Genomic DNA, 72,089 nt, shown 5'->3' with positions numbered 1-72,089 from the left:
GTTCACAAAGACAATGAATAACAGCAGAAATAACATTATTGAACAAATTTGTTAGAATAGTTGTAACATGGGACTTATATGTAGTTATTTGATCTATTTGTGATTTTACATTTTAGCTCAAACTAATTTACTCATACAACTACCTTAATAACTATTAGTTAATTAGTTAAATTAAGAGTTAATTGAGGCGAAAGCCATATAGTCAATATGTGTTCCAAACACTAAAATTTTAGCAATTTTTTTTTTTAAGTTTCCTTTTTATTGTTATTCAAAACATCACAGAAGATTCAATGCAGAACAACATTATGCTGCACTGGCACTCAGTGAGAAAAAATGTAAAATATTTATGAAAACACCTTAAATAGCAGAAAAACACCATAAAACACTATATTTAAATCCGGCTTGAAAACAGTCTAACTTTCCCAGTCTATGCTCCAATACTTTGGAACACATTACCTTTAGTAATTAGAGCTTCATCTACATTAAGTGTTTTTAAAAAATGAGTCAAAACCTACCTCTTCTCTCTGGCCTATTGATATAAATTATTTTTTTCTCTTTCTAGGACTTATTGACTATACAGATATTTAAAATAGATTTTTAGTTTTTAAATTATATTGTAGAGTATATTGGCCCGTCTCTCTAATTGTTTATTATTGTTGCCACGTTTGTGAAGCACTTTGGTCAACATTCATGTTGTTTTAAGGTGCTATATAAATAAAGTTGACCTTGACCTTGGTAGAAAAAAAAATCTAAATGAATAAAGACTTTGTGATTCATAAATATCAAAATGTAAATATATATAAGCCAATAAAAAACACAAAGACAATGAATAAAAGCATAAATAACATTATTGCACAAATTTGTTATAATAGTTGTATAATGGCACTTATATGTAGTTTATATTACATAGTTGTTATTTTACATTTTAGCTCAAACTGTTTGTCAGTAATATTTACAGTGTTGTGTTGTTCAAAATTTGGCTCACAATGAAATGATATAATTGAACAAAAACAGCCATTTCACTTGTTTTAGATATATCACCCCCAACAACAACAAGAGTTTAATAATAATAATTCATATATTAATAGTAATATAACAACATTGTCATTTACGTGTGGAAAAAAGTAATTTTTAGGCCCTGTGTAATTATAAAATGAGACTTGATTTTGTCCTTTGGGAATTTTTGGGACAATTGGATCATTGTCATTTACTAATTGTTGTGATCTCTTATGAGTAATACAAAGGCACATGAAATTTAAGAAACAAAAGATGCATACTGATATTTAAAATAATAAACACAGCAACATCCTATAAAAAGAAGAAGAATTATCCATTTTCATCCCATAATAACATTAACTGGTGTTTGTTTCTTCGGAGGCTTAATTAGTCTTAACAAGTAAACGAGTCTGGGTGTGACCACACTTTGTTCAGTCTGTGTTTAATTTACGAGACTATAAATTTCATCTGTTTTTCTCTTTATCTCCAGATCCATTGGCCTTCGTTGCCAGGGAATCGTGAAGACTGTATTCTCAAAGGGAAAGATCCCAAGGTGAGTTTCTAAATGACTCTGAATTCTCTAACATTAACAAACCCAAAGAGTCAGGTCAGCATCTCAGAGTTTCTGAAGTTTTTTGTTAGCTGGCATGCTTCAGATGCTCATGAATATATTAAACCCAGTAGAAATCATTAAATGTAGCTTTGTTTTGGAGTCTATGTTTAGTGTGATCCTCAATCGTATGTATTTCATCAGGCCCAATCTAGAGTTCTGAAATGAAAACATCTGACCGTCTTCAGCTATACTCAGAATACGCTGCAGTTGGCGCTGATGACTGGAAAGATGAAGCTAAACGCACATAAATGAGATTTGATCCACTCACTTATTGTTGTCTCGCTTCCAACCAAATGTGTGTGTGAGACTCTTGAGTCTCTTAAACCTAATGACCAAAGAAGGCTGTCCCAACACACAGAACAGAGTTATTCTTTCATTTTTATCCCCCTCTTTGTTTTCTATTTTGGATTCTTGTTTCTTTTATTCTCATTCAGCCTTTCATTTTCCCCCATCAGTACCATGAGCATGTTAATTATGTTTGGAGTTAAATCTCTCAGGCCCTCTGTTCTCAATGGTGAAAGGTCTTTAGCACACACACACACACACACACACACACTCACTCACACTCACACACACACTCTGCATCTGCTTATGTTTAGCATGTTTCACTCGTAAAATGGAAATGTGAGGTGTCTCCATGGTTAAATGCTCTGGTGACTGTCCCGGCTGTATTGTTTGATGTGACAGGTGAGTGCGATTTCACAGCGGCGTTTAATGACTCTGTTCATTGTGTGAGTATGTGTTGGGGAATTGAACAGGATATTGGTTTCCACTGGTGAAAGGACACACAGGAATGAACTCAGAGAAGTTTGATCTACCTCTGAAATTGTTATTATAATTAACTAACACAAAAAAACAGATAATTTTTGTTGATTAAAATAAGTATTAACTGAAAAGTTCCCCACTGAAATAAGAATACCACTGTAAAAAAGTAGTGATTTAAGAATTTTAAGAGCATTTATTTGCTGAAAATAGCAGTTGGTGAATATAAATTCAGATATTATTGGGAATAAGATCATATTTTCACGATCATATTTTCAGATCTTAAATAATGCATAATAAACAAAGCAAAAAGTCCTTGCCAGGGAATAGTGTTAATTTCTTAAAAAAAGAAATAAATAAACAAAACTATATACAGTTGAAGTCAGAATTATTAGTTCCCTGTTTATTTATTTCTGTTTAATGAAGAGAATATTTTTTCAACACATTTCTAAACATAATAGTTTTAATAACTCATTTCTAATAACTGATTTATTATATATTTGTCATGATGACAGTAAATAATATTTTACTAGATATTTTTCAAGACACTTCTATACAGCTTAAAGTGACATTTAAAGGCTAATTAGGTTAACTAGGCAGGTTAGAGTAATTAGGCAAGTTATTGTATGATGATGGTTTAGACTATTGAAAAAATATAGCTTAAAGGGGCTTATAATTTTGACCTTAAAATGGTTTTTAAAAAATGTAAAAATGCTTTTATTCTAGCCAAAATAAAACAAATAAGACTTTCTCCAGAAGAAAAAAAATATTCTCAGACATACTGTGAACATTTCCTTGCTCTGTTAAACATAATTTGGAAAATATTAAAAAATGAAAAAAGTTCAATGGGGGCTAATAATTCTGACTTTTGTATATATAGCTTTCCACAGGTTTGAAATATACTTGCGGTGGTAGCCAGACTGAAACACCCAGCATGCAACAGAAAAAAGTGATTTTTTTAGAATATTTTTTATTATACACTTTTATACACTTCGTTTCGTTTGATTGGGTTGAAATTTAAAAAAGACTATTGAAATAAAAAAGAAATCCACTATTTGTTTTACTTTTATTCTATTCAGGAGCCGTGTGCACCCACTGACAGGTCAAATCTGCTGCTGACATTTTGTGCAGTATTGCCCAAACATGTTAGATATGAATACAATATGTAATATATCAACATCATCAAATAAAAAAAAAATATACAGCAAATGAGAAATGAATGATAATAATAAGTATAAGTATAATATATAATGATAATAAGTATAATAATATAATAATATATTACATATATTATATAAAGTATAATAATAATTACAAGAATAAAAAGTATAGATTATTTAAATAAGGCAAATGAGTTAATTAACCATTTCTAACAGTGTACAAATATTTTGTAGCTAGTTTAGTTATAATTTCGTCCTCTCTGAGTATATAGGAAATAGAAAAGTCGTTTAGATTAAATAATGAATTATTTAATATTTCTATTGCTCTTGCGGCTGTGCACGTGCTGTCAGCTGCGAAGTCAAGCGAAAGTAAATCAGGCTTAAAATAAAAATGTAATGCAAAAACGCAAACAATTAACCAATCCCAGACATCCTGAAAAGCCGAATCCCAGACATTTTAGGAGATATACGGATGCATTTTCAAGTCCCAAAAAGACGCGTGTCTACAGAGCACGTGATATTGTCTGTGGGAGTGGTGACAGTTTTCGTGCACACACACAACGAGAAGTAGGAAATGTGTTTGGCGAGAGAAGATTTTCCACTGGTTAATCGATCGTGGATGTTTGGCTATTGGGCGGATACAAAACAGTGTATTGAGAATGAATGATAAAAAATGCTGGTAATAAAAAAAATAAATGTCATTAAATATACCTGTGCGGCCGTTAATATACCTGGGCGACCCATCGAAGTCTATGTGTGGAAAGCACTGTGTGTGTATATATATATATATATATATATATATATATATATATAGTGGGCGGTTTATTCCACTGTGGTGACCCTGAACTAAACCAAAAGAAAATGAATAAATGAAATTATATACTGTAGTTTTATGTTCAAAAACAATATATAACATAACAATGAGTAAAAATGGCTAATTCACTAAAAAAGGTTGTCATGGTTGTCCTAATTTTAGATACAAAGCTGCAGAAATTAAATACCTCAGGCTGAGTTATGTTCCCTGTTTATGAAAAGTGACTAGTGCATTGCGCACTCTCTCAGTTCTGTTGGTGCACATCTGTTGGCACTTTGAGCATCTGCCTGCATCTTTTATGACCTCTGACCTCTTGTGCATTTATGCTCTGCTGAATTTGACCCTACAAAGTCAATGAGTCTGCCTACAGGTGGCCATAGTTAGAGTGTGTACATGCTGATAGTGTGTGTTTGTACGTGTATGTGACGTCTTCCACATACTGAACCCTTCAGTAATTAGACCAGAAGAGCTTCTTTCCTATGCTTTAAGCTCTGATTTTAAGTGGCCATAATTGTCTCCCCATTCTCCTGCTCTTTTGTTGCTTTTTTGCAGGACTCTAGGGACAAATCAGTCTCACATCCTAAACTCTTTCATGATACCAATCTGCACTTTAACCTGAGTTTAACCTGAGTTATTCAGCATAAATATGTGCGTTTTATTGCTTGTTAGTGGTGCATCCAAATTGTAGACTCACTGCCACAAAAACATGTTAATATGAACTTTATGCATGTGTGTGTGTGTGTGTGTGTGTGTGTGTGTGTTTGGTTTAGATGGAGTGTGCAAATTTTGTGCGTCTGCTGCAGCCATTTAACCGCACTCATCTACTTGCCTGTGGAACTGGTGCTTTCCAACCTGTGTGTGCGTATGTCAACGTCGGACACCGTGGAGAGGTAACACACTCACGCTTACACACTCATGATGGGTTTTAGTGTTTCAATAGATGTCTACAACCTGACAAAAGTCTTGTCATCAACCCCAGTTTTAAAAACATTAAATAATTACTTGATTTTTAGTTAGGTAGGTAGATTTTTCCAATGAATCATCTGTTGAACTGCATCCCAATCATCACAAATACTGTAGAAGATCTTTTGGAACCTGCATGGACCCAAGATTCTCACACAAATCAGTCAAGTTTGGGGAAGGAAAAGTCAGTGTTGGGGGTTGAATTCAGTATGGGGGCGTGCGAGAGATCAGCAGAGTGGATGGCAACATCAACAGCCTGAGGTATCAAGACATTTGTGCTGCCCATTACATTACAAACCACAGGAGAGGGGCAAATTCTTCAGCAGGATAGCGCTCCTTCTCATACTTCAGCCTCCACATCAAAGTTCCTGAAAGCAAAGAAGGTCAAGGTGCTCTAGGATTGGCCAGCCCAGTCACCAGACATAAACATTATTGACATGTTTGGGGTAAGATGAAGGAGGCATTGAAGATGAATCCAAAGTCTCTGGGAGTCCTGCAAGAACACTTTCTTTGCCATTCCAGAAGATATTTGTCAAAGCAAAGTCAGACCTTACTGTCCTAATTAAATAATATAAAATAAAGGCATGATTATATTTTATTTTGGTAAAATAAGCGTAATCTAGAAGCCTTTGCCTTTCATATAAGCCACTTCTGATACCAAATGATCAACTAGAAGTCAAGTTATTACTGTTCCTAAAACTTGGATGGACAACAAGACTTTTTCCAGGTAACGTAAATCATCTTATACTACACTATATTCTGTGACCTTACCCCAACCCTACCCGAAACTCAAACATCACAGAAAACATTCTACAGTTTTACATTTCTAAATGCTTAATTCTGGATAGTTTACAGGGCATTTTCATGTCCAGATAAGGTCAAAAATACCTGGTATTGCTACATCTGTATCCCTACAATGTGATGAATACCAGTACCACACACACACACACACAAAGTCTTCCCAACTACTTCACATGAAGTGTGTTTGTGTCTGCACTTCAGGAAGAGTTTGCTTATGTGTTTCAGAAACTAAATTATTTAAGGTCAGAGGTCAGCCACTAACAAGCTGACCCTAAAGGTCAAGATTAGATCATGAGAGAAGATACAAAATGAAAACACTTTGGCCCTGTGTCCACCTGGTGTCAAAATGCGTTTTCAGTGGTCTCTTGTGAGCACTTTGATTTCGCCAAGACCCTTTCCTCTTATTTCATCATGCTCTCCATCACTTTCATGGGAGCTCTAACTGCGACGCACAATTAAACTAAAATTAACCAACCTTTGTTACGTGACTTATAAGAGGCAAAGCAAGCCAGTGAAATATATGTGAATGACAACTATAATTTTCATCATAATTAATGCGTTTTGGGACAATACAATCTTGTTTTTCTCACAATATGTGCCAAAATGATGTCGGGTGAGTGGAGAGTGTTTCTTGTGACTGAATAAATTCGATCACTTGAGCATTTACACAATTAGCAATTCTATCAAATGCATTTCCACTACTTCTGGAAATGGTAGACAGCGAATAATCTGTAAATGCTTTAGACAACATTTAGTCCTGTGTTTGGCATCATCCGCTTGTAAACAGATTGAAGAAAATAAAAGGGGGCTATCATGCCCATTTATGCAAGATGTAAAACAAGTCTCTGATGTCCTTTAAGTTACCAGTAAACAAAGCCACTGACACACACTAATTCAGAGGACTCGTTAATCAAGAATCACTAAACAATTTTATTTCAACCAGTGTTGAGTTAATGTAAGCCTACAGTTCATGCAGTTTAAGAAAGAGAAAAAATATATTGTAGTGTATGAAAGCACAGTCATTGCCTCAGTTCATTTGGCTGTTATGCTGTTTGCATAATAGACCGTGACAAGAAAAACAGTGATCTAGTGTTTTGTCATGCAACTCTGGAACTTATTGGAAAAATCATGTCATGCTACTGATAAATGTTGTGTGGCTAAGTTAGTAGTGTTTCTTTCTGCTTGGTTAATCCCAGTTATGTGTGTTTGAGGTCAATTTTAGTGTTACAAACTGCTTCTGTTTAACAGGTCAAAGGTTACTGAAATAAATTAATATCCAAGAATGTATTAGGTTGATCAGTAGTGACTGCCAAAAAACATATATTGTTCTAAGGCAAAATGCTGTTTATATTGTAATTGTCTAGTTATCAAAGAATCATAAAAATCTTCCTCCAAAATTAAGCTCTAATAAATGTTTTTTAATACTGAACAAATTACCAAATTCCAAATTAATGTGAAATAACTGAATAATTAAAAAAAATCTTTCAAATTATCATATTATAATTATGATTCACTAAAAAGGATCAAAAGCTGATCCATGAACTCACAAATCCAGCCTGTGTGAGTATAAGAAACCTCTTGCACAGTGCTTAATTTGTAAATGAATAATACCCGGAACAAAACCAATAAATAAAAGTTACCATGACCGACGTCCACCAAACAATCTCAGTTTTCCCAGAACATGACGTCATTAAACGGTGATAGCACAAATGAACATCACACTTCTAAACAGTCTTTATTTTGTGCCATATACGTTAAAGGTCAGTTATGGATAACAAAAACATGTAGCTACAAACATAAATCGTATGAACAATCACTATTCAGTTCACGTGCTGCCAAGTGAAAAAAAATTCAATGATTCATCTTCAAGAAGAGCCCACACTTACCTCTTCTGTCAAGTTTTCTTGACGAGATTGCTTTGCTTCTGTCACCCACTATCCTGATCCATTTGCGCAGTTTCATCTTCTCATGATCTCTTTTGATCAGGCTCATTATTTTACTCGTGGTTCTAAAATATGAAAATATGCATGACTGCCTCTTTGGAGTTGTGAAAATACAAATATTATTTAGGTTGGCCACTATGCCATTATATATTTTTGCTGCTCACTGTGCTCAAAACACCAACCAATGAGAGTGATTGTAAACATAAGTAAGCCGATTGGCTGAAAATATTGTTGAGGGCCAATAGTTAAACGTGACTTTTGCTTTAACTTGCGCATTGGTGACTACCGTCATGTGTGTGTGCGCACACAATCCACACAGCCTTCTCTTGCACTCATTCACATTCTCACACACACACACACACACATAGGTATTCACCACGCACAAGTTAATGCCGGATCCATTAAAAAAATAGGGCACGAATATCTGACATTTTTCGGAGCAAGATCCAGCTTATATTTAGCTCTGTTCTTGCAAATTATCAAACCAGAACCTTTAAAATATCACCAGGAATTGTTTACATTTCAAAATATTCACATTTCACAGTCTGCAAGATCACCAGCAGAAGCTTTGTAACATTTTTACAGCATATAATCTCGTTTTGTATGTAATTTGTTCTCATTTGAGAAGGAAGTATTATCCTCATACTACAATATTGAATCTATCTTTAGAAATATTCAAATGTCTTTGGGGTCTCTAATATCCCAAAAGTAAAATAAGCATTAATAACATATTATTGTGAAAGTAAATAATGCATTTCTCCACAAGCAAGAGGAATTCTGACATTTGTGAGCTCTGTTTATTGTTGAGTTGTGAAATTGATGTGAATTATCTGCCGTTTCTTTGGCAGCATGTGTTCAGCTTGGATCAAACCACAGTGCAGAACGGGAGGGGGAGATGCCCTCATGACCCCAAACTACCCTTCGCAAGCACCTTTACAGGTACAGTTTTAAAGTTCATGCCACTTAATATTTATGTTATGCGTTTATTAGTACGCCCGAGCCTGTGTGTGTATGTTGGCTCTTGTGTGTCTGTAGGGTGGAGGTTTCTGCTTGTCAGCTGTCAGTGAGTTTATGGGCCGTTGAAGATTGAGTGCTCTGATGGGGGAAATCTGACATGCTGTAAAGCCAGGTTTAGTGTTGCGGGGGTCTCATGTTTATGTGTGTGTGTGTTTGAGCGTGTGATGGTGGGTGTGTTACAGTATTCTGGGGCAGAGACATGTCTCCCACTGTGTATAGTGTAACACTGCACAATCTTGGCTCTCATCGTGTGCCGTTTTGCCAGATCCAACATGTTTGACAGATTTTTAACACTGCATATTAGTGAACTTGAAGATTCACATACTGGCACACATTTGTGTCAGGTTCTGGGCAACAGTTATTTTGAAGAAGTACTTTTTATAAGCAAGTCGTTTAAAAACTGTGAAATTGTATGATCTCATGCACTGTATGTAGATGATCAACTAGCTTGTGTTTGAGGCTTTGAAAGGGTGTTGATTCTGCTATATATCAGCTTTCAGCTCATTCAAACGTGTGTTAGCGTGATTTCAAGCTGCTAACAATTTAATAAACATTTTAGGGGGACTCTGGCTTCCTGCACGTACAGTAAGACACAAAATTCAGCTTTCAGCACTGACTGCTAATGCATTTTCTCTCTCTATCTCAGGTGGAGAGCTGTATACTGGTCTGACAGCTGATTTTTTGGGGAGAGACTCTGTGATTGTAAGAGGTTTAGGGACCCGCGCACCCATGAGAACAGAGACAGATCAGAGAATACTCCACGGTACATAAATATTGACAAAAATCCTGCTTCAGTCTTATTTCTACATGTTTTGTAGTATATGGTGAATTTTATTAAATGTTCGAAAAATGCAACACAATTTCACTTAAAATGTCTTTTTTTTCATGCAAAGTCTAATTTCTTAGATAGCATGTCATGTATTCAAATCGCACAATATTAAATCATATTTACATATACACAGAGCTTGACATTAACTCACCAAATGTGGGTATATTTCAGCTGTGGCGGGTTAGACAGACACCCCCACTAACAACTTTGGCTGATTGAAAATATTTTTTAAGTTGCCAGAGCTGCTTCATCACTAAAGGTTAGAATTTTAGTTTCAGACCGTTTGTCAATATGCATGCAAATGTGCTCTTAGAATCGAGAAGCACCATGATTGATAACTGTTCAAGCAACCAAAAGAAAGCAGGTGAATACCAAATGAGAGGATGATCAGGTGCACTGATGTTGTGAGCGAGGCACAGCTGATGTGATGCGCGCAAGTGCTTAAAAGCTCCCGATTCCTTGCGCAAAACAACCATGCCTGGAAACACAACTGGTGCGATTTGTTTCTCTTTTAATAGATTAGGAAAAAATCTGTGCTCATGCACCCACAGTCCTGCTACTTTTAAGAGATCTCCAGATTTTTTGTATGCAGCAGTCGTTGCCGCTTTTGCTTTTACCATTCTTTGAACAGATTATTACTGGGCCTACCGTTAACCATGTGCACCTGATCATCCTTTCACTATCACACACAGAATGTTTATCACCTGCTTTATTTTGCTTGCAGTTATTTCTGTTAATATAGTTTAATTATCATCCATTACAATAACGTTGCTTTAATAAGAGATAACTCTCCATTTATCTATAGTTACCTGATGATCTGGGACCTTTAGCCTGGACAAACTACTGTGTATTTAATTTTAGATTTCTTTAAATGTCAATTGATTTTTAAGAATTTTTGTTGAATAAAAAGTGCTTATTTAGCTTGTTTTGACACATTATATAAAATTTGTGGCAAGGAAAGAATTAGTTTGATGTGGCCAGAGAAAAAAATGGTAAATCTTTAGTGTTTATCCCTTAAAAGTCACGTGAGTCGGCGCAATAGCCTAGTGGTTAGCGCGCAGACATATGGTGCAGTAGCACTTCTGGTCGTCCCGAGTTAGAATCCCGGCTCGAGGACATTTCCCGTCCCCACCCCCTGTCTCTCTTCCACTTCACTTCCTGTCTATAATACTGTCCTACCTACAGTACTTAATATAGGCAAAAAGGCCAAAAATAAATCATGTGAAATAAAAAAAGTTAAATTAAATGAGGATAACATAACATTTAAAAAATTAGTCATTTTTAGTATGCCAGAATCAAATTTATGCATATAAAATATATTTTCCCAACAACAACATTGTGGCTAGTGAAAATAGCGAGTGGCTAGTAACGTTTGACTACTACTAGCCACAGTGGCTGGTTATCAAAAAAGTTAATGTCCTGCATAAACATACTTCGACTTAAAAAGCCTGATTGCAATAAAGTCACAAAAAACTGTTTATTTGTAATGAATTTGTTGTGGAAAAGTTTTCTATGTTAATTTAATTATAAATGTTAATGTTAAAAAATTATACATTTTTGATCAAATTTGTCATAGATCATAAAGTAAAATTGAGAAGAATCAAAATGTGTTTAGTAATTTTCACATTGCAATAGTTTTTGACACTGTGTATTAATTTAATTGATTTCCATTGTCAACACTACAAATGTTCAGATAAGCTTTATAAAAGTGTGTGTATCATGTACATGTGTGTCTGTGTGCAGAGCCCAGATTTGTTGCGGCGCACCTCATTCCTGACAGTGCAGACAGGGATGATGATAAAATGTATTTCTTCTTCACTGAGAGAGCAGCAGAAACCGCAGAGCGAGATGATGAAGGAGCCATACACACACGCATCGGGCGATTGTGTGCGGTGAGAAAAACGACAACAAACGCCACATACATACATCCAGCCACAAATCAGCCAGTATACTGGAATGCTCCTGCTTTTTTTAAACCCCATTCGCACAGCTGTTGAATAGTTTGCATGCCTCTAGAGCACACACACACATACATAGCGATTACCCCGGAACACACAGGGGTCTGTAGAGTAAGGCGAGCGGTACAGATTTCTCTCTGTCATTCAGAGGTCAGTGTTCAAAGAGCGGAGGTCAATCGCACATTACTGTCACTTTGACTGCTGTTCATTGTTCAACTCCAGCACACTCAAATCTCTCTCTCACACACACACACACACACACACACACACACACACACACACACACACACACACACTTACACTGCAGAGAGGGTGATTATCTCCACATACACCGATTACACAGATTTAACGCCACACAAGCATCTTCGACACGGTAAACCCAGCTGCTTTGCTTCTAGGAATCTATAACAATTCTTCCCTCACAGTGCCATGATCTCCATATCAAACTGCTCTGAGATATTTTGTCGAATTGAACCATTCTCGTTCCCACGGGAACAGTTACAGCTGGATGTTTATGCATAAACAAGGTTCAGGTTACAGGGGTTTGGACGGTGTGACCCTCTTAATTAACTTCTTCAGCTGAAAAAGTTGAATGCAAACTTCCATAAACTCTTTTATCCATAAAGGATTCTTGCGAATATTAGCTGAAAAATGTATGCAGTCTAGAATCTTTTGTATATTTTCTTATCTTGCATATAATTTAGGGTTAAAGTATCTTTCAGTTTTTAACACATACTGTATAATGACATGGCACTCAACAGATGCACTAGTCATAAAATATGTTTGTACATATTTGAAATGTATAAATATTTTCACAGTCAATATTACATATGACCCGGTTATATGTATTGTACAATGATGTTGCACACATAAAACTCTGTTTTTTAATTGAAAATATAAGAAAAAACATCTATTTTTTTTTTTTTTTTTTTTTCTTTTGGAACTTGGAGGGATTTCCATCATTATTATCGTCAAAGCACACTTACTATGTACACTCACCGGCCACTTTATTAGGTATACCTGTTTAACTGCTCGTTAATGCAATTTTCTAATCAGCCAATCACATGGCAGCAACTCAATGCATTTAGGCATGTAGACATAGTCAAGATGATCTGCTGCAGTTCAAACCAGGCATCAGAATGGCGAAGAAAGGTGATTTAAGTGACTTTGAACATGGCATGTTTATTGGTGCCAGACGGACTGATGTGAGTATTTCAGAAACTGCTGATCTACTGGGATTTTCACGGACAACCATCTCTAGAGTTTACAAAAAAGATACGAAAAAGAGACAATGTCAAGTGAGCAGCAGTTCTGTGTGTGCAAATGTCTTGTTGATGCCAGAGGTCAGAGAAGAATGACCAGGCTGGTTTGAGCTGATAGAAAGGCATCTCTAATGCACAACACGTCCAACCTTGAAGCGGATGGGCTACAGCAGCAGAAGACCACACTGGGTGCCACTCCTGTCAGCTAAGAACAGGAAACTAAGGCTGCATTTTACACAGGCTCACTAAAATTGGACAATAGAAGATTGGAAAAATGTTGAGCTGATGAGTCTTGATTTCTGCTGTGACATTCGAATGGTAGGGTCAGAATTTGGAGTCAACAACATGAAACCATGGATTCATCCTGCATTGTATCAACAATTCAGGTAGTTGGTGGTGGTGTAAATGTGTGGGGGAAAATTGAGCATTGTGTCAATGCCACTTCCTATCTGAATATTGTTGATGACCATGTCCATCCCTTTATGACTACAGTGCCCCCATCTCCTGATGGCTACTTCCAGCAGGATAATGTGCCATGTCATAAAGCACAAATCATCTCAAACTGGTTTCTTGAACATGACAATGAGTTCACTGCACTCAAATTGCTTCCACAGTCAACAGATCCCAATCCAATCGAGCATTGGGATATGGTGGAACGCATCATGGATGTGCAGCCAACAAATCTGCAACAACTGTGTGATGCTATCATGTCAATATAGACCAAAATCTATGAGGAATATTCCAGTACATTGTTAAATCTATGCCACGAAGGATTAAGGCAGTTCTGAAGGCACTAGATACTAGTAAGGTGTACTTAATAAAGTGACCAGTGAGTGCATATTAAATTCAGTGTCTGGTTAATATTTGTGATCTCAACCATATTTTCGAAATTATCATTACCAATGTCTTCAAAATCTATAATCTTCATGTATATTTAGTTGTTGAGCAGAAAGGAAAATACTTACGCTGGGTCACAATGGACCCTATACACTTTTTACACTTGTGTGTTACTTGTGTTATATTATTTATAACGAATACATTGAAGAATACTAAGAAGGTTGATGTCGAACTAAAAAATAAATGATGAGTAGGGTAGTGATTGATGTTTTCTACTCTAAACAATGACCTGTTCACTATTGTATTGCTTGTGGACAGAATATGTAAAGCAACAATTAAAAGTAGGCTGTGGGCATTGAGTTTATGCATGATCTTCTTCATGATGAAATTTGTGACGCATGCACGATACACTTAAGACTGAAGTGTAGGCCTAAAAACAGAATTATTTGGGTAATTAGGAAGGGTAGAATATAGACTGAGATGCAGGCATGGTTTAACACACAGTTCATTGTGTGTGGTCTTTGGAGTATATGATTCTATAATTTGCTGATCTGTTAAGTTTAGAAGTGAATTGACTTACTGTTTATGTGCTTTCAGAATGATGTTGGCGGGCAGAGGGTTTTGGTGAATAAGTGGAGCACATTTATTAAAGCCCGACTGGTGTGTTCAGTTCCTGGACCTCACGGCATCCAAACACACTTTCATCAGCTGGGTGAGACCAGAAACACACACATACCGACAGCTTTTTGTATGCATTATTAGATAAACCTGACATCATTTTGATCTCTTACATTGCTTTTGTGAAATTTGATTGTATGTGTTTGTCATGCAGAGGATGTGTTTCTATTAAGAACAAAAGATGAAACCAATCCAGAGATCTACGCAATATTCAGCACAATCAGGTCTGTATCAGAATTGGACTCAAAGATGTTTTTCTCTGCATTTCCTCTGTAAATCTCTGCTGCTTTAAACCATATTGACTTAATTCTGTCTTTAGTTTAGTGAAATTTAGAATAAACCTTTATTTCTTTTCATTTTTACTTCTCTACATTTAAATCCATTCTAAAATTACATTTGCATTATTTCTTGTTTTCCTCATACATGTCTGTTTCTTTTCTTAATTTTTTAAGTTATTCAAGAAGTGTGTTTAATGTTATACTATGTTAACATATATGTTTTATATTTTTTTTCTTTTCCCCTCCCAATTTGCCATTTTTTCATTTTAAAGCACTTTATTGTGTATGAAATGTATAATTGTGTGTGTGTGTATATATATATATATATATATATATATATATATATATATATATATATATATATATATATATATATATATATATATATCTATATATATATATATATATATATATATAGATCTATATATATATAGATCTATATATATATAGATCTATATATATATATATATATATATCTATATATATATATATATATATATATATATATATAGATATATATATATATAGATATATATATATATATATATATATATATATATATATATATATATATATATATATATATATATATATATATATATATATATATATATATATAGATATTCTGCAATAACATCACTTGTACAGCCTCTTATTACTCCGCCCACATAGAATTAATAATCTCACTAGAGTTTAACAAATATCGCAGCTGTTGGAAAACATAATGTCCACCAGCTGCGATATTTGTCAAACTCTAGTGAGATTATTCCTCTGCTTGTAACTCTATGTGGGCGAAGTAATACACAATTGCAACTACACAATTGCAATGGAAATATATGTAAACTGATGGCATTTCATGTTGTTCAGCCTTATAATCTTAAAATGTGGGCAAAATCACCTGTTTTGTCATCACTTTAGACATTACGCAAGAGAATCATTCAAATACTAGTTTTAGAGTGACATTGGTGAAGTAGCAATGGTTTCTGCTGTTCTGACGTCAGCTGCAGATGTGAATGATTTGCGGAAGTATTTCCTCATACAATAAGATTTTTGAGACTATGTGTATGATTATCTTTTCTGTATACACAATTATGCTGTTGAACTGTTGTATAAACGCAATATAACACTCGTAGCTGTGCGATATGGCTGCATACCACACTGCTGTGGGACTAAGACACTCGGCCTGCAGCCTCCAGCCAACGCACGCCTCCACCAGTCCTGATATACAGCCATATCGTACTGCTACTCACGTGATATTGCTCGTAAATCAAATACATTGAAGAATACTAAGAAGGTTGATGTAAAATATTACATATTGCACTGCTACTCATGTGATGTTGCTCATGTATGTATGTATATATATATATATATATATATATATATATATATATATATATATATATATATATATATATATCGAACACATTGAAGAATACAAAGAAGGTTAATTTCGAACTAAATATATATGCAGCAAGTTGTAAATGTAAAAGAATTAACATGTTTAGCAAAAAAATGCTATTTCAGGGATTTATTTATAAAAAAAGTAATAATAAAAATTAAATTAAAAACTTTAAAATGAAGTACACTGAATCAAACAACATTTTGAAGTAAAAAACTAAATCTAAATCTAGTTGACTGTGAGTTTAACAGAATATTTTCTTTCTCCAGTAATGTGTTTCAGGGCTATGCTGTGTGTGTATACAGCATGGCTGACATCCGTGAAGCGTTTAATGGGCCGTTTGCTCATAAAGAAGGACCGGACTATCAGTGGGGCCCTTATGAAGGCCGAGTCCCGTATCCTCGACCAGGAGTGTGTCCCAGTAAGATCACCGCTCAACCGGGCCGTGCCTTCCGGAGCACACTGGAGTTTCCAGACACCGTTCTACAATTTGCACGAACGCACCCTCTAATGTGGCGCCCTGTTTACCCCTCACGTCGCCAACCACTGCTGCTCCGCACCGGTGCCTCCTATAGACTCACACACATCACTGTAGACCGAACACAGGCCGAGGATGGATACTACGATGTCATGTTCATTGGCACTGGTAAGAATCAAGACAATCTGCTTGTTCGATGTGATGTCATGGGTTACCATGGTTTAGTACTATTTTTATAAGTAAGATACATTTTCAAATCTCTTAGTGCAAAACTTTAAACTAAATCACACTTGTAATGCAACTAGTAATTCATTTAAAACCCAATGTCATGATCTCATCGTAGTTTTGCATATTTTTATTCCGTATAATCATTGTTTCAGAACACAAAATCATTGTGATATGTATTGAGAACATTTGGTTTAATCACCAAAACACAACAGTAAGATAGTTTTATAACTTGGTACTTTTAACAATCTTTTAACAAACAGTCTGTAGCAAACAATACAAGGTAAAGGGTTGAATTAAAATGACTTTACTGTAAAACTGTATACACAGCCTTCACAGAAAATGTTACACTTATGTTTAGACAAATTGAAAAAAAGCTATATTAAAATGAGAACCTGGCATCACATGCTGGATAAGTTGGCAGTTCATTCCGGTGTGGCGGCCCCAGATTAATAAAGGGACTAAGCCAAAAAGAAAATGAATGAATGAAGATGAAAGCCTTTATAACATGAAAATGTTGCCAAGGAACACATCAAGTCATTTGCATATGCAAGCAAAATAGAATTTAATGTAGTAATTGGTATTTCTTGACTGAAAGATCTTGCAGAAACTTCAACTTATAAATTGTCAGACAACAATCAGACAAGTTGATAGTCTAGGGACTTAATAGGTGATCCCATTGATTAAACATTAGGATCAATAAATTAAATTGACTGTCATGGTGAAAAAACAACTAATGTGTGGCTTACACGATGACAAATACTTTTTGTTTTGGTGGCCTTGGACAAATTACTGACATGATAACTAGGCTTTGAAGCATGAATGAAATGTTCTGGGTGAGTAACTACATTTTGCAGATGTGCAATTGAGTTCTGAAGTTAAAGCAAACAATTTTGACATTTGCACTCACAGTTAAAAAATGTTAAAACTGTTGCGAAAAATGTGCCAAAGTAATTGAGAAAAACTGTAAAACAATTAAAAATATGCTGCAATGTTTGGAAAAATGCACTTTTGATGATCTGTTGTGATATAAATACTACTCTTAGTATTTATATCACAACAGATCATCAAAAGTGCATTTTATGTACCAATTGCTTGTGAAAATTCTGCCAAACCTATTTAAACAAACTGTAATAAGCGTTGCTAGGTCTATTTATATTTCTACTCAGCCCCCTAAAAATTTTGAGATTAGCTCATAAACTGTACACTAAATTATTGCCTTAGTCCCCTTTAAATTTGATATGAAACGGTGACAGAATTTGGCTCCTCCTCGTCTTTTGTTTTTCATTTGATCAGAAAACAACAGCTGTGCAGAGCGAGAGAACAAGGTGTGTGTTTATCGATAGATTGTTATAATATCTGCTTATGTTATATTATCTGCTATAGATCTTCGCTATAGATACACTTGTTTCACTTGTACCCCAATGTCATGGAGGAGCCAGGTTTCGTCAGCGCTCACCTCATCATCACAGCTGTTTCCTTCAGCGAAAAATGTGACTCTTATTGTACATTTTGCTGTTTTGTTTTTTCAAAATGAACTACCAACATAAAACACATTACAGTGCGTGTGGCATTAACTATAACATACAGTCTTGGACAGAAAGGATTTAACACAGTGACAGAACCACTTAGAGAATGTACTCATTTTAACTGTCAGTCACTGACAGACATAGAAATATCATGTGTTGGCTTGTATTAAAAAGTATTTCTTATTTCTTATTATGATTCAGATCATGAAATATGTGAATTAGCCTGTAGGTCTTAACATATATTAATATTAATGGCATTTAATTAGAAAAGTGTCCGTTTTATTTATTTAATACATGGAAACAAAAAAATGTACTTGAAAATAGAAAGTGTTTTTTTACTACAGTAAACAGGTGTGTTGAGCCTATTTGGCTCATTCAGAACTCAAATGCCTATGCCTGTCTATACAATACAGTGGAATACTGCTAGTTTAGCATACAACCCTACTATATTAGACAAACATTTTTAAGTGTATTACTATTAAATTTATATATAAATATAAATAAATAAATAAATAAATATATATATATATATATATATATATATATATATATATATATATATATATATATATATATATATATATATATATATATATATATATATATATATATAATATTTATGATTTTATTTTAACCTCATAAGGAGCTGAGCCCGTTAAAATATTGGGATCTGGAAATGTAGCAGAGAATGTGCAGAGTTTGTAAAAGATTGGCTTTAATATGTGATAAGATTAAGCATTGGTCATAAACGACTTTACATTTTTAAACAGTATTTCATATATTACAATTCAACAAGTGGATTTATAAAACTGGATGAATGATAATAGGTAACTGTGACTTTTGACCTCTTCAGATATTGGGACGGTGCTAAAGGTCATCGTACTTGGAAACGGTAACTCTCTGGCCAGTGAGGAGATTACACTGGAGGAAATGCAGGTGTTCAAGGTTCGTGAGTGCACATGTGTGTGAGTTTTTAGTGTGTGTAATGAGATGTGCATTTATGGTCAAAGGTGATACATGCTTCAAGTTACACAAAGTAGTTTATCTACATATTGTAGTATGTATATATCTACAACTATATAACTACTAGCTATAACTAACACTACCCACCTTTGTACACAACGACTGCGTTTTAACTTTTGAAAACAGGTTTTAAAGTCTTATTATTGAAAGTCCGATTATTTTTATCTTGTAATCTACTAAAACACAATTTTGTGAAAAATAACTTGTGGGTAATGTGATCATTCTGAAAGTCAGAACAGCAATAGCGGATTTCATGTACAATAGTTCTGTTTCTCATGATGTTCTCTCTGCAGGTGCCCACTCCTATAACCTCCATGGACATATCTGTGAAGAGGGTAAGTTCATACATCGTTCACTCTCACTGTACTCTTCCAGCAAATGAACGCATGCGTAGTAACATAAGCAGCACCATAAAATCCTTTTCCACAAATTCCCAAAGAGGCTTTACTGTGTGTGGAGAAATGCCACTTCACTTTGTGTGTATATGCTTTTTGGCTCCAAAGCAATAAAACATTCATGCAAAACAACCAGCTGCTTAGTTATTCATCATGAAACAGGTGCTTTCCATCCAGACTGCTTGACAGTTCACTTACTTCATAGACATCCCTGGAGCCACAGGAGTTAAAGAAACCGTTTACTCAAAAATGCATTTCTGTTATTGTTTACTTACCGTTAAATCATTCCAAATTCATATGATTTTTATACTTTCACTGTAAAATGGGATTTACATGCACTTCAAATATTTTGGTACTGTAGGTTCCCCTTTGAGGCTAGCATATTCATTCATTCATTTTCTTTTCGGCTTAGTCCCTTTATTAATCTGGGGTCGCAACAGCGGAATGAACTGCCAACTTATCCAGCATTTGTTTTATGCAGCAGATGCCCTTCCAGCCGCAACCCCGTCACCGGTAAACACATACACACTCATACACTTAAGACAATTTAGCCTACCCAATTCACCTGTACCGCATGTCTTTGGATTGTGGGGGAAACTGAAGCACCCGGAGGAAATCCATGCGAACGCAGGGAGAACATGCAAACTCCACACAGAAACGCCAACTGACCCAGCTGAGGCTCGAACCAGCGACCTTCTTGCTGTGAGGCAATAGCACTACCTACTGCGCCACTGCGTTGCCGTGTAGCATGTTATTTCATTTTTTTTTTTCTAATTTCACTGTTGTGAGTTTGGCCCACCTTATTAATGTACAACTTTGGTAAGATCAAAGACCCTTTAAGTCTTTGGACTTTTTTTACTCTGTATTGATCTAAGAGCCAATCACAAAGCAGAAATGTGCAAAAAAGGGAATCTAAAAGTGTTTGTTTTATTGATATTTTCGAGCCTTGGCTGGGTCAGTTGGCATTTCTGTGTAGAGTTTCCATGTTCTACCCGTGTTCGTGTGGGTTTCCTCTGGGTGCTCTGGTTTCCCCCACAAGTCCAAAGACATGCGCTTTAGATGAATTGGGTAAGCTAAAATTGGCCATAGTGTATGTGTGTGAATGAATGTGCATAGATGTTTCCCAGTGATAGGTTGCAGCTGGAAGGGCATCCGCTGTGTAAAACATATGCTGTATAAGTTGGTGGTTCATTCCGCTGTGGCAACACCAGATCAATAAAGGGACTAAGCCGAAAAGAAAATGAATGAATGAATGAATGAATGTTGATATTTTCAGCCACCGAAAATTTATCAGCCGAAAATGAGTTATGTAATTTAAAAGACTCTTTATTTTTTGTGGCTTCAGTCAATGTTGAGGTACTCTTTTAAATCTGGTAGCATTAACAACTTATATCAAAATACATATCGTTATCATTCAGTATGGAAAATAATTATAGAGACTGCATTTTGCCATATCGCCCAGCTCTAGTTCAATTGACCCTTCGCTAAGCCATACCTGGAAACCGCCACACACCAATCGTGGCTTAGCAACCGTAGCTACGTGCAGGAGGTCTGTCAAGCTTTTGAGCGAGGGAAACAAGCCAATGCGTTGTGCAAATGGATTGTGCAAATCTGATACCCGGTATCCTAAAAGTTTGGACAGGATGGTGGAATTTTTTCCCTTTTCAAAACCTAAAACCCAGGGGGAGAAATGCCAGCGTGGATCAAACTGTGTGAGGGGTGCTAAAGGAGCGCAGTGTTATACCGGGTTAGTGTCTTATAGTGTTTTATATAGTGTTAGTTTTATATTTGATGTCGGATTAATATTTGCTGGGAGGGAAAATCTATTAGTTCTCTTCTGCTATTTATACTTTGATTAGTGTTTCAATTTATTTATTTTTTCCACTTAACTGCAAATTAGAATTGAAACGGTATAAAAAGCACACAAACATACTGACAGTTAAAGATGCTGTACATTGTTTTGGGTCAATGATGCTAATATTCGGCACAAATCCATCAATTTCCCCTTTCTGGTTGCTCTTTCTATGAATGAATTATGTAGAAGCACTGTCCGTGTGTGTTTCCTCGTTGGTTAGTAACGCTATATTTCATTGCACAACAATTAGTCTATCAGTTTTTTTGGCTAAAAAAATTGTGATTATTGTATTAATTTGAATTTTATTTTAATTTTAAATTAAAATTTGACCTCTCAGCGTATGAGGCGACTAGGCTTACCTAGCTTCAATTTTGATTAAGTTATTTTCTAATCGGTTGCGTATTAAGTCATGAATATATGCCAGTAATGCATATTGCAGTGCTTTTTTGTCTGGCTTTCTCAGATTTCTCACTTGTTCACCAAAAATGACTGATTGTATCCCTGGCAATGTCTGACACTGGCGCATACATGTTGTAATAGATGTGCCAGACAAGCTTGACAGGCGTAGCAACAGTAACTAAGGAGGGCAGGGCTTAGGGAAGGGTCAATTGGGAATTTCTACAATTTTCCGCAGAGCCCCGGGGATCTGAGAGAGGCTAAGTTGGCCTCTCTCTGATCCCAATATGGAGACTTTCCCACTTTTTTATCCTTAAATGAAAGAACTATTCCTCATTCATTTTAAATATATGAAAAAAGTGCAGCCCAAACATTTTGTTAAGCATCTTCTCTTCGTTTTCACAGAAAAAATATGTACCCATGATATGAAGTGTGGAATGATTGATGTCTTTGTAATTGTTGACCTAATTTAGGTTTTTGGCAGAACTATCTCTGTTTTGCTCAAGGGAACTGTGGAGGAATGGAACTAAATCAGTTATTTTTCTCTTTCTCTTTCAGCAAACTCTGTTCGTTGGATCACAGTCAGGTGTTGTCCAGGTGCCGCTGCACCGCTGCAGTTTGTACGGTAAAGCCTGTGCTGAGTGCTGTCTGGCTCGAGATCCATACTGCGCCTGGGACGGACACACCTGCACACGATACCTGCCAAACACCAAACGCCGCTACCGCAGACAGGACATCAAACATGCAAACCCAGCAGTGCAGTGCATGGACCAAAACCTCAGCAGTAAGAAATGACAGCCTCCTTAACTGAGCGCAGCCATGCAGCATGAATGTTAATGTAGCAGCAGGTTCCTCTGACAACTTCAATTGCGTTTATATGTTAAAGAGCTCACTGATGTGCGAGTGCAATTTCTTCAGAGATTTGTTCAATCAGTGGAGTTAGAAACTTCAATACACTTTTGAGCTTGTCTAATAAAAAGATTAATAGGGTTTGAAGGGCAATCTCCAAACTCTGCTGGGACTAGGGCTAAGTATCGAGTTCGATACTTTTTAAGCACCGACCGAACCGTCTCGATACTACCGAGTATCGAAAAAATCATTTTCGTTCGGTACCAAATTTCGATACCCAAGGGTATAATCTTGTCAACGTCAGTGAGCACCACTTGGAGAAAACCTGCATCCTTAACATGCCCAGATCAAATGCTGGTGATTGGCTGAGCTGCAGCGAGGCTGTCTTGAAAAGTTATGGCGGTTACGCCCACTGTGTACCGTTAAAGTTAAGTTTAAGGCCCCGTTTTCACTGCAGTTAAATGTGACTCAATTCCGATTTTTTTGTTCATATGTGACACAGATCGGATCTGTATGATGACCGTGTAAACAGAAAAAAAACGCATGCATTCGGATATTCAGCAATCGGTTTCAGGTCTCCTTCATACGTGGAAATAAATCGGATATGTGACAATGCGACTGTCATGTAAACAGGCAGATCGGATTTATTTACTGAGGCGTTCTGTTCTGATCATCATTAAACTTGTGACAATGTGGTGCTTCTCCGCGGTTTAATGATGTAGAAGGAAGAGCGTGTGTGGAGATTCCTACGCGGTAAACAACAACAACAGAGAAAACATGGAGGAAAGTGGTCAGTTGCCACATTTTGCTACCACCAGACCTGAGATCTCTCTCTCGTACCCGCACATTCCTCTGAATGGTTGAGGACATCATAAAAGCATATAAAGCGCAAGCTGCGATGACGGCCCTTTCCCACCCCCAGCCTTAAAATCATTTTAAAGTTGGGCGAACTTCGTGTTGTAACTTTTGCTTTTTGTCGCTAATAATACACTCACTGCGGGCTACACAGAACAACTTTATTCTCTCCAACAACACCAGTGCGCACACAGGCAAAGGCTACATCTACTACACACACACACACACACACACACACACACACACATCAGGGCCATACTATTACGTAAACTGCGTGGGGGTAAATCTGGACTGAACCATTCACTGCTTATACTACGATTCGCATATTTCGCAGAGCTATAAACAAGACAGTTTCTTCCATCGTGGCTAGTGTGGCACAGATGCTAGAACCCGCGTTTATGCATACATTGTAAATTGTACGGGAAGTGTAAAGACATGAATTGGATATGGGTCACAATTAAAAGAACGTGTAAACGGACAGAAAAAAATCTGATATAGGCAGTATTATATGTATACGGAATTGGGCATCAAGACCTGACAGTGTAAACGGGGCTTAAGTTTGTGTGGGGTAAATTTATTAATCCTTTTTTGACCTAGCGTACGCTGTGTAACGTTATGTACTGTTTTGATGGCTTTAAATACCTGGCTAAGTTGATACTAAAATGCTTTAAGGTTAACAATAAATGATGAAGTTTACATTCATGTTATAGTCTCTGCTCCTGCTGACCCTGGAATTAAGGGACCATCAAGTGATAATCCATTTACACTGGCAGAAAAAGTAAAAATGAACAAAGAAAGGAAAGATGAATGCCACAGGGCCGTTACACATTTTTTTGTTAAAGGTTTGCTGCCTTTTTCTACTGTGGAGAAAGATTAGATTTACTGGATTTGCATTTTTCAATGCCTAGAAAGGAACCAAAAACAGTCAAAATAGGTCCATGCAATATAAATGGTTCAATCATAATTATATGAAGCTGCAAGAATACTTCTGTGCGCAAAGTAAACAAAAATAACTTTATTCAATGATTTATCCATGGGAGGATCAGAAAGCTCTTGGATTAAATCCAAAATAACTTCATTTGTAGATAATTAATGACAGAATTTCAATTTTTGGGTGAACTAAACCTTTAAGCAGCAGTAAGCCTCACAAATACTTACAATTAATTGACTTAAAACTGCTTGAACTTTATTAAAACTGTTTGCACTAATATATTGTGTTAACTACACTTTTCATTTTGTGCTTTTGTTCCTTTGTTTATTTGTCTTAGAGATAAGCCTGCTGTCAAAAGTGTCACGAACATCCTGAAAGAATAATCTTGTTAAAATATATTTCTTAAATTAAAAGTATCAAAAAAATAATCGTTCGGAACCAGTATCTAATTCAGTGTATCGGTATCAAAAATTTTGAAACGATACCCAGCCCTAACTGGGACAAACTGTCTGTGAAAGACAGGAACTGATAGAGTGAGAGGTGAACAGGCAGATCACTCTCCATCGCTCATCACAGAGGAGAGAGAGAATGAGAGGAAAGAACAAAAGAGGTGTGAGTGAAGAGCACATGAGTGTTTGCATGCCAAAGGTGAGGATGTTGGTGATGAAAAGGGATTATATATGTATGTGTTAACACTTATACAAACGCATACGCAGTGGAAAATCCCTGAATGACCCTACACTGAACCGTGTTGTGTGACTGTTGAAGTGTCACTTTAAAGCTTTTTTAAAAATACATTATATGCATGTAGTGCAGTGTGTATTGAAATGCGATTGTGAATGTTCTGCAAAGTTTTAAAGATCAAAGTGTATAATAAATACCGTTATTGTTTTTTAACACACACACACACCAGTGATGGGGTTAATGCATTACAAGTAACGTGAGTTATTTAATAATATTACTTTTCTAAGTATTGAGGTAGAGGTAAAAAAAACCCTGCAAGTTTTGAAAGAGTTCAAGCCTCAGCAAAGGTAAGGAAAAGTAATGCAAAAGTAACTCAATAGTAATGTAACGCATTACTTATTGTAGTAAAGGAACTAGTTAATTTTTTGGGGGGAGTAATTTAATAATTCATTCATTCATTTTCTTTTCGGCTTAGTCCCTTTATTAATATGGGGTCGCCACAGCGGAATGAACCGGCAACTTATCCAGCATATTTTTTACGCAGCAGATGCTCTTCTAGCCTCAACCAATCTCTGGGAAACATTAATACACACTCATTCACACACCTTCATGCACTACGGAAAACTTTAGCTTAACCAATTCACCTATACCACATGTCTTTGGACTTGTGGGGGAAACCGGAGCACCCGGAGGAAACCCACGCGAACACAGGGAGAACATGCAAACTCCACACAGAAATGCCAACTGACCCAGCAGAGCCTCAAACGAGCGACCTTCTTGCTATGAGGCGAACGTGCTACCCACTGCGTCCTAATTCAATAATGTAATGCCATTACTTTCACAAGTAACTTTCCTCTACACTGACACACACACACACACACACATACAGACGCAAAGTAAATTCTGAACCACTGAATCAAGTCATCAGAAATTCCAATTGCACACATGCAAACCCCTAAAATTCTCACACATGCAAATCCTCGCTTAAACATGTTGTACACACACTTATTTTACAACTAAAGGAGGCAAAGACGAACCACAAATTTGGAAACATTCTACTTATGTTCTGCTTGTAATGGAGATTCAGGATAATCAGCTAGTTTTTCCAGTGTTTCACCATTTGACAAGCTTGAATGTATGTAGTTAAATCCTCTCTCAGTTATTATTACTGTATTAACAGTATTTATGAGTGCTGAGCTAAGGAAGCCTCCAGGTCAGATAAAGTAATGGGCATTTTGTTTCAAATACATTCTGTAAGCAGTAGACCAACCTCAAGAGATTATCATATGACCAAATTAAAGCTTTCAGAAAGGGGGAGTTTCACATCTCCAACAAATCACTTAAGATTTTTACACCCCGGATGTAAACCTATTGTAGAATAAGGCAAAATAACACAAGGCAGTTTAAAGTGACTGTATTAAGAGGGATGTGTTCCTCTGTTCAGTGGAGGATCTGACTGAAGAACGGGTTGTTTACGGCACAGAGAACAACAGCACCTTCCTGGAGTGCGTCCCTCGATCGCCGCAGGCCACTGTCACATGGCACATTCAGAGAGATGACTACTTAGAGGAGGTGAGAGACATACTGTACAAGACAACAAAATGACACCAAAAAACATCATGACTTATATTTCAGTGTCATTGCATTTATTGAGGGGTTAGTAGACAGTTTAATGCCAGGGATGTCAGTTGTTCATTATTTTTTTAAGTATATGATGTTTTTTACAGCACAGTCTTCAGGCATCTCTGAAACAAGACAATAATTATGCATTTTGGCTTATTTACTGCTTATTTATTTTTGTGTTTTGAAACATTTAAAAACTGTTTTTAGAAATAATATTGTCATCATCTTTGTTTAAACTACGCAAATCTGATACTGAAAAACTGTAACATTGTGCACATTTATTGTGTTCAGTCTAGGCATGCACAAATACTTGACAACCTGATAAGTTTCAATTCATTTGTATAGAGTTAAAAAACTAATTGTGAGTGTTAATTTTACATGTCTTTCATAGCCATAAAGAAAAGCAATAATTATTCATTCACATCAGATCTTAAAAAGATGAATGTTGAAGCATTGAAATATGTGTAAACAAATAAAGTGTGTTATGAATTTGGTTATATACGTTTTATTGAGGATACGGCACTCTTCAGGTTAGCTGAAAGGTGCAGTATGTAAGTTTGAGACTCAGTGGTTAAACTTGTGTTGCATTCCTAGATCAAAATGCACGCAAGTGCAGGTTGCCAGATTGACGACATCAGCAGGAGCGTGCCTGACTATGGAGCCTAAAGGCTGATTTAAACCGTGTTCTAAATAAAATCAACAGCACATGATAGAAGGAATATTAACCATAATAAAAATTAGCTTTTGGTGAAAAAATTGGTCAGAACTTACATACAGAGCAGGTGTAATCAAGCCATAAAAGTTAGGCCCTATAGGGCCAGAGCCTGACAGAATTCGGCCCGAGCCCGACAAGTACATCGTGATTGGCAGCTTTTTAAAAGCCCGAACCTGTTTATAGCCTGACATTATTCAAATGTGCACATGCACTCAGCTCTTTTGCCTTTTTTCAAGATTGAGTCATTTATACGTGTTTAACCATAATTTATTCATAACAAACGTATGCTATAGGCCACTTGGAAGTTGGAACAAAGAAATAAAAGTCCTCTGTAGCATCGTAACATCTCAGGACTCTAAATAGGCCTAGGTACATACACTTAGCCTTTAAATTGGCCAACACACCAATAAAAATAAGTCTTTCCTAACAAATTTAATTAAAATAAATTCTAAATTATGACAAGTATTTGGCAATAATGAAATTAAGATAAAGGCTCTGCGGGATTTGTTTCGCCACTTCTCTTCAAAATCTGGCCTTAAGGCAATGGTGAAGCTGAATATTAAAAGAATAATGCCAGCATTAGCCTATATACTCTGTCTACATTATACATTTATGCCTTAATTAATATTTAGTTTTTGTTAATTTGAAAATCCTTTCCCTAACCCTGTCTAAAATGATAGAAATTAAGCCCAAACCCATCGGGTTCCTTCAGGTTTGGGCAAAGATCTTCAGCTCTAACATACAGCACCTTCAAGTTCTTGATTAATTTTCTCATAGTTATGTTGCATTGGGATATTATCGTGTTGCATCTGGTTATGTGGTAAATTCTGAAAGAGATTTAGTTTGAGCATTTTTCTTCTTTCCTCTTCGTTCAGGTGGTGTTTGATGAACGCATCATTAAAACAGATGACGGTTTATTATTCCGCCGTGTGCTGCGGCAGGACGAAGGCATCTACGTGTGTCGTTCTGGTGAACATGGATTTACGCAAACACTCTCCCGCTTTTGGTTGGACGTCTTAAATGCAGACACCCTTTCAGACCTCCTATCACGAGACAGCAAATATAAAGTGTGGTCACCATGTCCCGCCAACTCCGCCACAGCCAATCGTGGCCCAGCAAGGGCATGGTTTAAAGACGTCGTGCAGCTGATTGGTCCTTCAAACCTACCGCAGGTGGAGCAGTACTGTGAACGTGTTTGGTGCAACGAGAAGCTGAGGCGCAAACACAAAAGCATGATGGACAAATATCGGCAAGCGCAGGACTCAGCAAGGAGAGCAAGAGTCCAAAAGAGCACAGGAGAATCTCGAATCCGCTCTCCAAGGGACGTCCACACACTACAGTAAAACACAGTGTAGCAAATGGACTTCTTTGGACAACTGGATAGATACTCTTACACACTTAAACACACTTGTTTTTGTTTGTGGTGATGTAAAATATTGTAGGTTTGTGTTTAACAGTCCATTTTTTTCCCCTGTGTTAATTAGGACATTCTTGAGCGCACTCTCCAAATATCTCCATGACCAAGACAGCCGGCCGCATCGCCTCACAGTAGACCATAGCTAATGTTAAATGTCTCACTTAAAGACTCAGCAGCTGCAAAACCTTTTTACTGGAACAAATGAGGGCAGACAGGATGGGACTAGTAGATTGGAGCGCCGCCACTGCTAAAACAGGTGCCAAAAAACATGCATTCATTTAAGATACATCTGGCTGGGATACAACTGGGCATAATGCACAGAGACTTTTCCTCAGCAGAGAACCGTGGCAGCGCTCAACAAAACTCAGCTTGCCAGTATATTAAGCTGTAACGGATTAAAAGTTAAGACTAATTAGACTGTTTTCTGCTAACTAAATCATAGCTTGACGACTGTTGAGACTTCAGCAGAATGGATTTTGCTCCTAATTAGCTTGAAACACTACAATGCCATCATTCGCTTTACAACTATGTACAGAGTTTATTTTAATGTAAAGTTTTTGTAGCACTTTTTAGTAAGGTTCACTTCAGCATTAGCCAACATGAAATAACAACCAATAATAATTTTACAGAATACATCAATGCAAAAGGTCTGGGAGTAAAAAAAAAAGTCATTAATTTTTTCCATAATGAAATATTTTATTTACATTAATGGTTATAATAATCTTTTAAAAGGCACCTATGATGTAAATCATCTTTTGGAAGCTGTTTGGACAGAACTGTGTGTAGGTGTAGTGTGTCCACAGTCATATTGGGCTGATATAAACATAATAAGTCTCTTTTTTTAATTACCTGGTGTTAAAAAAGGATCCAAATCCCTCCCATTTTGAGGCCGACCACAACGTGATGTAGGAGTGTGGTTCCCCCCCCACCGAATTGATTGACTGCCGCATATTAACATGTCTCCGTAGTACTGTGTATAATCATATCAACAAGACAGGATGTGCACAAAGCAACTGGGATTAAAAGATCTGTTCAGCTCTCTGTGATCATCAACCATATTTAAATGTGATCAAGAATGAGTTTTACTAGTTTAAAATGTTTTTAAAACAGTGCATTTGTAATGAATTACAGCGATTTTACCGTCTTTATCATCACAGCTGCATGTCAGTACAATTATAAAAGCAGACGCTTCAAATGCGGTAAATCAGGTTTATTTTGTACGTCAACACTCACGCTGTGTGTGTGCGTGAACTTTGTAATGACATTGTATGTGAGTCATCGAAAGGCTTGAATTAACTCCGCAACAAATACATCAAATAATCATTGGTAATTTTCTTACTATAGTATTTCTCATGAACGTTACGTGAGATCTGCTTCCTTCATCTCTCCCTTGTCCTTCAGTCTCTACCAATGAGCTGATGATATGAATCAGGTGGGTTTGGTTAAGGAGACATGGAAAATGTGCAGAGCTGGTGGTCCACCAGGAACGTGGTTGAGAAACACTAAACTACATTTTTGAATATTTGTTTAAAGAAGTCCACATGGGAAAATGAATGGGAAAATTGCTTTCAGAACCAGAAAAGGTGGAGGTGCGTTGTATTATTTGCCTTTCTGCAATATTTACCTCTGATTGGTCCAGACAATGGTTGTTGTCAGTGTCAATACTTCAACACCAACTCACATCAGTCTCAGAAATTTGACTAGCGTTGTCTTGCATGTCAGTTATTAATTGAGTTTTAAATGACCTAAGATGAATAACTGTATTATCAATGTTAATGTAACGTTGCTGTGTGTCTTTGCTGTTTTATCCAGTACAGTACAGTACAGTAGTACACTATTATACAGGTTACATTTAAACATAATTTAATATGTGCATGTATTTATTTCTGAGATGAATAACTTTATTTTTGACCCAGTGATCGTCTAACTGTATATTTCTTCCAAACGGAAACATAATTATTATGTTTTTTCATATATAAAAACTGAATTTATAGAAAACTAGACAGCTGATCAGACTTCTCATCATTTATAGCTGTTGGACAACTTCAGTAACTTGTTTCCTCTTTCATATCGTTACTTTAAACATATAAAATCTCCTTCATCACTTGAACCCTATTTATTTCTAGTTAGGTCTGGAAAAAAAGAACTGCTTTCCCTAAAACATTCTGCAAATCTTTCCTGAAGATGGAGAGAAAGTGTTTGGCTTGCAAACATTCTCCAATGTCTTTTCAGAAGTTCAGGGAAAAATCATGAAACCGCTGGTATAAATCAAGCAAAAGAAACAAACAAACTCTGCTGAATGCCCTGACAGGACTGACTGCGTAGATTAGTTGCACTGAAACTGATTTGTTTGTTTGTGTGTGTTTGTGCGTGTGCGTGCGTGCGAATGCAAACAGCAGCACTGCTCTGATCTTCATCCGCCATCAGCTTTTTACTACATTAAAACAATAACTTAAACTAGTGCCGTACTTCTAATAACATTCTCTCTGTAGATAAAAAACACCACACAAATGTGTCTATTTATGTTATTTAAAAGTGATTCTTGCATGCAGAAAACTCCGACCTGTGTTTGGTTCAGTGATACCTAAATAAAAACATCTCACAGAGTTTTATGGGAGTTTTTTTTTTCCCATCCGTGAAGAGTGATTTGGTCAGTTCGGCGACCCCCTCATAGTGGGACCCAGGGGCTGGGTGTGAGCGTTCGGCATTACAGATGTTCCTTTAACGTCCTCCAACATGCGCTGCTTTATCATGTACAACTGAAAGGGTCTTTTTCTCCTCTGAGACCGTGTTGTCAGTGCTCAATTTAAAAATGAGCGCATTGAAGTGAGGTCATACGTTACTGTCATTAGTCAGTATGAGGCTGGACGTGAAGTACAAGCGGCTGTGCTGTGAAAAATCACTGCTGGAGAACAGACCGCAGTAAAACAGCTATAAAAATCAGCAAGGACCTTCATAAACCAGAACCAAAACACCCGCTAAATGGAGCCCAAATGTGTGTTTATATGTGATGTAGTTAGCAGGTGGATACAGTTGCATCATATAAGTGTCAAAGTGTGCCATGGTGTCACTCTTAGTGCTGAAAAGATAATTGTTAAGTCAAGCGTTGTTGTTTTATTGCTGTTTGATTTAGACCCCTGACCTGAACACAAACCCTGTCGATTTGCAACATTTTGGCAACCAGAGGCTCTTTAGGGTGCCTCAACTTGACAACAAAAGCAGCGTCTAAAAACATTCATTCATTCAATTCCTTTTCAGCATAGTCCCTTTATTAATCAGGGGTTGCCACAGCGGAATGAACTGCCAACTTATCCAGCATGTTTCACGCAGCGGATGCCCTTCCAGCTGCAGTCCATCACTGTGAAACATCCATACAATCTCATTTACACGCATACACAATGGCCAATTTAGCCTATCCCAGTGTTTCCCAACCCTGTTCCTGAAGGCACACCAACAGTACACATTTTCAACCTCTCCCTAATCAAACACACCTGAATCAACTCATCAGAAGATTAGAAGAGACTCCAAAGCCTGAAGTTAATGGGTCAGATAAGGGAGACAACCAAAATATGTACTGTTGGTGTGCCTCCAGGAACAGGGTTGGGAAACACTGGCCTATCCAATTCACCTACAGTATAGCGCATGTCTTTGGATTTGTGGGGGAAACCGGAGCACCCGGAGAAAACGCATGCAAACACATGGAGAACATGCAAACTCCACACAGAAAAGCAACCTGACCCAGCCGAGGCTTGAACTAGCAACCTTCCTTACTGTGAGGCGATCGTGCTACCCACTGTGCCACCATGACACCCCACAGCTAAAAAAAAAAAAAAAAAAAGTTAAATAGTCACATTTAGCTTCTTTGTGATTAAAAATGTCTTTGAAAACATGTCCTAAATATGGACTAATTTACTGAATACAAATGTGAAACAAACAAACAAAAAGGGTCCGAAAAAATTTAAAGGGTTAAAAAAGGGTCACACTTGTGGCCTAACTTATAAAGTGTGCTTCTGCTCAGATTTCATCACTTTAATCCACGACAAACATTCATATTTATAAAAACAATAACATCTTTAACATGTAAAAGTAGTTAACACCTATAGTCTGAGCAGGCATACACTGTAAAAACAAAATGCTGGGTTCCACACAATGGGTTTGTGTTTGGACAACATGAAGGAATTAAGTTAACTTATTAGTTTTTGGAAATTTAAGTGGATTGAACATAAAACAGTTAAGTTGTCCAAAAAATAAAACCCCTCAGGAATTGTGTTGTTTCAGCTCATTTTAAATGAGAAGTTTGAACATTTTTTTTGAGTAGACACACTTTTTCCTGTGGCAAAGTCATAGTACTGCAGCTATTTGAACATCTAAAGCTGTTCTTGCACTGAATTCATCATAAACAACACAGATGGAGTGTGAGAGATTCATTTTGTAAGATTTCATTTTTATTAAAGGGAGTTTTTGACAAGCTTAAATTGACCTTTTAATGGCCTAATGTTCAGAGAGCGCGTACACAGTTTATTCCACATGCTGTTTTTAAGAGAATTTGCAGCATCTTAGTTTAAAATTGAGAAAATGTACTTTATTTCATTCACCTACTGTATAGCTCATGTCTTTGGACTGTGGGGGAAACTGGAGCACCAGGAGGAAACCCAACATGGGGAGAACATGCAAACTCCACACAGAAATGTAAACTAACCTGCCAGGACTCGTACCAGCGACCTTCTTGCTGTGAGGCGACAGTGCTAACCACCGAGCCACCGTGTCGCTCCTAGAGTCAGTCAATGATGGGTTTTTTTTCTAACTGAAGAATGAGGTCTTGGTAATAAATCAGGAAGCTTAATTAAAAAGTGTAAACTCGAGGCCTGGAAAATTCCTGCAAATTAAATAACATTTTTAAAGGCCATGTGCAGTTTTATGAACATCTTTCTGAGTATGCCAAGCTTTAAACAGATTTCATTAGGAACTGAGAATAGAAGTAAATAACTCAAATCCTTCGCCTTTCCCTTATAATACTCATCATGAAAGCACTGGTTACCAAAACACAATTTAATTATTAAGATTCACAGACTTTCCTTTAGAAATGATGCGTCTAAATATCTTTTAACCTCAGATTCACCGGTGTTCAAGCGCATTGGAATCATTTCACTTTGGCAGTAGCAGAAAGCATTGAAAGCACTACATTTCTTTCCCCATGTGTTTGAAATGCAGCCAGTTTATTGTTACAATAACTTTTCAGGAGGAAAGGGAGTCAAACAATTACCTCTTTATGGCTCTTTCTACAGAGAACTCAGTGTGACTGTAGCAGATCAAAAGTGATTGAATGTGACCTCTGCATAACTGATAACATCCAGTGTCTATTTTACAGGATGTGTAAACTGATACTATATTTATGCGTTGCTTTATTGGTTGCCAAAGTCTTCTTTTGTTTGTCAGCGAGTGAAAATGTCAAGTACACGAACATAAAGCCTGGTTGATTTGAAACCGTGTCAGATTCACCGTTACTGCTGTTCACACAAGAGCTTAGTATTTTTATCAAAGTGTCAAAAGTTGTCATATATCATGTGCTGTTTGTAGCTCATACGGGGAATATTAGGAGTCAAAATTCAAAGCACAACTATTTTTTCCTAATACGGACTAATTTTGTTGTTTTTTATCCATTAAGTAAAAAATATTAAACTTCACTTGCTCACGTCATTCCTAATGTTTCTCGCTGTATCCTGTTCCATCAGTCTCACATTTATCTGAAGTGCTCTAACTCAAGAAAGCTTAGCTAACACAGTCATTAAGTGAAGACTGCGGAAGTGTGTAGAAGTTATTGGTGTAAACAGTGAAGCGGAGCAGCTGCAGGAACTGTCATCACTGACGCTAGCCAATGGCCAACTTCCTGTTTAGAAACATGGACAAACACCCTCAAGGTCCAGACATACCTGTGCTGTGCAGCTGCCTAGAAACAAACATTACCTTACAGAAACATGCAGACGGACAAAGTACTTAGAAGAACTGTGTTTGGTTCTCCAAAGAGCCATTGACTCAACATTTCTAATAAAGACAAATTTTCTTAGTGTTAATAACATTTCAATAAGATATACAAGTTCATATACAGTATTTTGGGGACTGGAACTATTGATTAAAAGAATACAGTCGGTTCGGTGCAGGTTGATAAGTTCACCCAATAATTAAAGTGTGCTGTTAAATTACTCTAAAAGCACATCACTCTCAAAAAATGACTTATTTAATGACTTTTTTGCGGTAATTTTATTGTTTTTTGTTCAATTCGTTTAATTTGTAAAAGCGATTACGTTAACCTAATTGATTTGTGTTGGAACAACATGAAGGATTTGTGTGGAACCCTGCATTTTCTCTCATAATAAAGGCAAACTATTGATGCCATTTTTGAAAATGTGTGTATATTTGGTTTAAATATTACTTGTTTACACAGTGGCTCAGTGGTTAGCACTGCTGCTCACGGCAAGAAGGTCACTAGGTCAAGTCCTGGCTGAACCAGAAGGCCTTTCTGTGTAGAGTTTGCAAGTTTTCTCCAAGTTTGCTCTGGTTTCCCCCACAGTCTTTAGACAATGGAAGTGGACCAAATCTTTTCATAAAGTTTGTCCTAAAACTATTCAACAAACATTCTTGTCTTGGGAGGATTTTGGAAAATGTGACATGCTCGACTCCACAGCAAATGTTGACTCAGAAAAAACTAAATTAGCCATAGTGTATGAAGGTTTCCCAGCCCTGGGGGTTTACAAGTTAGTGTACTTCCACTGAAAAAGCAGAGGGAAAGTGAGCTTTGTTTGTGTTTTGTTCAATTAGTTAATTGTAGACATCTTAATGGTGTGTTAAAAGGGGCGGCATTAAGCTGGAAGAAGGGGAGTGGGTCCTAACTATATGTTAACCAATTAAATATGGGACATTCTACCAGAAACATACATTTTCACTTGACCTCCAACATGACCTTTAAGCTTGTCATCCTCAAAAAATCATACACAAGAAGCACAAAGTCATGCAAATCAATGATAGAACGCATCCTTGATCACTGTCAGCTTCTCCTCCGTCAAATGATGACACTTCCAAGTCATAACCTTAAAGGTGTAACGCACACAATTTATGTGAAATTTAATGCAAATATGACAGGACTGACAGAAACATGGGGACAATTGTAACGTTATTTGTGTTATATATTTGTAGTATTTATTTATAATTTCTATTTATAATTGTTTTTAATCAATTGGTGTGAATGATACCTAAACCTGCAATTTCTGAAGTTTTTATTCCCCCTAAATAACAGTTTTTAGCATAAAACTATTAAAGCTGTACTGTAGGTTCAATTGTGCTGAGGACAAGGACAATAATAGGGTTTACAAATTAGTAGTGTTTTTAATAAAGAAAAATCTGAGAAGCAAATAATGACAAATTCCTTTACAGAACAACTCACAGAAATCAACCAGTTCATTTTAGAAATGTTTGTGATGAAATACTTTTTATTCAATGTGTTTATGTTTTATTAGGAACAGATAATGTATGTTTCTGATAGGATGTCCCATGGATGAAGCCTGCTACCATGCTTCCACGGTCAAAACACAAACTATTTGATTAAATAATAATGAAATAATCAGTTTTGAATAATGTCTTATTTTTGCTGTTAATGATAAAATCATTCATTGTGGATTTCAGTTTCACTTTGATCTAATTAATCAATTGTATTAACCACAATCAGCCAAACTTGTTCTGTCAGCTCTGAAAGCCAGCGCATGTGTCAAATGAGCGTTTCAGACATTGTAATCTTTGTGCAGAAAATAACATGTTTAAAGGATTCTTTCACAAAAAGCTTTTTATGGGTAGTTTAAACATAAAAAGAAGCATGATTTCATTGTATTTTCCTTAGTATAAAAAATAAATAAATAAAATTCTTGTAAATAAACTTTATGATGGCACTAACCGTTTTGTTTATGCAGCGAGGGGCACCACTTTCTTTTTGCAAGGGGGCTACTGCATAGTTTGCGCTAAACTGGTTTTCCCACTCTTGTAATTATTATATCAACATTATAATATTTTCTAAAGCCTAATTAATGCTTAATGAACTCATTTTCGTGGTTCGGCGAGGATGTGTTTTTCTAAGCCACTTGTACAAGCTCATCATTCTCCACTCATCTTGTCTCTTTTCTTTCCGACATCAAGGTTTGTTTTTTCAGCCTCCTCACTTAAACTGTCTGGCGGCTGGGTGACGGAAAAGAAACACAAAAAATAAATATGAGTATATATATATATATATATATATATATATATATAGGTGAGGCAGACACTGAAAACCTTAAGTCAGCACTTCTAATGAGAGTCCGCAAGGTTAGAAGCTAATGAAGGGTTAATTAGTCCTAATAGGCATCATTAATCATCACTATAGCTGTCACAGCAAGACCGCGTGGAAACGTTACGATTTATATTCAGTTTTTTATATTATTTCTGTAGCTAATAAGGGAGAAAATGTGTTTTTTTTAATTGATTTCATTCGACATACTCGTTTTATGTTTATTTTTCTTAAAGAAGATACTTTACTTACCAACAACGCATCAACAAGCGCGAAGCTTCTCATGAACAACAGCGCACTCGTGTGGCGGGATTGCGCTACTACTACTATACTACTAATACACACACACACCTTTTTTTTTGTCTTTGGCACACATAAAGACGCGCACACAGCACTCTTTCTCTTTCAAAAATAAAACTGAAGAGTAGTACATCTGCAACTGTATATTTTAATGTGTTAATCATTTACAGTCTGATGCAACAATCCACAGAGCAGGAAGTAATACAGTGTTCACGTCAACTTTGGCCTTTGACCTTTGACTTGTCCACAAAATGAAACGCTTTTCCCCATGTACAGAAATCTGAATATTTAATGTCAGAAACACACACACGCACACACAGAGCCTCTCTCACAATGACACACATATACACACACACATCCGCTGTCTCCCAGAAACTGAGAAGCGTCACGAAAGTATTGTAGAAAGATCAGATGAATGGAAATTGCTGTTCGAATGATTTTTAAATGACCCAAAACGTGACTTTTGAATGGAGTGTTAGCCTTAAACATGTACTCAAAAGAGTGTAAAGAGTTTCAAAATATACACACAAGGATGCTCTTCTAGTCTCCTCTATCAAAATGGACATTACACATGTAGGTCAGTTTTTATCACAAACCACCACAACACATTAGCTTATCGAGCCATAAATATACGATGAAACACCAGATAATCTCGCAGGACAGTTTTTAAAACATGGTCTTTCCATTGTAAAAAAACTAAACAAAACGCTCATCAAGACGTTTTAAGTCATGCAAAAATAACCATTTAGTACAACTTTTAGAAAACTGATATAAATACCACCAGGCGATAATCCACCAGCTCCACTCCAAACATTCTGACATCTGTTTAGAAAATGATTCAGAACTGATTATTCTTACAGTGACAGGTTTCCCTCATCCTGACACAGGAAACCCGAAATACCCACAAACGCCAGAAGATGGCGCCCCAAATCCACACAGCTCAGGGTGTCAACATTTAATCATCTTTTGCTGCGTCCCAATTCACATACTTATAAAACGCCCTAAGAGTATGTACGTTTTTGTGAAGGAAAAATATATACTTTTGAGTGTGTAACAGAAGAGTATGCAAGCTTTGGGACACACTACTTCCTCATTAACAGATGTGTTGTGTTGCTTACTTATGAGCCCTGTCAATCATCCACATTTCTGTCGTATTTCATTTCCTACCTTATTGGAGAAGCTGCAGCAGGTTAATCTCCCATTCGTGAGTCGTTCATGCAGAGAAATCTCCTCAGGTCTTTCAATAATTATGCATTCAGACGTTAATATCTAAACACGTCTTTATATACAATTAAGTCATACAAACATCTTTCCCGAAGCCTCTCTACTTGAGGGTTGGTCTCGCGCGTCCATCATGCTTGTAGTTTACTTACACTTTTCACCCGCGTTTTTAGTTCTAACCGAATTTACGTCCGACGCGCAATGTACTGTGGGTAATATCAGCGGTTAAAGTATGGATGGTTTTACAATAAATTTTTTTTTTTACCGGAAATAGTAAAACATTCAGGGTCATTTGGCATAGTGTTATCAACATACTACGATTTGGGACATACTAATTCTATTTTCAAATACTATTTAGGACGAATAGTATGTGAATTGGGACGCAGCACATATATTTCTTCTTTTTGTGGTGGTGGATATCGTTACCACAGCTAGAAACTATAACTATACAACTCTAACTATATTGTTTTCCCCTTGGATATTTTAGTTACTGTGGTAATAGTATGTAGTAATCACTCCCCTATTGCAGAAAGAAATTTGGCATCAAACGTTTGTAAACATGCATTTACTGACGAATTCAACACTGCTATGTGCAAAAGCCAGAAAGAGTCAATGAAAATAAATGGGTAGACTCTTCAAATGTGTAATATTAAATATTCATCTGAATTGTCAGAGCTAAGGACATTTTTTTCGTCTCGTTTTCAAAGATGGCCTCGAATCTGTTTTCTGATTTAACCCATTATGTACTAGCATACATAATAGACTGTCATGATACAGTACAGGATGCTGCAAGAACCCAGCAAGCACTTTTAGTTTTTAAAACATGTCTAATAGACGTCTAAACATAGTCATCTTGGCTAAAACACGGCTAAATTTGGGATGTCAGTAAAAAATCTAATAGATGTCAAAGAATAGGCCAAAACTAGACTAGTCATCAAATAAACATGATTAAATGACTACACATATAAAGTCTATCTAATCTGTCTATTTGACGACTAGTCTAATAGACATCTAAGAATAGCCCAGAACTAGATTTTCACTGACAGCTCAAGTTTAGCCTTGTTTTAGCCAAGCTGTCTACGTTTAGATGTCTATTAAACACAAAATTGTTTGCTGGGACTGCTTTTTTTGAGTGAATATATAGTTGAGCCGTATAAAAAGCAGGAAAGTCTGACTTACACAGACACACAAATATACAGAACTATTCTGCACGTTGATTTCCACAGGTTAGTTGTGAGTTTAGACCTAACAGCGTCTAAAAAGTGTTCATATTTGTCATAATGCCCCTGTTCATTAATGCTGTGTCCATCTCAGTCATATTCACAACTCACCAACTCTAATAATAATTTACATTTGTTATGTTGCAGACCCGCCAGAACTATAAAGCTCGCTGACCTCTTAATGCCTCCATGACATGTAAAAACACACACTTTAACATTCTTACAGCTACAACCTTACCCGATCACAATGTACAGTCTTCCTCCTTTGCCATTGTTCAAATAGTTGTTCGAAATGTTGTGTTTTAAGTCTTCAAGCAGTGAAAGAAGAGGCGTGCTGATGTTCATCTGGTGCTGGTGAGTCCGGAGTCTCTCCGCTCTCTATTTTGGGGCCAAAGTGAGAGAAGAATCTAATCTACTGAACGCACCTTGCACAAACACCCCAATGGAAACAGGTGTCTATGCTTGGACGTGTGTGTGAGCTTGTGTTTACCGATTGATGCAGCGCATGCACGTCTCATGTCTTCAGTATCCAATCAAAGCAATCTTCCAGCTACAATTCAAAAGGACTTACTTTAGAGTTCAGGACCTCTTGAGTTTGTATTAGTATTTAGATGAACTGGATGGAGTGTGGGGTAATAGATGCTGGCGGGATGGGGATTGGGGTCGTGAGGGCACTAGATTGAGTCTTCAGACTGGAGATGAGGGCAATAGAGTATATAGAGACTAATAGCAGGCAGTAGAGTGTCGTCACAGGGGTCGTAAGAAGCAGAACGGGTGATAAACAGTCACCGAATGAGATGTCATGTGAGAATCTGTCCACCTCCAGTGGTTATTTTGTGTTCTTTCTGTCTCTTAGTTTCATCCTCCGCTACTCTCCTGCGCTCCGCGGTGCTCTGGATGCAGGTTTGCCGTCGTGTGTTCGACGATTTCGGCCCTTCCTCATTTCCTTTAGGTGCTTCCACTTTTTGGAGTTCAGCGGATCATGAGCTGGCGCCTCGATGGCTGGATCTGGTGGGCTCTTCCCTGATAGGCTGTGCTTGCGCGACCACACTTGTTCGCAGATCTGGTCGACTGTGTTTAAGTTTGGATGATCCACCAACTGCATGAAGTCCCTGTACCACAGCTTTTGATTGGTGGACTGGCCATGACTGATGTGTGAGTGGGCAGGGCTGCGGGGGTTAACAGCAGAAGGGGCGGAGCCAGCCGAAGGCAAAATCTCCAGTGTGATGGCCAGGATAGTCTGAGTGAATCCGTGCTCCATGGAGTGGCATTGATACACACCAGCGTCTCTACGCACGGCTCGCCTCAGCAATAACCCTCGCTCGGTTTGCAGAACACGCTCATCTAGACGCACCTGTTAAACACAAACACACACACAATGAACGCATCAAGCTTCAGTAGCGATGGCACTGATAGCAGAGAGAAAATGAAAGTCATTAATTGAAACAAAGACACACATTTATCAGCTGTTATCAGTGCTGTCTGTATCCGTCTTTCTCATAATAAGCCCACATATCTGCCCTAGCCTGCCTCTCACCTCCTCCCGTGGGTTTTCCGGAAGCTTCTGATAGGTCCATGTAATCTGGGCCTGCAGTGATTTCGGGACACATTCCAGGAAGGAGCTGCTTCCATCCACAGCGTATAACCTCTTCTCCAGGACACGCTGCTTCTGATGGTCTGTGGGATCCACATGCAGAACAACGTTACATAATTTTACTCTTCATATCAGCAGTGTGTGCAACAGTTTACTAAATATACTGTATGAACTGCATAGACTCAGTCAAATGAGATTTTCTTTTGTTTTCCAGTACAAACAACTTAAACCAAGATATAAATACTTGAGTAAAAAGAGAAACCAAACTGCCTTTTGAAAAACTGACCAACACATACTTTGTGTACTTCGTGTTGAAGTATGTTTCTGGTTCAATGAAAATTATGCAGTCAAGTCTGAAAAGCTATTGGGTTTCAATTACATTTCTATTTCTGACAGAGATTCTGTGTTGTTTTAGGCAAAAAAAAAATGTTTTTTAAAATTCTGATATCTTTTTGATTTAAGACTTTGAAGATGTTTTAATGTAAAACAAAAAATTAAAGAGTACAAAACAAAACAAAGAAGATGCAGCAATTGTAAAAATAAGACAATAACTATTTGAATACACTGGCAGATAATGCTAAATAGGCAATATTTAAATCTTATACAAAATTTCATTATAATTGAGAAGTTAACTAAAATTGATTTAAATGATACAAGTCAAGATCCTTTCTAAAAGATTTACATTTAATCACGTAAATTCAATCATAACTGTTTTAAAGTTTGTCATTTTTATGAATAATAAAGTTTTTTAACATCATAACAGTATTTTTCTAATGCTTTTGTGCAAAATATTCATTCATTCATTCTTTTTCGGCTTAGTCCCTTTATTAATCAGGGGTCGCCACAGCGGAATGCACAAACCAACTTATCCAGCATATGTTTTACACAGCTGATGCCCTTCCAGCTGCAACCCAACACTGGGAAACACCCATACACATACTCATTCAAACACATACACTATGGCCAACTTAGTTTATTCAATTCATCTATAGCGCATGTCTTCGGACTTCACTTCTTGCTGTGTGGCGATCGTGCTAACCACTGTGCCACCGTGACGCCTTTTGTGCAAAACAATGATGCTTTTTTTTCATATGAATGTTTATTTCTTTAGAAAACAAAGCCAAAAAAAATGCATTTTAATGGATCAGAAATCTGTAACAAAGTAAAAGTCTTTACTCTCAGCTTTGATCATATTAATAAATCCTTGCTGAATACAAGTATTCAGAAAACAAAACAATCCAGAGATTTGAACAGTAATGTCTCCTTGCCTTGTTTTAATCTTACTGTCCCATAACTTTGAAAAAAACAGTGCATTATTCATGAGCACATTTGTAACACATCCATTAAAGGAATAATTAACCCTAAAATTAAAATCTTCCAACCTTCTGAAATTCTTTCTTCAGTTAAACACAAAAGAAGACGTTTTCTGACAACCATAGCAGGAAACCAAAATACTATTGTAGTCAGTTTCCAACATTCTTCAGAATATCTTCATTTGTGTTCATCAAAAGAAAGAAACTCAAGCAGGTTTGAATGACAGTATTTTTATTTTTGGGTTAACTGCCCTTTTATGAGTCACATTTATTTGCCATTGTGAATAAATACTGAAAACTGAGAAATGTCTCTCCCTTGAGGCTGTTGAAGGTACTGCAGTTTTACCTCCTGAGCAGAGGGCATTAGGATCCCCATTCCTCACATCCTGACGCCGGAACCTCCTACACGCATGAAAACACACACACACAAGCATATTAAAAAACTTAACACGTCATCAGGTTTGACTGTGAGACACAAGTGCGGTCTAACAGTCTGAGACTAATATTGGAAATGTCTCAGAATTTAAGACTCCAATGCTGCATGAGTGCATCTGTACCGTTTGGTGTTTGGCAGGTATCGTGTGCAGGTGTGTCCATCCCAGGCGCAGTATGGATCTCGAGCCAGACAGCACTCAGCACAGGCTTTACCGTACATACTGCAGCGGTGCAGCGGCACCTGGACAACACCTGTGTCTGAGCCAACATACAGCTGTTGCTGGATAGAGACAGAGGAAAAGCACCGCTTGATTTACTGATGTGCTGCTTTCATGTGCTCCTGTGATCTCGTTTAAAAATAGCTGACATTTCACCTCCTCTCAAAAAAGATGTATTCTTACCCGTTTGGAGGAAATCTGCATACTGATAATAGACGAAGAGTCCTGCAACATGAAGAGTACAATGCTAAGTTATTGCATTAGCAAAGACTATCACTCAAAATATTATTTTAATTTCAATAAAATAAATGTATTATATCTGAGTTTTTTATTTTATTTAAAAGGGTTCTAATAGTAAATTATTTTAAAATATTAAATAATATCCATGCAGTAGTTATAATCAATTTATGGTTTTATTTGATTACTTTTTCACCGTTTTATTGTTTTTTATGTATTTATTGTCAACGTTGTTAATAGTATATTGCTTTGTTTTGGAGTATGGACTTTACTAAAACTATGTTAAGCTGCTTTAATACAATCTACATTGTGAAAAGCGTGAAATAAATATACATGAATTGAATAGAATTGAATATGTCATTGTACTTTGCACTGTCTGTGGCCAGCACCTAAGCTTTTCACTCATCATAGCACCCATGCTGATGATGTGACAGTAAAAGTGATTTGATTTGATGTGTTAACCACATTTTTAGGGCTCGTCTTTGTAGCACACACGTCTAAAGTTTGAATTTTGGTCTTTTTTTAAGGAAAACACTTGACAGAATGGAAGAGGTGTAAGTTAAAAAGGGAAACAAAAAGCAAAAATAAACTAAAAGTTAGCTATGAATATTGTACAGACACAACTTCAAACTTGATGAGAAAATGTATATATTATATAATATATATTTTACAAAATATATTATCCTCTTAATCATAGTCTCTACTCAAGTTGTAAATAATAATCAGATTCACTTCATTTTATTGTGCCCTTTTAGTATAATTAAATGCTGAGTAATAATAATTAATTAAGTATGCTCTTGCTATAGGGTTAAGATTATGCTTTAGTCTAAGGATCTATATATTCATTCATTCATTCATTCATTCATTCATTCATTCATTTTCTTTTTGGCTTAGTCCCTTTATTAATCTGGGGTCACCACAGCAGAATGAACCGCCACCTTATCCAGCATATGTTTTATGCAGCAGATGCCCTTCCAGCTGCAACCCATCACTGGGAAACATCCATACACACTCATTCACACATACACACTATGGACAATTTAGCCTGCCCAATTCACCTATAGTGCATGTCTTTGGACATCACTTCTTGCTGTGATGCGATCGTGCTAAGCAATAATGATTAGAGTAATAATTTCATTTTAACGTACATACAATAAGAAAGCAAATTTACAATTTTAAGAACATATTTAACAGTTTAAACAGTTTAACGAATTGTCAATTTTTTTACATTTAATAAATGCAGCCTTAAACGGAATAATTTTTAATAAAAAAACATGAACAAAAAAACTGACCCCAAACTTTTAAACGGTAGTGTATATACATAATATATATGTATAATTTACTGTTATTACTACAAGAACACTATAAAAGTGTGACACAAATTCAATGTATATCTACATGAGTACTTCACTATATTGAGTTTTAGTTTAACTTTTTTTATCTTCATTTTTGCATTCACCTTAAAGACGTGCAGCTCCTCCAGCAGCAGCTCAGTGTTGCTCCAGGTTCCCTTGGGCACCGAGATCACCTTCAGCACAGAGCCCACATCTGCAGAAAAAAAACACAGAGAGACTTTAACCTGAGCCGTATTCAACAACTATTCCCTCAATCTTCAGTCAAAACTGTACCTGTGCCAATGAACATGACATCATAGTGTCCATCAGCTGCATTGACTCTGTCTACAGTAATCTGAGTGAAGGTGTATGGGATACCGGTGCGCAGGAACAGCGGTCGGCCACCCAGAGGAGTCACTGGATTAAACATTAGCGGATGGTGCCGTGCAAACTGGATTACGTTATCAGGAAAACCTTTGGTGGACTCGAAACTGCCGAAGGTCTTACTGGGACACTGAGGAAGAGGGAGAGACAGAGAGAGAGAGATACTATATCTGTAGAATCCGGAAACACAATCCACTCATGATATCACCAGGCTACACAGGTCAGCAAGTTCAAATGTTTAACCAGTTAATAATGAATCTAAATACACTTTTACTTTAACATTCAAACGGGTTGAAAAAGCACTGAGGATTTTGATGCTTTAGTGTGTTTGACTACCATTCACACAGGTTTTTTTTCTCCAAAATGAACCATTAATTTAAAATAATGCAATACATTTGTTAAAAGTGAAAGTAAAGACATATATAATCTTATAAAAGATTTTTATTTAAATAAATGCTGATATTTTTTAACTTTCATAAATCATTTTGCACACAAAAAGCAGCACAGCTAATGATTTTGTTTATTTTATTTATAATCATGTCCTGTTTTGTATTTAATTAGGACAGTAAGGTCTGACTTTGCTAAGACACAAGTCTTGTCACTTACATTATTAAATAATATAGAGTATAGAATATAAAGTCATGATGCAGTGGAAAATTAATTAATATTGTGTATGACTCCCATAAGCTTGGAGGACTGCATCCATACATCTCTGCAGTGACTTAAATAACTTATTAATAAAGTCTGGAATGGCAAAGAAAGGACTCCCAGAGTTCATCAAGATTCTTTGGATTCATCCTCAGTGCCTCCTCCTTCATCTTACCCCAGACATGCTCAATAATGTTTATATCTGGTGTCTGAGCTGGCCAATCCTGGAGCAACTTGACCTTCTTTGCTTTCAGGAACTTTGATGTGGAGGCTGAAGTATGAGAAGGAGCGCTATCCTGCTGGATATGAAAAATTTGCCCTCTCCTGTGGTTTGTAATGTAATGGGCAGCACAAATGTCTTGATACCTCAGGCTGTTGATGTTGCCATCCACTCTGCAGATCTCTTACAGGCCCCCATACTGAATGTTACCCCAAACCATGATTTGTCCTTCACCAAACAAATTTCTATGAGAATCTTGTGTCCATGCGGGTTCCAATAGGTCTCCTGCAGTATTTGTGATGATTGGGATGCCGTTTAACAGAGGATTCATCTGAAAAATTTACCTTCTGCCATTTTTCCAAATGATCAACTAGAAGTCAAGTTATTATTTGTAGCTCTTACAACTGGCATCGACAATAAGCCCTTTGTCAGGTAGTGTTCAGTATCTTAAAGGTTTTTGAAACTTTTTACAGGTGTGTATGTTGTGAGATGTAGGGCATCTGTTCATACCATGCCTGGTCGTGGGTACGGCACTTTACCCTGGAATGGAATCCACTGGTAATTGGGTCCCTCTTTATGGGCAAAAGGTCCTAAAAATGCTCTGCGAATGTCATTCATGGTATAGAGACACACTGCAGATCCTTGGAATACACTACTGTAAGACACAAAACACACACACAATGCGTTTACATGTTACAATACTGAGAGATAAAAATAAAAATCATAAAAATGCTGAATGCAAATATTTAGTCCTACTTTGGTCCTCACATAAACGCCCAGTTTATCTGAATTGACTTCACATTATCATGTTTATGTTTAAAATATGTCATAAAGTAAATTAAAATACTTCTAAACAATTATTTAATTCTTTAAGCCAAAGTAAAAAAAAAAAAGTGTCATCAAGTCATTTCTGTATGACACAAAAACTATTTGTATTGACATTTTTCAAACATTAAGATTTTTATATTTCATTCACAAAATAAAGAAGTCATGACATGAAGGTTAGTGAACCAATACGGAATTTAACGTTAAAAGCTTTTAAACCACACCCTTAGATGAACTCTGACCTGGAGGTGGTAAAGACGGTGTAGATAAGCGGGTTCTTTTTGTCACGGGTCTGCAGTAAGAAAACGTCCCCTGAGGACCCAGACAAAGGTCAGATTGTCAGTTGGATTGTCAGTTGTACAATATCAGCGTAATTTAACTCTAGTGTGTCTGTGCGTGTTTGTGCATCTTCTTACGGAGTTCATCAAAATGCGTTTCAGTGCCATCATTGCCTGGTACAGAACACACAAGACGAGCCTTTAGAAATGTTGTCCACTTGTTTACCAGACTGCGCTGTCCTCCCATATCATTCTGGTACAAAAAACCAACACAAATCAAACTGATGAACAAGCAATAGCCATTAGGCACTAATTAAACAATCCTGGTAAATCACTGGTAGCTAACCCTGCAGAGCTGACCAATCCGGGAATAGGTAACCTTTCCGAATCCCTGAGCTTCTACAGCAGTTTCCCTGAAGAAGAAGAAGACTTTATCGTCGTCAGGGTTATCGCTCTCGGGAACACCAAATGCTGCAATAAACTTGGGCTCTGAAACACACAGCAACATACACAGGGCTTATTGTCTTTATACAAAAACAGATAAACATCCAAATGAATGATTCAGTGACAAATAAGGGTGTGCAAGATAAAGAAAATAAAAATAAAAGTCACACACACACATACAGCTGAAGTCAGAATTATTAGCCCCCTTTGAATTTCTTTTCTTTTTTTTAAATATTTCCCAAATGATGTGTAACAGAGCAAGTAATGTCTGATAATATTATTTCTTCTGGAGAAAGTCTTATTTGTTTTATTTCGGCTAGAATAAAAGCAGTTATGAATTTTTAAAAAACACTTCAAGGTCAATATTAATAGCCCCTTTAAGCTAGATTTTTTTGTATAACCATCATTATACAATAACTTGCCTAATTACCCTAACCTGCCTGGTACTTAGCATTAATCTAGTTTAGCCTTTAAATGTCACTTTAAGATGTATAGAAGCATATCTAGTAAAATATTACTGTCATCAAGGTAAAGATAAAATAAGTCAGTTATTAGAAATGAGATATTAAAACTATTATGTTTAGAAATGTGTTGAGAAAAATCTTCTCTACGTTAAACATAAATTGAGAAAAAAATAATGAGGGGGCTATTAATTCAGGGGGGCTCATAATTCTGACTTCAACTCTCTCACTCTAATATATGATCCAAGCATTAATTAATGACTACTGCATCAGCAACAAATATATTTATGAACTGCAATTAATTAAATGTGTCATGAATGTATTGGTGTTGCAACATAATTTTAACTGTATACAATGAATACCATAGGCCATACCATGTATTTTAGCTTGTAGTTTGACTTTTATTTAGTGAATGTTTTGCAAAGAAATCATTATGAAATGACTTGTTGTATTATATATTATGTGTGCATAAATACATGCATATTAATGTACCCATATATAAAGTATTACCCTAACTTGTCAGAGCAATAATCTAGTGGTTAGCGCGCCGACACATGGTGCAGTAGCAATTCAGGGCGTCCCGAGTTCGAATCCTGACTCGAGGACATTTCCAAACCCTAATTTAAAATTCATATGTCATATGCATGCTTAATTTATCATTACCAATTTCCTTTTACTATTCCTACCATTCCAAAGTGGATACAGTATTGTTATATATACGTACATATTATTAACAAATGATAAATAATATAATAATAATTAATTATTAATGAATAATAACAAAATAAAATTATGTAATTTAGAATCAAGTCATTGTAACAGACATAAACAAACAGAAAAAGATACCCTTTCATGCACAAACGCACCATTGAGCCACCGAGAATCATGCTGTTCAGTTCGTATTGAGGGTTTTTGTCCCATACTGCGAAAGATTGTGAAGTCCCGTCCCATCAAATCAGTGGCCACGCCTGCATAAAGCTCATCACCTACATGATGACAGAGAGATCATTAGTGATTGGTCATAATGTATCAGGATTTCCACCAAGCAATTTTTTGTTTAGTCATCAAATAAACAATCTAGAAAGACTTGACGTCTAGTCATTGATTCCTGTCTATCAGACGACTAGTCTATTTTTGGCTATTATTTATTCGTCTATTAGATTCTCACTGATCAAATTCACTTTAGTTTTAGCCAAGATGTCTATGTTTGGTCTATTAGATGTCTTTTAAACACAAAAAATGCTTGCTGGATTGTTAACATGAAAAATAGAAAGATAAAGGGTGGCATCTTACCAATCAGAACAGAAGCTGATGTGTGGCGTGGGTCATACGGACTCTTTCCTTTTCCATCTTCTACGAGAGAGGGATCAATTCTAAACACATGATCCTGTGAAGCAAAAGCAAAATTTAGCATTGTATTTGGCCATTCACAAACAAAACAAGGTTAGAGTTCACACAAACTCAATCATATACAGTACATCCAAACACACAAATGTACCTCAATCTTCTGTCCCACCTCCACATAAGCACAGGTGGGGTGGAAAGCCCCTGTACCACAGGCATACAGGTGAGTTCGATTATAGTGGTGGAGCACTTTCACGTAGTTTACACAATCCGTCTGCAACACACACACATGCACAAATCAGTTTTATGAAGGACATAATTTAAATGCTTTCCCCAGTTCATCTGTCAGAGAAAGAGAGACTGTCACCATCTGGATTGACTATCAGTGACCAAACATACAGAAACAAAAACATACACACATATGAGTTATCTCTTAAGGGATCTCTTACAAGGCAAATCAGAAATTAAACATCATTATATTATGTATCCTTGACGACATGAGTGCTGACCTTTCCATGCATGCTGTGATCCCGGATCTATCTGTAATCTCTCGCACTTTCTCTTTGACGCATGACAACAAAGACACTTCCAATTGACACTTACACACAAGGACACCTATAGTCTCTCTGTTTCTCTTTTCCTTTGTGAATGTGCTCACTGGAGCGTGTCACATTTCCCAGAGAGCTGGGAATCACTACGACAACATGTGGGAGCGGGAACATCCGGATTCCAGGGTAGACAGAGAGGATGCAGGGATGAAGCCAAACAGAGGAATGTGGAACAGAAAAGACAACATGAGATGAGAAGAGATGGCATGGGAAGTAAAAAGGAAAGATTAGACGAAGAGATTATGAGTGAGAGATAACCAGAGAAGATCTGGGATGAGATTAGACAAGAGGACAGTAAGATGACATGTCAATGGTCAGCAAAAGTAGAAACTAGACGAGAACTTAAAGAGACAAGACAACATGAAATGTGAAGAACAACAATTAGACCACCAGAAATAATTCAAGAGGAGACAAGCAACAATTTTACCAAAAAGAACAAGAAAAAAGACAAGGTGGGACAAACATAGAAGAGGAGAGAATGGATAAAACTGGTGGAGACAAGATGAGAAGACCAAAGTTCAACTTTAAATGGACACGATGATAAAACTAAAGACAAGACCAGAGTAAGTCAAGTCAAGAAGAGACAACCAGAGACAAGATGTCTAAAGACAACAAGTAGCATGTCAAGATGACCATAAGTGAGACCAGATTAATCAAGTAGAAATGTTAAGATGCAAAGACAATATAAGAAAACCAAAGTTGAGATGCCTTGAGAAGAGAGTGGAAAAGAGACAACTTTAGATGGACACAATGAAATGATGAGACCAGAGTAAGTCTAGTCAAGAAAAGACAACCAGAGACAAGATGTCCAAAGACAACAAGAAAAGAAACCCGTCAAGACGGCCATGAGTGAGACCAGATTAATTAAGTCGAAATAATAAGACGCAAAGACAATATGAGAAGACCAAAGTTGAGATGCCTTGAGAAGAGTGGAAAAGAGACAACTTTAGATGGACAAGATGAAAAGATGAGAGCAGAGTAAGTCTAGTTAAGAAGAGAAGATGAGAGAAATGATAAAATGGTGGAGACAAGATGAGAAGACCAAAGTTGATATGCCTTGAGAAGAGAGGAGAAGAGACAACTTTAGATGGACACGGTGAAAAAACTAAAGAGGAGACCAGAGTAAGTAAAGTCAAGAAGAGACAACCAAAAGCAAGATGTCCAAAGACAACAAGAAAAGAAGCATGTCAAGATGACCATGAGTGAGACCAGATTAATTAAGTCGAAATAATAAGACACAAAGACAATATGAGAAGACCAAAGTTGAGATGCCTTGAGAAGAGTGGAAAAGAGACAACTTTAGATGGACATGATGAAAAGATGAGAGCAGAGTAAGTCTAGTCAAGAAGAGAGAGGAGAGAAAGGATAAAACTGGTGGAGACAGAGTTTGGAGAAGAGTTGAGATGAGATGAAACATCCAGAGAAAAGAAGAGAAAAAAGGAGGGTCTTTTTCTGAGGGTCTCTTCAGTTTCAGTAGCAGATGTTGTTTGGACTGGGATTATGCCTCACTCCATCTTTTCTCTCTGACTAACCGTGGGCTTTCACCAGCAGTTTGAACCCTGAACTGAACATCTGTTTAAATGTGCTCAAGAAACACACACACTCAACTTCAAACATTAGACACTTCTCCTTTAAATTTCTGTGGACAATGTGACACTGATCCCCTGTCCCATAAAAGACCATCCTTATGAGTTTCAGATCAAAATTATTTGAATCAATCTTCCCTTAGTATGCATTGCACAAGTCGATGTTATATTTTGGCCCTGAATGCAGTAGATATATAATCTGCAATTCACCCACCATATTTGACTTACCATCACAGTGCATTCTGGGAGGATACCATTACCTCCCCAAAAAGGTATCTTAAGCTATATTTTGGCAAATGTATACTTCTATTTGACAGAATTTGTTACTGTCGAGGCAAGAGCTATATAACTAACCTATATTCATTTGATCTAATATGGGGCACAAACAGATGGCAAAAGCGTCAGTCTTAACATCATTGTTAATTAACCCACCTCCCATGCTTGTATTGCCAGTTCAAATCCCACTTAGAGAGGGTCAAGTACAACCAGAAGTGTGATGACCCGGATGGGACTGAGGTTTATAGGGATGAGTAAATGGAGCTACTAAAAGCTGTGTGAGTAAACCTCACTCCCCTCTTCTAAAGAAACACATTAAAGGCTGCAGTCTTGTCGCCGCCAATAGTCTAGTGGTTAAGTGCACCAACATATAGCAATGAGGTGCTCATGTTGACCTGAGTCTGATTCCCACCTTGAGGTCCTTTGCCGATTCTTCCCCTCTCTCTCTCTCTGCTCCCAATGTTTTCCTGTCTGTAATCTGTACTGTCCTATCCTAATAAAGGTAATCCTTCCAACTGGTGATGTTTTCTAAACCAATTTCGAGAGGATCTTATGATTGACCACGGCTGGTATCACATTAACAATCACATGACCAACCAAGTAGATGAATTCAAATGCACATAAATAGTCTGCTCTCCTTACCTCATCTTCGTTTTTTGAAAAATCCCCCCCATCCACCCCGACTCCTTCCCATTTTTCAATAGCTAAATAACAGGGGAGTTCTCAAGATATACCTGAGCCCAGACTCCTCCAAGCTCAGGGTTCTCTCCTGGGACAGTATGCCAAACACGCATTTACATCAGCTAAGTGTGAACTCTTGAAAGCCAGTTTGAATCCAGCTCAGACTTGGTCTTATCAAGTAGAACCAGAAGGTGCTCACAGGTGCGCAACAGATGAGCACTAGAAAGAGATTAATGTTAAACATTTGCAGTTTTTCTGTCTAGAAGTTATGATTAATAATGTGCCTCAGTACTTATTTAAAGATCTTTTTCAGATTTTATTATTAACATTTTGCTCAGTAAAACAATAATTTTAAAAATATTTGAAAAACAGAGAAAAATTATCTTTGCCATGATGACAGTAAATAATATATCACTAGATATTTTTCAAGACACTTCTATACAGCTTAAAGTGACATTTAAAGGCTTAACTTGTTTAATTAGGTTAACTAGGCAGTTTAGGATAATTAGGCAAGTTATTGTATAACGATGGTTTGTTCTGTAGACTATCGAAAAAAATATGAGGGGCTAATAATACCGACCTTAAAATGTTTTTTAAAAAATGAAAAACTGTTTTTATATTTAAATCGAAATAAAACAAATAAGACTTTCTCCAGAGGAAAAAAACATTATCAGACATACTGTGAAAAAATATATATAAACAAATAAACAACAGTGAAACTGCAAATATTACGTTTGTATCCATTTGCCCTATATGCCAGCACTAGCTGTCAAATAAGATAATTTTTTTTGACTGCAACCTTTGGTGGAGTACCAAATCCTCTCCATTGTAAGATGGTACATAAGATCCCTATTCCAATGATTAAAAGTTGAAAAAAAATTGTCCTTCCATTTGAGCAATATAAGACGATTAATAGTTGGTGAAAATTTAGCAAATTTAGCTTTTGTCAAATGTAGGCGATGGACCACTTTAAACTGAATAATTGTATGTCAAAAACAAATTGAAGTTGAGTGAATCTCATTTTTACTATGTCTTGCCAAATTTCCTCTGAAAGAATCAACTCAAGTTCACTTTCCCATTGTTGTTTCGACTTTGTTACTGAAGTTAGATTTTGTGAGGAGATAAGAGTAAATCACACCTATATATTTTTAAAGATCTTTTAATCCCCTCACACATGCAATCATCAACATGGACATCTACTGTTTTTTTGCTTCTTCAGTAATTCTTTATTGTTCTTGTTCTGCCTGTTTAGAGGGCTTTTACATTGGGTAGTTTTAGGAACACAATTACAGACAAACTATCCACCAGGCTTGATCTCCAGGAAGTAAAATCCCCCTGGATGATTTTCCGGGTTGTTCAGTGTTGCCACCTTGTGGACTAAGTACTATAAATCAAATATCAATTCAAAGCACGTGCGTACATTATACACACAGTTAGAAAAATCAGGCTACATATACTGATCATGAAATATTCACCATATGCGCTGTACTTTACACTCTCAGAAATAAAGGTACACGAGCTGTCACTAGGGTGGTACCTTTTCAAAAAGTACAAATTTGTACCTAAAAGGTCCATATTAAATACCTCAACGCTACACATTAGTACCTAAAAAGTATGTAAGTGTTCCTCTTAAAATTTGTAGGTACTAATAAATAATTTTGAGGTACCAATATGGACCCTTTAAGTACAAATGAGTATCTTTTGAAAAGGTACCACCCCAGTGACAGCTCATGTACCTTTATTTTTGGAAGTGTACCTGAGCCATAAAAAACAAAGCATACTTTTGGCTTTAGTTGGCAGCATAATCATTCTAGAATAAAATGGGTGAGTATGTGTTTTGTAACCTCTCTGCTACCTCTGCAGAAAGATGTGATTGACATGTGCCCTCCTGCCATGCTTAAACCCTGCACACAGACACACACATACAGGGGCTTGTGGAGAACAAAGACCTCTCTTTGAGCTTAACGCACCCTGTGAAGAGTGAGTGTGTATGTGTGTGTTGTATGGTGGGGGTGGCGGAATAGAATCATCGAAGACCAATTAAGTTGCTGACAAACTGTGTTTATACAGGAAGGGGTCTCTGCCTTTCTCTCTACCTCTCATACACACACACACACACACACTAAGACTTCTGTTTCGAGAGCTTAACAGCCCTCAATAAGGAAAGGACGTGCTATGAGTGTGTGTGAGCATGCGTATATATGTGTGTGTGTGTGTGTGTGTGTGTGTGCTGATGGGCTCTTTGAAGTGAGCCCACGAGAAAAGAAAAAAAAAGACAGAAAGAAAGACAGAGAAAGAAAGAGACAGAGCGCAGAACAAAAGAAAAAGAGCTTTAAAATGAACAATGTGTCTCAGGAGGAATAAGCTGTATATGTGTGTCAATTTCCTGCTGATACACGTGCAGTGAACTTTCAACTTTGACCTTTTATTAGCCTGATCACTGTGTGATTCTCCACAACTATCCTAAATCGCCTTTAAAAATAAAGCACAGATTTTTAAAAACATTATAATTTTAGATTTAACTCCTTAAATGATTATAACAGATACTCTTCCTCTCCACTATGCTGTTCACACATAAACTGAAGTGGGATCAGTTCACTGAATTTAATCTGATAAGATTCAGTTAGCATGATTCATGCTGATGATGTTGATCAGAATCAAAAAAATCAGACTTAGGGTGCTTTCACACCTGTAGATCGATTGTTTTGTTCCGAAACAGGCATTAAAATTGTTCCAATGTTTATTTTTGTTCTCAGTGCGGTTTGCTTTTACATGGCAAAGTTTCTAAACAGACCAGAATAGTTAAAACAAGTCATGTGTGAGTAAACTCTCCTCGCATTGGTCAGTTTCAGGGTTTATTTTTCAGAGTTCCACGGATTCCGCTCAGCTGTCATGTTGTTATTTTAATTTATGGTGATAAGCAATAAGACATTATAAGTGAAAAGGTGCACTTTAATTTTGACACCCACAGACATCTTCACCAGATAGTTATAAATCAGAGTGGTGAGACTTTCTCATGCATAGCCTCATTTCAGTTGTCAAGTTTTCTAAAAATCGATCTATTGAATCAATCAATCAGTTAATAAACCTTTGCATTTGCATTATAGGTGAGATAGAAATAAAAGATGAACCGAGACTCTTTTTTTTTAGGTGTCAGTGCAGAAAGGAACAAAACAATGTGCCTAATACAAAATATTATAAGATTAAAATATGGAAAAATGATCAGATGGTCATTTTGGTCAATTTTCCTAACAGTTAAACAGCTCTCGTTGACATTTTGGCATGCTTTCATTTTCGTATTCGACATGAAACACACATTCACCGGAAGGAATGGCATCCCACCATACATATAATTCTCTCTTCATGTAGCCGTATATATGGCTATTACACAACCATAATACACTGTGACATAGTCTGGTTCGTTAGTTTGTTTTGCTTTCTCACTACAATCGATCCGCTCCAGAGTTTGTTTGAATTGAGCTGAGACCACCTCATTCAGGTGATCTCAGACCAATTGATTTGGCACAGATCTGAGCGCGATTGCGGGTTTCATATATGCCAAACGAACTGCGCTGGGCAAACGAGACAGGTTCCAAAACAAAAGTCTAGGTGTGAAAGAACCCTAAAAGATTCATTCACAAATACAACTGATTTGGTTCTCTAACTTCTCTGACACATACTTCTGTGATTCATACACAGTGACTCTCAAGAGTACACACATAAGGACCACATTAAATGTTATTTTCAAAGCAGCTTTTGGCAAAAAGAATATATACAGGCAAAACAAAATTAATTTGTGGGTCCTGACAATACACTGTGGTGTATTCATGACAGATATTGACGACAATTTGGAGCCTTGTGTCACATACTGTAATTAAGGACAATGGATTAAATGAAATTACATTCTAAATAATGTTATGTTTCTAGCAGAGATCGAGTTGCTTCAAATAGGGTGACCGTTTTCTATTTAATAGGTTAAGTAAAATAAAATACCTGCTAAAAGAATAACCATTTCACTTTTACGCTACTCAGGAAACCACTGTGCACACTAGCAGGTAAAAGCTGCTGCTCCCTCTCTCGTCTGTTATGAAGTGCTGAGGGATTGAGACGCACTGGCTAATGTTTGCATATGTACATAACCGACCAATGGTGGTGTGCAACAAGGCGTGGCCAAAAGAGAAATGTAAATGTTGTGCAAAAATCCAAATAATTAATGAAGATTGTAAAAAGCAAAGGTAGAATCCCAGACTTTTAGGAGATTTCTAAATCGAAATGCATTTTTCCCAAAATGAAGACATGTCTGGAATAAAAGAGGCCGTATGATCACACTACATCACCAGACCTCACTGCATTGTCAAGAGCCATAGATCCTAATTTGGTTGTGCTGTAAGTGCTTTTTCAACTCACACAGTGCTAATAGCCTTTCATTTAATAAATAATCAGTGTTTCATCTAAAAAAATTTAGATGATGATGATGATTTAACTGAGGGAAGAAAATGACCTGCACCTTGGATGAGCTGAGGATGAGTAAATTAACATGTGAATTTTTGGGCTGAACTTTAACAGATGTGGTCACTTTGAACTGTGCTTGTATGACAGAGACCGTAAGACATAAGAGGTAGAACATAAAGCACTGAAAGACAGAGACTGAGATAAAGGGAATATAGTCAAATGAAAACAATACTGAATATGAAATCAGGAGATCAGACTGAGGGACAGAACAAAGGAGAAAGTGAAAGGTCAGGGGGAGAGTCTTAGGGAAAATCTTAAGTCTTATTCATGGAGGTCTGGTTTGTCCCTGCCGTCCTGTACACACCTACATGTAATGAGGGTCAACTCACAGGTCAGCGCACTGAACAAAGTATGTGTCTCTCTGTGTGTGTGTGTGACAGATCTTATTGTCAGCTGACTTCAGTCTGTTACCCACCGCAGAATGAACCCAAACACACACACACACACGCACACACACATTTTGAAGTTGCACAATCTTGCACACCCTTTAAAATAAAGACAGAGTGTCCAAGAAACATCCCACACATATCCGCTTAACACACCAGATAAAACATACACAATACAACTTACAATAACTATGACCCTTTGTTGTGTCACAACACACAATTATTAAATTATTATTATTAAACTGTAAAATAGTAAACAACACTTACAATAAGTTTGATATATAATGTTCTGTACAAATTCCCCAAATATATTTGAAGAGGACAGATGCAAAAGCCATTGAAATTCTTTTCGTAAATGATCATTTTTCTAAGGCTTTCTAAGTCTTTTTAAGTGAATTTAGGCTAAATGAGAAAAACTTAGTATAAACAATTGAATATTGAAGGGTCATTAAGACATGCTAATCTTTATAACAAAAAGTCTGTAATGCTTAACAAGGTTGCACTTATCAGACAATTATCTGATACTGTAATAACTGTATATATTTGTTTTATATTTTAAGATATTTTAAAATGAGTTATATTCATGTGATGGAAAAGCAGGATTTCAGCATTATTACTCCAGTCTTTAGTGTCACATGATTCTTTATGACATTTTGGGCACTATTTAAATATAAATATGACAATATAGTAATAATTTAGTATAGTGATATACCCAAAAAAAATCTACCAACATATGTAAAAAAAAAAAAAAAAAAAAAAAAAAAAATATATATATATATATATATATATATATATATATATATATATATATATATATATATATATATATATATATATATATATATATATATCGAAGCTGATATTTAGCCACACCATGTTGGTGTTTCGTAATATTTAATTTTTATGAGGTGGGTCGTTAGCCCAATGCTCAACCCCCAACCTGGAGGACCAGGACATACACTACAGACAATTTAGCTTACCCTTTTCACCTATAGTGCAGTCTTTGGACTGTGGGGGAAACCGGAGCACCCGGAGGAAACCCACTGACCCAGCCTGGACTCAAACCAGTGACCTTCTTGCTGTGAGGTGACAGCGCTACCCACTGCGCCACCATATTGTGATATGAATACAGTTTTAAAAGACGGTTTGAATAGAACTATGTGACGGTTTTCTGGGGAGTCAAACAGTTTTCAGGTACAGCAATTGAGTAATCACAATGCAAAAAATGTTCTTCCATACTTAGTTTTGTCTTGTTTCTAGCCCAAATATCTACAAATTCTTACATCAAGTAAAAATACTGTTTCGTTTTCAACTTCAGTAGAACTAAGTCAAAATTAAGAGTTTTTCCTTAAAACAAGCAAAATGATCTGCCAGCGAGGCAAGTAAATGAATCTTGTTTTCGCTTTGAAATGTAGATATTTGGACTAGAAACAAGACAGTTGCCCTATTTTTTGTAATATAAATACAGTAAATAAATACAATTCTGTGGCTCCTGGTCAACTATAATTCAGACTCAACATTGCAGATCCTGCGATGTAACTATTATAGATGTGCATATTGCAATATCAATGCTGAAACTATATTTTGTGCAGCACTTAAGCACATACAAATTTTTTTTAATTAACACTTTATAATATTACCATTAATAATTAAAATAATCATGAAAACTTTATACTGTAATTAGTTTTATTACATCACATAAAATCATTTCCGCATATATTCATGAAAAACAAATCTTTTAAAGAACATTTAGTATCTAAGTTCATTGCACCCTGGATTCCTGACAGATAACTTTGGCTCAACACTGGTTTGCATCTGTAAATGATGGAGCCGATTGGGAGAGCTGCTTGTGATAACAGTGCTAATTGCCCGAGTGTGTGTTTGTGTGTAAACAGCTCATAGAAGAGATGGTCCTGATAAGTGTGTAAACCAGGGCATGTTGGTGACCACAAGATCTGATTATTGCAGACACTTACATTGATGTCTTTCCCGGCCCAGTTGCACTCTTCTCTCCAGTCGACAGGCGCTGGCCAGTAAATCTGAGAAAGACAGAAGAGTTCAGAGGTGAGCAGAAATTTTGGACACTGCAGGGTTAGACGTGTTCACTAGCTTGAGGGACATTCTCTCATGCACACACATCCGGACACATCCAGCCTTAAACCACACCTGTGTGTGTCTAGAGCCAGAACGCAGTGACCGACAACTCTCACTCGTCATTCCTTCTCTTTCCTTCCTGAAGAAATAAAAATCCATCATTCTGTCATCGGCATGTTGGCCTGAACCACCGTTAATCATCTGGCGTGACTTTAAAGGCTGATTAACTTTACACATGATAAATGCTGAAGCTTTCTCACTGTTTCTCTCGCAAAAGCAGATGCAATCTAACCCCATGAAATTGGTTCAAAAATGGGTTATAAAACATCTAATTGTGTGATCATTTCACTTGTTAATAGTTTAAACCAGGGAAAGTTTGGCTATGTGCTATTTCATTAAAATACAGTAAACGTATAATGCATAAAAATAATATTAGAGGGATTAAAGGAGGGACATAAACAGGCGTTGCATTCACACACAAATAAAGAATTACACTTCTTACTACAGTTTTCTGTTTCAATTATGTTAATATTTTGTATTTATAAGTAGTACACACCCTACATTTATTAATATTTTTTGGAATAATTGTAGGATAAATCAAATAAAATTTTAAATAAAATGTTTAGTGAATATATATTTCAAGATTATATATGATGGGTAGTAAGTAAAGTACAAAAAAGTCAGTGTGCAATATACACATGTACAATATAATGTACAACATTTTCACATGATAAGCATTGCAACAACAGATATTATGTACAGTATTTTTTTAAATTAAAATTACATTTTTGGAATAATTTTAATAAATTAAAAACAATTATTACGATGTTTAAAGAGCCCCTATTATGGGCTTTTGAAAATGACCTTCCATGCAGTGTGTAACAGCTCTAAGTAAAGTGAAATAAGGCTTAAATCTGAAAGTGCACAGTGTATAAAACTATTGATTCATATATAAAAGAGTCAATCATAGTAGTTCGAATGAATCATCGCAGTAAGTCTTTAGCCGTGTCGACGTGACGTTGATACGGAACTCTAGCCCCGCCTATTTGCTGCGTGCACAAAACCTGGGAAATTTTAACCCCCTGGCCCCGCCCACAAACACTGTAGCAGATCTCGGTTGAATCAAATCGCGTAGATGCTATGCTCTGAATTGTGAAATGCTATGCTCTGAAGGGAAAGTTAGTGTTATTTTCTCTACCCAAAAATGAGGCTGTGAAGAGTCAAGTTCATTTTTGCAAAAATACCTCAGCCTTGTGCTGTGTTCCTGTCATTTTTCTGACTAGTGCTTCAGCAATCTACATGCTTACAACGGGGGATTCGTCAGCCGTTTGTTAAAGGCTGGATCAGAAAAGACTATTGATGTCTGACTTTGTGAGAGCTTAACAGGAACTTTACAGTACAGTTCATGGATCAGTTTCTTCCTCCATTTCACAAGTGTAAGTAAGTGTGATTAAAATGGTTGCGTATTTCTTTTCTCTAGCTTGCAATTTATGTATTTAATTGTGTTTTGTTACTTGTAACCACTTGTACTGTATCTGGTTAACTGTTTATATTCTTATATCGTGTCTAAAACCACATTGAAAACGTGACGCGTGGCACTTTATTTACGGATTTAAATGCATTTGTGGTTTCAAAATAGTTTAGCTTTTGCCACTGTGTGGAATAACACTGAATGTGTGTCACTGTTTTTACTTATGGTTAAGAATAAAGCAGTATGCTGGTGTTAATCTGCATTGCTTTAATGCACACCTGCATTGGGTTCACACATACTCTGCACTCTGACTACTTGTTGATAAGCCGTGGTGGGCATTTCGCTCTGTTTCACGTTGAACCCAGTCGAGCAATCACAACAGACTGGGTCATCAGACAAATCAGCGCAGATTAGCATTGCACTAAGGAGGGGTTTGGGAACAAATGAATCACTGAACGAATCATATGGGAGCCGTTGTGATAATTAGGTAAAAATAAATGCATATTATAAGACAATGATAGAGTTTTTTGACCTTACATGCATATCAGCCTGTTATTGGAGACGCCCAAAACCAAAATATGACTTTTTATAATGCATAATAGGGGCTCTTTAACGAATGTACATTTCAGGATTATATATATGATGTGTGGTAGTAAAGCACAAAAAAAGTTACATGTACAATATAATTTACAATATTTTGTTATAGTTATTATATATAGCTATTATATACTATATTTTTGTAGTATAAAATATTTGATTATATTGGTAGAATATTTTTGTATATGAAATATATATAATTTACATATCAATATCTATTATATTATGCTTCCGTACTAATCTTAATAGTATATACATTTATATATATATATATATATAAAAAAAGTTTATGCCATATATACTGTACATGTATATTGTAGGACGTTTATAATAACTAGTAGCTAGTCAGCCAATCTTAAAAAGAAAGTGGCAGAACTTCTTGCTGAATCGTCCCCAGGTGCTTATCCTGTATACGAATGAGTTATGAGTGACAGGGTTACACCTTTGTTTAAAACTTAATTAGACGATGACAGACAAACTGAAGAGAAGATGCTTCCTTTCACTCTTACATAATGGATGAAGGAAATGAAGAGGTAGAGAGTAAGAAGTGCACTGTACCTTCTGTTCCTGTTTGCTGATGTTGTCGAGACTGAGAGATAGCAGAAAGTTCCGAGCTCCGACAAACAGTCGCCCCCTCTCCTCGTCCAATAGCAGAGCCCCAAAAGAACATGAGCGCTCCAAGTCAAACCGCTTAACGCCATTAAACTGCTGAAGATCTACAGAATGTGCAGAAAAACAAAGCGTTAAAAACAGACATTTCAAAAGGGCTTTATTTAGCACTTTTATAGGCCCCAATGACATCCACAATGAAAAAAACATGGATTGAATCACAGAATCCAGCATTAAAAAAAGAATTAGATATTGTGGAATTTCAGAGAATTTGGCAAATTTTAGATGAATGATTCATCAGAAGTAGTAGCAGTAATAGTTGTGTTGTACACAACTAATCAAATCACAATATGGATTATTGACTAATATCAAACCAAACAAGTGTATTTAAATATGAGATCTGCATGTTCTTCATGTCATTGTGAATAATTAATTCATAGTAATATAGTAAAATTGCTATAAAATTACTGTAACAACATTACCACTAAATATTTGCACACAGCAGAATTTTGGAATTTTTAAAAAGGGCCTGTTCACACATGACTTCTTCACTGCAACTTACCGGTAATTTTCCAGAAAGTCTGTATGTGTGAAAGGGGCAAGTGAATTAGGCATGGGCCGGTATAAGATTCTTACGGTATAATAAGCTTGGATAAAAATATCACGGTGTCACAGTTTTGTGATTACTGCTCTAAAATATGTTCTTTTTAAATGTCTGGGTAAAAAACAACAACAACACATTAAATTTGAGAAACATTTACAATATTTTGGAGCAGTAAACATGTCAGCCTAAATAATTCAAATGAATCATTGACTTCTGCTGTCTTCATTAGTTTTAAAAACACAGATTTTTTTACAATTTAAAACTGCATTTTTGGAGATCTTTTCTGCTGGAGATACAGTTGTGTTAAAAAACAAACAAACAAACCAAAAAAAGCATGAATAAAAATCTTATAAACCATAGAGATGGTTTAACAAAAAAATTTGTTGGTATTTCGTGGTATACCTTGAAAATTGTTATCATCCCATGCCTAAAATGAACGATGTATTTTGGTTTGGCACAGTGTTTATGATGTTGTCGGCCAATCCTATCTCATAAACACAAAACTTTACTTCCAGAACCAATCAAAGAGTCACTTCATCTGCATTTTGTCATTTTTTGTGAGAAAAGGTATCATCAAGTAATGGAACTTTCACTCACTTTTCTGCTTTACCAGGACTACTACCAATTTAGTTTATCCAATTATACTGCTTGTCTTTGGTGTGTTACGGAAACTGGAGCACCCAGAGAAAACCCTCAAGAACACGGGCAGAACATGCAGGTAATTTTGCAAACCACTAAGTCACTGTGCTGTCCTATCATGTAAAAGCATGGTAAGCATTTTCAGATCAACAGCAGAATAAAATTGTAGTTAAATCTGAAGAAAATGTAAAACAGGCTTTTTTGATTAAATCTTCATAAATAGTAGATAACTGTGGACAAAAGTGGACATGAATTTTGATTACTAAAATGTATTTGACCAATTAATTAACGTCCAGAAAATAAAAAAAGGAAAACTATTGAATCCAAAAAATTGATTATGCGAAAAATTAATAATAATTCAGAAAAAATAAAACTGAGACTGAGAATGAAATAACAGCAGTTTGCAAAGCACACTACCTTTATAAGACAGTTTCATCCGGGGTGAGGATTGTGAGCTTCCACTCAATGAAGCGCTGATGCCGATCAGCCCAAACAGGACCAGTGTGCAGCACATCATCATCATCATCATCTTCTGAGGAGGAGGAGGAGAACCAAAACTTCTTTAAGTTAAAAAGCGCAGACAGCTGCCACACAGATGGTGGAGTGGGATGCTGGTTGTCGTGGCAGCTGTTGCCGTGACGGCTCGCAGTTGTCCTGCTTGGTGTTACAGTGATGCTGTAGATGTGGAGTTTCCTCTTTACTCTGAAAGCTGAACATCAGAACAACAAGAAAAAAAACTGTTAAAGACCTTTCATCTCCTTTTTATTGACACTGTTCCATCTTTCCTGACCCCCTTGTCACCCGCTCCTACAATAACCCAGTCCGATAATAGCCATGTTATTTCAGATATGCAGTCACACACACTCATACACTTTTTATTTCAGTAGCAGATGGTCTAAAGCTACTGTCCTGTCTAAGATAAGGAGGGAGAAATCTGATCTCATATCTCTTACACACACACACAGAGAGAGAGAGAGAGAGAGAGAGAGAGAGCGAGAGCAAGAGAGAGAAAGAGCTGAGTTTTGAAGCAGTCATTTTTTTTGAGCCTTTCATTTGGTTTTTTTGATGGTTCTGTTCCAGGTTCATTGAATGGCTAAACTGAAAGCCAAGATCTATTCGGTCAGAACAGCGTCCAGCTCTCATTTGAGACCAGCAACATCTAATTGCTGCCATGCGTTTGTGTGTGCGCGTGTGTGCGCTTTCTTTGGTAGGTCACATTCTGCATGTAAAGGGGAAAGAAATGATAAACTAGAGAAGAGGAGCTGTCTGACTCTATACTGTATCATTTTCAAACATATCATTCAGACTTCATTCAGATAAACTGTTGATATGGTCTTCAAGCTGAAACAGGAAGCTCGTCTGCTTTTAGTCAAAACAGCCAGATAATCAAACACAGTTTGACATATTACACACTTGTTGGCTTTTACGTTCTCACTTTATCTTATATTTGGGTAGTATGTGTGCATTCAGTATTTCATTTACTTCAAAAAGACTATTCACTCTTCCAATCTTTCACCCCTTGGTCTAACGCACATCAAAATGGAACTGGGATCCTCTTTCAGTTTCTTCTTCAATCTCTTCATCATGTTCAGGTGCTAGTAAAAGACAGATGTTGATATTTTTACGTACATGCAGGTTGGATCAGAGGTTTATAACCTTTGGAGAATCTGCAAAATGCTAAATGACTGTCTAAAAACAGTGACGTCATGCATGTCTGACATGTTCAGTTATAGTATAGGCATATGCCAGAACTTCACAATCAAAGCAAAAATGGTGAACTACAGGACACTATGTGCGCAGATGGGTATTGTTTCTTTACAAAATGCCCTTGCAATGCACAACACAACTTTTTTTGTCATTTTGTTGACAATTATGTCTGAACGTGAAACGTCTAAAGGGCGAAAGAGAAAACGTACCCTTTGGGCTCTATTTTAACAATCTAGGCGCAAAGTCTAAAGCGCATGGCACAAAAGCATTAAGGGCATGTCTGAATCCACTTTTGCTATTTTAAGGATGAAAAAATACATTTTGCGCCCTGGCGCATGGTCTAACAGGGTTGTGCTTATTCTCTTAATGAGTTATGGGTGTGTTTTGAGCATAACATGCATTAAACCAATCAGAGTCTCATCTTCCATTCCCTTTAAGAGTCAATTGCATCATGCCATGGCGCATTACTATTTACATGACGGACTTTGTACGTGGAAAAACTGAACGCTTCACTAGTGAGAAAACAGTTAAAGACCATCTGCAGTGCGAGGATAAAGAATGAGCCTCCTCTACTCACCCTCTTTACTTTCTTTTTATTTAACTCCTTTATTTGTTGAGTAAAGAAACGGTGGAAATTCACTCTACTGAAGACATCCATCAACCTACATATTTAATTTCATTTAAGCTTAAAGATTTGTTTCAAACCTATTTCTAATTTCAGTTCTAATTTCCAGCAAGTTAATAAATGAACAATAATAACAAAATGTGGTCAAAAATATATCCAAACACACTTCCTATTCTTATGCCCCATATGATGATGCATAGGTCTTCAAACCCCAACAGGTGGACAAATCTAAGCTTGTTTTTATTAAAATAAATAAAAATATGCATATGATAAATAATACTGCTAACAGTAATAACATTATACAAATGCAAATGGTCATGAATAAACTGAAAAAGGCATGGAGGCATGAAGGCAGTGGTTTTTATATTTATGCAGAAAATAAATTATATTTTGATCCTTTAATTTTTTTCATTTGCAAAGTTATTGTGTATTTCTGTACATCCTGTATGCAATGTTTCAGCATTTTGGACCTGCATAGGCGCATAACTAACGCACTCTGCGCTGGACTTTAGACCAGCTTTCAGTTTGTCAGTAGCGCGGTCTATTTCACTTCCTCAAAATAGCAACACGCCAACAATGCGCCTTAACACACCTCCTTTTTAACACCCATGAGTCCACTATGTGGCGCAAATGGATTTGCTATTTAAACAACGTGGTGCAAAACATGAAAATTAGGGTTGCACTGGTCTGAAAATAGCAACAAATCGTGCCAAACACGTCTTGCACTTTATTGCTCCGGGTGTATGATAGGGCCCTTCAGGTTTATCATTAACACATGAACGCACTATTCGCAATTATGAATAGTAAAAAAATAATAATTTTATTGACATTATTCCAGTTTATTTATTTATTAGATGTTATCTTGTAGATTTCACAGTGGATACATGTGAGGCCACTTTTCACAAAACTGGATGTGATAGAAAACAAAATTCATTAGATAGCCAAGTAAATGTGTGTGTGATCTTTTGTCCAACACCATATAACCGTTTTTACAAATGGAGTTTATAAAAGAATTTTTAATGTTTCATGAAAACGAAAAACAAGCAGAAAGTTTTGTGTGAGGATTAATTGTAGAACTTCATTAGAGAAGAAAAAATATGAATTGGGTATAAAAACTAAAGACGTTGTGCCACTTTGATAAAATGTGTGCGTCTTTGTGTTTGAAATAAAGAGAAACAGAATAATAAGTGTAATAAGAGAGAGATAAAAGAGAGAGGGACAAACTATTTTTGAAAAATCGGTTATGTCTCCAAAAGTGCTATGGAAACACAAACATACACACACACACACACACACACGCACGCACACACACACAATTTATATACCCATTTGCTGCAGTGCTGAATTTTAATAAGTGTTAGTGAGAATCACCAGCAAGATAAGAGGAGACCTACTGACTCCACTGAATATAGATTTTACCCACACACACACACACGTACGCACACACATCTACCACACAGCTAAAATGTACAGAAGCATGAAAAAAAAAAAAAAAAAAAAACGTAGACTATCCTCCAGCACTGGTGGACTTTTTAAATTAGTTTTAAACAGAGTAACAAATACAGCAGCATCTCAAACTAAATATAAAAGTGCCTTAATCTTTCTTCTTCTCTTTCTGTTTCTATCGCTGTGAATAATGGAACTATTCACACTGGCAGACAGCAGAAGTCTCATAATAACACACACACACACACACAGTCCCTCTGTCTGTAGCGCTGTCACACTGATTAGCTGTGCTAATTTACTATAAACACACAGTTAATATGAGCTACTGCAGGCCTGTGTGTGTGTGTGCGCGTGCGTGTGTGCATTCAAGTACATCCAGCAAGGTTCACACCCCCCATCCTGGGAGATTTATACAAGAGTAGAGCAGAAAAGTGCATCCCAGCGCCCTTCACATCTCTTTAAGCAAAGAGGCTGTGCCAACGCAGCAAATCGTACATCATCATTACAGCCAAGGCTGGAGCGGGACACACTCGCGCACACACATACACACGCACACACAGATGAAGACTCTTCCACATGAACCAGGCCTTAAAACCAGACTAAATGCCGCTAAGTCCAAAATAAACAAACAACAATTAACCTTAAGACCTCAATGCCGCAGTGACAACACCAGACAAAACAAGCCAAACGAGAGAAAAGAGAAGGAGGTAACTGTGTCATAAGCCTCTCGGTTCATGACGCTTGGTGTGAGCGAGACCCTGAAGAGAGAGAGAGAAAGAAAGAGCAAGGGAGAGTGAAAGAGAAGAGGAGAAAGGAGTCGATTGTTCTGCTGAGCGGCTCCTCTGGACTGCGACCAACTGTCAGAACCTCCAGTAAGGGAGCGAAAGAGAAAAGAAAGATTGAAACGCGTGAGGAAAGGCCTTTGCTCACATGCGGAGGGAAATAAAGGGATAGTCAAAATTTCTGCCACCGGTATTTCACCCTCACGCTGTTCAAAACCGGCACGACCGCATGAAAGTTCATGAGAAAAGTGGAAATGTCTGATTAAATGGGTCTGTTCTCATTATCACATGTACTCATCAAACTGCTTTTTGTAGGTTGAAAACTCCAATATTGTTCAACACTTGATTACAGCATCCACAGTATTGAATGGTTCTTTTGGGATTTAAGAAAGAAAGACAGAATTGATCATAATTTAATAATACAATAATAACAATTTAATAATAAAAAATCTGGAGTTTGCATGTTCTCTCCGTGTTCACGTGGGTTTGCTCCAGTTTCCCCCACAAGTCCAATAATGTGGTATAGGTGAATTGTCCGTAAGCTAAATTGTCCGTAGTGTATGTGAGTGTATGGGTGTTTCCCAGTGATGGGTTGCAGCTGGAAGGGCATCCACTGCATAAAACACATGCTGGATAAGTTGCCGGTTCATTCCGCTGTGGTGAGCCCAGATTAATAAAGGGACTAAGCTGAAAAGAAAATGTATGAATAAAAAATCTAGGTCAGGTCAGTATCTTCAGTAAATAAAAGGAGAACTTTTGAACAAATGTTACTGTAAGGAAAGTAATTAAATCCTGTGCCCTGTAGTTGTTTACAAGGCCGTCTAAAGTGCGAGTGGTTTCGCTATCTCGCATCAAATAACAAATTTTTTGAGCTGATGGTAATAAAGTGCGCCTGATTGCTGAAGTGCTTCTGACATCCGATCCGTTCAGAAGCAGACAAACGTGAGACTGACGTGTGAAAAAACAAAAGAGAAGCCGAAAAAAAACAAAGAACCTAATTATTCTTTCAGCAACCTAAAACATGAACAAACTGCCCTGTTTAACTATTATCATCACCTTTTGGACTATTATGACCTTGGAATGATGTACTTACTTTCTAACAGAGGTTACATGTGCTGGTGAAGAGTAAAGATATAAATGAGAGGTTTGCACTGACTGGGCTATATGTTTCATGTTGTTTTTGAACCCAAATAAGGACTAAATGTCTGCTGTGTGTAGTTTATCTGTAATCGGTAACATTTCAAAGACTGTAAGGGTCTGTATGTGTTCATATATGTTGCATTTATTTATTCATTTTATATAATTGCAGACGTTACAGCAGCCTATTTCGTACCATCATTGATCTGCAGTTATAATCAAATCATATTCATAGAAAAGTTAGTAATGAACATTTATAAACAAGTATTTATGTGTATGAAGCATCTGTTTAGTGAGAAGTGCATATGATATGTAAACGAACAAGAATGACGTCGACTGAAACGTTCTGTCGAACATCACAGTGGAAACGCCAGCCTGATAAAGGTGACCCGTACCATATTGTACCACTCAGTGGAAACGGGCCATAAATGGCCAGAATGGGTACATGAACAAAAGAAAATTAAGACCTGTTAAAAAAATTGAAGACCTACAACACGATATTTCAGTAGATTTAGGACCTTTTAAGGTCTAAAATTTAGCTTTTTGAGAACATTAAGACATTTTAAGACCTCGTGGAAACCCTGAAAGAAAGAAAGAAAGAAAGAACAAGGTTTCTGTAGGTTTAAAGGAAAGTAATTAAATGCAATTTTTTTTTTAAAGTTACAAATTTTATTAAGATTGGTTATTGTATGGGTTTTAATAGCAAGATTGAGGAGCTATACATGAACATAGGAAAATTAAGATCAATCAAAAAAAGATTTAAGACCTACAACACAATATTTCAGTAGATTTAAGACTTTTTAAGGTGTAAAATTTTGCTTTTTGAGATTTAAGACATTTTAAGACTTTTTAAGACCCTGCGGAAACCCTGAAGGAAAGAAAGAAAGAAAGAAAGATAGAAAGAAAGAACAGGGTGTCTGCAGGTTTTACCAAGTTAAATTTAAGACCTTTTAAGAAATTTTTAAGACCATTTGGAATGAAATTTTAGACTCAACAAGGCTAAATGCTAAGAATTTTATTTGAATATCCTAGTTGGAAAAGATTTTCACCTGCCCTATCAGTAGTGTATTAGAATTTAATACATTTAATAATACATTAATAACAATTTAGCAATAAAAAAATTTTGGTCAGGTCAGTATATTCAGCAGGAAATAAATGGGAAACTTTTAAACAAATGGTACTGAAGGTAATTAAATGCTATTTTTAAATAAAACGTTTAAAGTTTAATTGAGATTGGGATTGTTGGTGATTGTATGGGTGTTAATGGCCAGAATGGGTAGCTATACATGAACAAAGGAAAATTAAGACCTGTTAAAAAAACATTTAAGACCTACAATACAAAATTTCAGTAGATTTAAGTCTTTTTAAGGCCTAAAATTTTGCTTTTTGAGATTTAAGACATTTTAAGACTATTTAAGACCCCACGGATACCCTGAAAGAAAGAAAGAAAGAAAGAAAGAAAGAAAGAAAGAAAGAAAGAAAGAAAGACATGCAGCTTAAAATGAAATTATGAGTGAATGATGGGGTAACCTAGCACGTTGTTCTACTTAAGAAGCAACAAGAGAAATGTCTATCATTTTTACTCTTTATACTGAAAAGAAACAACCCACCTTGCTGGTTTCTCTTCTGTTTTGGTCTTTGTAGGTCCCACAAGGTCACGCTGGCACACAAACACAAACTACTCTCTCCTTTTTGGTCTCTGTGACTCTTTCTCTCTCTCTCACTCTCTCTTTCTCTCAGGCGCATAGATGTGAACATAAAACTCTCAAAACTGTCTTGCTTTAGATCAACTACTATACTCTCAGAGATAAATATGTGTATACACAACAAAGACAGACACAAATCCCTTCAAATGGAGTCCAGAGAATGAATTTGGCAGCTCTTAGCACTGTCAGGAGCAAAACGGCAAGTTTCAGCATGTGTGTGCGTGTGTGTGTGTGTGTGGCTGCAGTGATCACCCAGGTCAGCCACAAACCCTCAGTCCATTTAGAATAATACACACACAAGTACAAAGCTCTCTCACACAGGCACTCTGTCAGAATGATAGATAGAAAGAACTTTAAAAGAGACAAAAAAGGAGGAAAGAGAGATCGAGAGGAAGAGTTCAAATGAGGAAGGGGTTGAATTTATTGTACCAGCTGTCTAAGAATCTCAAATGTCTTCCTTTGTCTGAATGTGCAAGTCTCTGTATGTATGATAAGCATCACTTTTACCATTGGTCATGCTAAACATCCAGACCATCATCCATAATTTCCCTAGC

General features: G+C 36.6%; 2 protein-coding genes across 2 annotated transcripts in view; one reads left to right on the top strand and one right to left on the bottom strand.

The window, feature by feature from the left end:
* The window catches only part of sema3bl (sema domain, immunoglobulin domain (Ig), short basic domain, secreted, (semaphorin) 3bl), a 67,660-nt gene extending 35,768 nt beyond the window's left edge, over positions 1–31,892 (top strand). Inside the window, exons 3-15 of the mRNA XM_056463522.1 lie at positions 1,487–1,549; positions 5,116–5,235; positions 8,901–8,991; positions 9,716–9,832; positions 11,642–11,790; positions 14,553–14,667; positions 14,788–14,857; positions 16,580–16,956; positions 19,396–19,487; positions 19,859–19,900; positions 22,770–22,995; positions 26,975–27,102; positions 28,744–31,892. Of these exons, the coding sequence (XP_056319497.1) occupies positions 1,487–1,549; positions 5,116–5,235; positions 8,901–8,991; positions 9,716–9,832; positions 11,642–11,790; positions 14,553–14,667; positions 14,788–14,857; positions 16,580–16,956; positions 19,396–19,487; positions 19,859–19,900; positions 22,770–22,995; positions 26,975–27,102; positions 28,744–29,211 (2,058 nt within the window). The 3' untranslated portion in view covers positions 29,212–31,892. The remainder of the gene's footprint in view (positions 1–1,486; positions 1,550–5,115; positions 5,236–8,900; positions 8,992–9,715; positions 9,833–11,641; positions 11,791–14,552; positions 14,668–14,787; positions 14,858–16,579; positions 16,957–19,395; positions 19,488–19,858; positions 19,901–22,769; positions 22,996–26,974; positions 27,103–28,743) is intronic.
* A 6,128-nt stretch (positions 31,893–38,020) lies between these two features.
* sema3b (sema domain, immunoglobulin domain (Ig), short basic domain, secreted, (semaphorin) 3B) lies at positions 38,021–64,837 on the bottom strand. The gene is made up of 17 exons (XM_056463521.1): positions 64,550–64,837; positions 62,839–62,996; positions 60,095–60,157; positions 50,224–50,343; positions 50,019–50,112; positions 49,592–49,711; positions 48,167–48,309; positions 47,959–48,073; positions 47,785–47,854; positions 47,228–47,372; positions 45,760–45,979; positions 45,591–45,679; positions 44,078–44,119; positions 43,799–43,956; positions 43,588–43,643; positions 41,872–42,011; positions 38,021–41,688 (listed from the first exon to the last, which is right to left on the bottom strand). Exons 1-17 carry the CDS (start codon positions 64,659–64,661, stop codon positions 41,203–41,205), a joined length of 2,331 nt encoding a protein of 776 aa, XP_056319496.1. The 5' UTR covers positions 64,662–64,837; the 3' UTR covers positions 38,021–41,202.
* Positions 64,838–72,089: the final 7,252 nt, after the last annotated feature.

Source organism: Danio aesculapii, chromosome 8, assembly GCF_903798145.1.
Source record: "Danio aesculapii chromosome 8, fDanAes4.1, whole genome shotgun sequence".
NCBI lineage: Eukaryota > Metazoa > Chordata > Actinopteri > Cypriniformes > Danionidae > Danio > Danio aesculapii.
This window is presented reverse-complemented; position numbering and strand designations above follow the sequence as displayed.

Excerpts from the sequence above, each read along its gene's own strand:
- sema3b (XM_056463521.1), bottom strand. The coding sequence starts at position 64,661 with ATGATGATGATGATGATGTGCTGCACACTGGTCCTGTTTGGGCTGATC. Across the intron at positions 45,980-47,227 it reads CGTACCCACGACCAGGCATG|TGTCCCAGTAAGACCTTCGG; the intron begins GTATGAACAGAT and ends CCTCTTCCTCAG. Across the intron at positions 43,957-44,077 it reads TGCAGATTTCCTCCAAACGG|CAACAGCTGTATGTTGGCTC; the intron begins GTAAGAATACAT and ends GTCTCTATCCAG.